The 69,510-nt window shown below is 39.9% G+C and overlaps 1 protein-coding gene across 1 annotated transcript; it reads left to right on the forward strand.

The window, feature by feature from the left end:
• Positions 1 to 10,808: 10,808 nt before the first annotated feature.
• Positions 10,809 to 59,496, forward strand: LOC120525952 (SAM pointed domain-containing Ets transcription factor). The gene is made up of 6 exons (XM_039748685.1): positions 10,809 to 11,574; positions 31,024 to 31,390; positions 47,103 to 47,300; positions 48,336 to 48,383; positions 48,897 to 49,037; positions 55,142 to 59,496. Exons 2-6 carry the CDS (start codon positions 31,027 to 31,029, stop codon positions 55,318 to 55,320), a joined length of 930 nt encoding a protein of 309 aa, XP_039604619.1. The 5' UTR covers positions 10,809 to 11,574; positions 31,024 to 31,026; the 3' UTR covers positions 55,321 to 59,496.
• Positions 59,497 to 69,510: the final 10,014 nt, after the last annotated feature.

A 69,510-nucleotide genomic window follows, 5' to 3' on the forward strand; every position in this document is an offset into this window, starting at 1 on the left:
TGTTAGCTCAGACCCGGCAATGCACCTTCTCATTAAACTTGTATCTCGCGAATATCGTATTCGTCGTAGGCATGACAAACGCCAGCGGCAGTGTGTCTATGAACTTAATTTAAACTTAAGGTTTACAGCGTGCTTTGTTTCTGCAGTAGCTGCACTTACGAATATTCTTGTATGCGTCACTTGCTTCATATTCTTTTTCTGCTTTCTCAATTGTGTAATGCGTTTTTTGTTCAGTGCTCTTTGGAGTTCTTGCTTGTTCTCTGCGTACTGCATTCACAGTCAGTTCACGTGAGCTGCTCGAAGTACATGCATCGAAGGTTATCAGCTGTGCTCGTGCTATGTCGTGCGATCTTGCGATGTCCTCGGCTTTATTTAATGTTAGCTCAGATCCGGCACTTAAAAGTTTCTCTTGCACTTTTGCTGAGTTTGTGCCAAACACTAGTTTATCCCTGACCATCTCATCTTCGTTTGCATAAGCACAGTCCTTCACCCGTGAATATTTAGCGGCAGCGTGTCTATTGGAATGTTGCTGACGGACAGCCTTATATGGGCAGGCACTTAATTACGTGGGAGGCGTGACGATGAGGGACGCAACTCCGCCTCACACGGTGACCGAGCTGCAGACTATGGCTGTTTATACGTACGTAAGTAGGTTCCAGTTATGACTGTTACGCGTAGAATTTCGGAATGAAACCTGCCTAACTTTTGTAAGTAAGCTGTAAGGAATGAGCCTGCCAAATTTCAGCCTTCTACCTACACGGGAAGTTGGAGAATTAGTGATGAGTGAGTGAGTGAGTGAGTGAGTCAGTCAGTGAGGGTTTTGCCTTTTGTTAGTATAGATAACCTAAAATGCTATTTGTTTTCTTGATCACTTCTGCACACTCACTGTCTGGAAGTAGTCCACCATGATGCCTAGCTCCTCCAGAAAATGTGTACTTTCAAATTTCATACCCCAATTGTATTTTCAAATTAACTATTTTTATTTCTGCCTTGCATTTACTTTCACCAACAACAAATTTGTCCAAGTCTAAATTCTTTAATAATTTGATCAGTTTTAGATTATCTGCCATCCTACTTAGTTTGGTATCGTCTGCAAAATAATCTAGCTTGTTATTTATTTGGATCAGGGGTGTTCAACTCTGGTCCTGGAGCACCGCAGTGGCTGCAGGTTTTCATTCTAACCAGGTTTTGTTGTTAATTAACTTGTTTTGTCTTAGTTTTAGTTAAGTTCGCTCAGACTCCTTAGTTGTTTCTTTTTCCTTAATTAGCAGTCAAACAATAACGAGACACAAAACGAGCTTCCCCATGACCAGCTTGCTGTGCCCATCACATCACATCAGATGAAGGTCTCAGTAAGGCTGGTCTCCCTGGTCACCAAAACATTTTGATGGTGTTCTTAGAATAAAAAAAGGGTGACAGTTTTGCATCTGTCTACACACTTTACCTTGGTAATCCCACTTCTTTTATTTTGATCACAAGACTTTCATGTCGCACCTTATTAATAGCTTTTCGAAAATCCAGATATATATGATCATATGCTTTTGTTCATCTATACTAATAAAAGGCAAAGCCCTCACTGACTGACTGACTGACTGACTGACTGACTGACTCACTCACTCACTCACTCATCACTAATTCTCCAACTTCCCGTGTAGGTAGAAGGCTGACATTTGGCAGGCTCATTCCTTACAGCTTACTTACAAAAGTTAAGCAGGTTTCATTTCGAAATTCTACACGTAACGGTCATAACGGTCGACAACGTCCGCCATGTTGAACTTTCTTATTTATGGTCCCATTTTCACGAAATTTGGTAGGCGGCTTCCCTGCGCTAACTGAAACCAATGTACATACTTATTTTGGTGGTATGACGCCACTGTCAGCCGTCATATTGAACTTTCCAACGTCACTAATTCTCCAACTTCCCGTGTAGGTAGACAGGCTGAAATTTGGCAGGCTCATTCCTTACAGCTTACTTACAAAAGTTAAGCAGATTTCACTTTGAAATTCTACGCGTAAACAGTCATAACAGTCGACAATGTCCATCATGTTCAACTTTCTTATTTATGGCCCCATTTTCATGAAATTTAGTAGGCGGCTTCCCTGCGCTAACCGAAACCAATGTACGTACTTATTTCAGTGATATGACGCCACTGTCGGCCGCCATATTGAACTTTCTAATGGTCTTTGTTACTTATGGGCCCATCTTCAAGAAATTTGGTAAGCGGGTTCCCAACACTAACTGAATCCTACTTACATACATATATATGTCCATAGCCTGCAGCTCGGTCACCGTGTGAGGCGGCGTTGGGTCCCCCATCCCAACGCCTCCCACGTTGTTGGCTGCCTGCCTATATAAGGCTGTCTGTTGCACCGGTCTCTACATTCCCTTCTTTGCTTCACCACGCGATTCACGTCTCCCTGCTAATAACTGCAGCCTTTTTATTTAATCCACGGCTCCACTGATGTTTTATTGTTCATGTATTACGATTATAGTTATTGTTTAGGTATTTTAGACTTACTTTATATTGTTCAGGTACCCATTTCCTTTATCATTCCAACCGTACCCCCATTAACATGTCTATCGAGGTGACCCCATCGATCAAAGAACTGTCACACTTACCGAGTGGTTTCCATGCCCGGAGATGGCACCTGCCTTTTCAATTCTCTGTGTTACATATTGCACAGCCATATCAGGCTCACTCTTGATATCCGGAGGAACATTGTGTCTTATGTATTGAATGACGGGGACAGGTTCAAGGTGTGGACTGATGACGGTACAGGAGATGATTATACTACACAGGAGCACTATAAGAGTGAAATGCTTAAGCCCTTCACCTATGGTTCTGCATTTGAATTGATGGCTGCCGCTGAATTGTTCGGTTGTCGCTTTCAAGTGTACCGAAATGGCCAAATATTTTACACCTTTTGACAATGGCCAATGCCTCTTAAACATCTTAGACTCACAGGTGACGATTTCAGTAGTGGATACTTTGATGTTTATGAATGTTTAAACTCTCAAAAGCTGGATATGAAGTTATCAATGAAACCGGTTGTTTCATCGGTTTCACTGGTTGCTTACAACGCTTGACAGGTGCCGAATGTCATTTAAACACAATAAGTCCTGCAAATACTGTCGTAATTGAAACAAACCATGAAACTCAAACCGATTATGACAGCAGAAATCCAAGCTGTGAGATTTGAAACAAGATTACTTTTCACATGGCCAATTGTACGTTGCATACTCAAGAGTAAGTTCAGCGTACAGCTTGGTCATATTACAACGGGAGGGCCGAACTGACAACATGGTATACAAAGAGATCCTTAACAAATAATTATTGGTATATTTTCCCTCAGTTTTAAAAGGTTTAATTTTCTTCTTAATAAAAAATTTAAGGCAGTACTTAGCCGCTGCAAAGTGCGGGTATTTTGCTAGTTTCTTATAGAATTATTAATATTAACATATTACTCTAAACCCATGCTGACTAATAACGTGTGCTTGCCATATGTTGCTTGATCTCTCCTATAATGAATTGGTTTCATTAATTTACCTGCGATGCATGTTAATCTTATTGGTGTATAGTTACTAGCTGGTTCTATACAGAGTTTATAAAAGGTTTTTTTGGAAGTTTTCACATTTTACTGTTTTGAATTAAAATGGTTTTAATGAGCATTTCTACATTGATGAACAAGAAAAAATTCTTAACTTTAAAGTGAAAACAGATCTCTGTAAAGTGATCAAAATGAATTACAAATATTAAACACAAAAACTGATTGCACAAGTATACATCCCTCTAATATGACACACCTAAATGATTACTGGAGCAGACTATTAACTTTTTATGTCCCAATTTTTGTTCAGTGGAGATCATCCGTCTGTAGTCAAGAGGTTTCAATTTATTGTAGTCTAAATGCACCTTATCTGGATTGTCCAACTTGTGATGAGTCAGGATGGTAGCCTAACCTAACAGGGGAACCTGGATGATGAGGGTCAGTGACACCGGTGCAGGGCCAAACCCTAGAGATAAGCTTGAATGACGAGGGCCATACGACTCTGTGGCCAAGGCTAAACCCCATCGGGGAGCCTAGATAACGAGGACCAGTGAATCCTTGGCCAGACCCATACTGCAACTCAAAGCCTACAAGGCTAAAGGGGAGGCTGGAGAGCCAACAACCTGACAACTCTAAGGACCCTATCCACCATGTGTATCTAGATATGGCCCACATATTTAACAGCACACAAGGCCAAGGGAGAAGCCAAGGAAGTTACTTCCCAGAACTTAACCCTACATCAAAGCCGACAGGTGAGCCAGGAGGACAAGGATCAATCATCACTTCCCCAGAGCCTAACCGAACTTCAAAGTCCACAAGACCAAAGGGGAGGCAGGAGAAAAACAGCAGACAAGTTGATAACTCTAAGGACTCTATCCACCATCTGTAACCTGATATGACCCATAGAATAATACTAAAAAACACCTGCTGGGACAAGGGACAAAGGCTCCAGGTTTGGTTGGAGAGTGCTTTCTCCCTTCCCAGGGAATCTCCTGTGCATTCTGGAATGACACTGAGAACAGAGTATACCTCCCAAAAAATCTAACCTACACAGTGAAGATAAATGAATACTTCAAGCAGCTCAAGGTAATTGAAAAGCACAAGCCAGGGGAATGAGACAAGAAAATTTCCAAGTCACAGACTATCTCTTGGAGTCCAGTTAAATCAAGCAATAATAAAAGACCAGGATGTCCAGAAACATGGAGTGATCATGCAAGGGAGATCTGTGATAACTCTGAAGGAGTCACAAGCTACAACAATTTGGACTGGAGAAACTGTTTCCCGAGAGCTTCATCAATTACAGCTTTATGTGAGAGTGGTGAAGACAAAAAGAAAACCACCCATGGCATCTTGGCTAGTGTTCACCAAAAGTCGCATGGGTGACTCTGCATTGGGTAGAAGAAGGTTCTATGACGTGATATGACTAAAATAGTGCTTTCTTGGCAATCGTACTAATAGTTATGTTTGAACACTGTACAATGCCAAAAAACTTCATTGAACTGTGAAGAGAAGAGCCTCCATCATGCTATTGGGTTGGAAAATTGATAAATGAATGGAAGTTTGCGTAAAAGAATTAGTTTTTAGCCAAACCATCTGCATTTAAGAACAGGTCATCCACTTGAAGCTTAGCAGGTTTAGGCCTGGCCAGTACTTGGATGCGAGTCCATCTAGGAAACACTGGAGTTGCTGCTGAAGAAGCTGTTGGTCAGCCAGCGGGGGACGCTTACCCTGTAGTCTGTGTGTGGATCCCATTGCCACAGTGCAGTGACAGGGACACTGTGCTATCAAAATGGCACCATCCTTCGGATAAGACATAAAGCCAAGGTCCTGACTCTGTGGTTACAAATGATCCCTCTGCATCATTTAGAAAAGAGTAGGATATACCATGATGTCCTGGCTAAACTGTCCATCACTGCCTGGTCATTGTGGCCCCCTTATCATGCCCTGTCCCTTATTAGCCAACTATCTCTGTCACCACTTCACCAGCTAATTGCTAATGTATGGTGAATGTACTGGCACAATAATGGCTGCTATTGCATCATCCATGTAGGCGCTACACATTGGTGGTGGTTAAAATGGTTCCCCTCTGTCTATCTAAAGTGCTTTGAGGAGTAAAAAAAGAGCTATATAAAAGCAATTAATTATTATGAATGTTTAAACATCAATCAGCTATGAATAATAAGAGTGCTGTCTGTAGGGTGTCTTTAATAGTAGTAGTAAAGTCTCCATCTCTCCTTACTCTGTGCACACAAATGCTATGCCAACATCTAAACAACAATAGCATAATGCACTGCCTACCTTACCAGACAGATGGGCTCTTTGAATTCCAGCATGTGAAGACGGTCATTTAGGTAAAGGCCAACAAGACAACAGCCAGTACCCTTGACAAAATGTCTCTCAGCATTTTAACTTATCTACCAATTTAACCCTTCCAGGCCTAAGATACAGAAAATGTAATCCAAAATTTATAAAGTACTGCATGTCTGACTTGACCTGACTGACCATACTATGTGTTTATACTAACCCATATAGTTTGTAAAGTTTGTAGTTTGTATTCTTGTACTCATCTTGTTACAATGCTCAAAAGCTGAACAGTGCTACATGAAAATAAACTGACTCGACTTGATGTGATTAGCCCATCCAGGCCTGCAGAGTTTCTTTAGGGTTGCAGTGCTAATTTAGTGGACTGGCACTTGACCCCAGAACCGCTGCACCACAAAATATTATACGTTTTTTTACAGCTGATGCATATCTAGAGCCTGCTATGTACGTGTAAACCCTTAGTATTGTTAAATGTAACATCCTATTGTGATAGTACAATACACTTAATGGGACTGCTTGATTTTCAATTAACGCTGATAGTCAAAAACACTAAAACATATCATTACTGAGCTAATTTAAATTATAAAAATTATACTGGGGGGCACGGTGGTGCAGTGGGTAGCGCTGTTGCCTTGCATTTAGGAGACCTGGGTTCGCCTCCCAGGTCCTCCCTGCGTGGAGTTTGCATGTTCTCCCCGTGTCTGCGTGGGTTTCCCCCAGGTGCTCTGGTTTCCTCCCACAGTCCAAAGTCATGCAGGTTTGGTGCATTGGCGATTCTAAGTTGTCCCTGGTGTGTGCTTGGTATGTGTGTGTGTGCCCTGCGGTGGGCTGGCCCCCTGCCCAGGGTTTGTTTCCTGCTTTGCACCCTGGGATTGGCTCCAGCAGACCCCCGTGACCCTGTAGTTAGGATATAGCGCGTTAGATAATGGATGGATGGAAAATTATACTGTAGCAATCGCTGGAGAAAAAGAAATTGGAAGCAATCGCCATTTTAAGGTATTTCAGTGTTGAATGTGTTCCGTACACGACAAGTAATGGAAATGCACAGAGATAAAAAGCCAAAAAAAATAATTTAAATGCAGCGAGATGAGTCGAGCAGGAGCCACCCAGGGCAATGCTGGAATGGTGAATTTCCAGTTATTTTAGTGATCCTCTTCTGACAGTTCACCTAGACATTGTGTTTTGTCAGCAATTGTATAAAAACTTGTAAAAAAACTCCATGTATTTTATTCAAAGAACTTCTAATTCGTTTTTTTTTAGTTCTTTATTGCATTCCTTTGCATGCTTCTTTGGAGTAAAGCCAAATTGTTGCCTGTTTTCTCTTATCGGCTATGTCTTTCATTTATTATTGAGTGAATGTTTTCTTTTTCCATTTACTTCTAGTTACTTTTTTTTTTCTTTCACAGGAGGAACTGCGAAAGATTCAAGGTGGGTCACACAAGACTGTAAAGGAATATTCCACACAAACATGATACATTTTTTAAATGTTACTTATCCCATGTAGTTTTTTGTGATTGTAATTTTAATCTTGTGTTTTTCATGCAGAATTGGGAAAAAGTGTATGATATAATAGTAACTGATAGTAGCAAATAATGTGAAAAAATGTGCATGGAAAAAAGAAAAAGAAAATCTTATGCTTCTTGTGTCACATAATCCACATGTGAGGTATCCAGTCCTGTGCTTAAAACATGCAAAACAAATGCTAAATTATCACTAAATATATATTTCCTGAATAATCAGTGCACACTATAAACAGGAAACTAACGCTTCATGGGACTGACTTTTTGAATTGAAGACCCAGCTCTTCTCATTCATTGGTCAGGAATCCTGTCTAAAATTCAAAAAGTGAATCCCATGAGGCTTTAGTTTACTATTTAGAATGTGTACTAAGTAATCCAGAAGTAACTATTTAACAATATGTTAGCAAAAAAAGCATGTGTTTTCTCCATTTTGAGCTTAACACTAGATATCTGATGTGTGAATTATACAGCACAAGTAACATAAGATTTTTCTTTTTCTTTTTCCATGAAATGTATCCTATTGTATGTTGCTGTACAGCATTGGTTAAAAGTGGATTATATCAAAAATGTTTTTCTCTCCATTCTGCACAGAGTAAACATTTTTCTCACTCACCACTACCACCTACATGGGGTAAGCAACATAAAAATACAATTTTTTGGAGTATTCCTTTAATTTAAATCCTAAAAATAAACTCCCTAACTCCTTCAAATATATCAATATACTAATTGTCACATCTCCTAAACCACTAGAGTGCAGTTTATGATCATTCTGCAAGTGTGCTGGTGTGAGTGTCAGTCTGGCACTCAGCAGTACACCTCTGTGGTGAGGGAATGAAACCCCAGGACCCCAGAAATACATACTGTAGGGTGCCTGGAAGTGACTGTTAATCGTGATTTAAAACTCTTCCTCCCAATTGGGCAAGTGAGTTTGGAAGTAGCTGGTGACTAGCATTCAAATAGTGAGTGGGGGAGTGAAGGAAGGTCAGAGTGGAAGTGTGTTTAATGAAGGTAGGCCTTGGAGATGAAATAGTCCAGGGTTTGTAAGATGGACCACATCAATAAGTTGTTTAAATTATAAAATGAATGAATCAAGAAAGAAAAGGAACCAGGTGCAAAATCCATAAAGACTCATCAGAAGAACTGGACTAAATTTGTTACTGAAGAAGGAAAATACTAGCGGCTACTAACCAAAATGTCGCTCAAAATAACTTAACAGGAAGATCAAAACACCAGAAAAGAAACATTGCACAGTTTTTGTCCCAAGACAGCACTACACTCTCAAATAACATCAGGGTTATAACATCATGCGATTTTTGCAGTGGCAACAGTAAACAACATGACTGCTGCCTTGTTAAAACAATGCTAAATGGCGTGAAAATAAAGAATATAATGTTAAAATGTAATTTAAGCTCATAAAATGGACAGACCATAATTTTATGACATTATGTGTCTGTCACTTTACTCAGTGTTTGTGCATTTGTTCTCTCTTTTTGTAATTATTCTTTTTTTACTTTCTTGTATACAAAATATAGGGAAAGTATTGTAATCGTCCAAAAATGTCATTTCTAGATTTTGATGAATCTCGAGGTTTTAGACCTCCCTGAGTCTGAAAATACCATTTTTTTGGAATTACGTCTGTGTGTCTGTGTGTGTGTAAACACGGCAACTTGAGTATGCTTTCAATTAGGCCAACCTACAAGTATTGGATAGATAGATAGATAGATAGATAGATAGATAGATAGATAGATAGATAGATAGATAGATAGATAGATAGATAGATAGATAGATAGATAGATAGATAGATAGATACTTAAGTACAAAACGTAGATTTGTATCAACTTTTGAGCTGTTTCCGCTAACTGGAAGTGGTACATTTTTATTCATGCAGTTGAAGAGTCTGATTAATTCAACTTTACTTTTATAGTAATTGTTCAATATATTATTAATTTGATTTGTTTTTGATGGTTCTTTAATGTACATAATATAAAAATATAATCATTGTGTTGCCGTTTACTCCTCAAATATCCATCCCCATATCTGAGTATACCTGAAAGTCTAGGAGACACCACTCCCGATTTTTTAATTCTGAAACCCTGTTTTCCATGCTACTTTGGTCACCCGTGTTTGTGTTCTGAGATCTGCTTATTAGCGCCCTCTACAGTGCAGAGCATCCATCCATCTTCCAAACCCGATTAATCCTGAGTAGGGATGCTGGGCAGCTGGAGCCCATCCCAGCTATCACAGGACACAAGATGTTTGAAAACATACACGGAGACACACACACACACACACCAACTTGGGCAGCATCAGTTTACCTGACTTTCATGTCTTGTGACTGTGAGGGGAAACCCACACAGACTTGAGGAGAACGTGGAAATTCCACTCAGGGAGCACGCAGGATGCAATCCCTGGTCTCCTTATTTGAAGCAGCAGTGGCAAAGCTAATTTTACTTTAATATAGTGCCTTTAGTTTTTATGGCCTTATTGAAGCATGTGGTGCAAATATAAACCTGTGAAGGGTCTCCACCACTCTGAAGTTCTTCTGCACTTCTGTACAGCACAGTCCAACATGGAGAAGTATGATCAAGATCAAGATTTATTTTATTAAACATCCTTCATATAAAATGCCATCCCAAAGTGCATTTCATTACTTTCATCCATTATTGAACCTTCATAATTTAATTCAAGGTGATCAGGGCTGGCAGCCCTGGGAATTTTACAGGGTGGGTGCAAATCCATTCACAGTGTACACTCAAACACTCTCACACATCCTTAAATGGTTAACCAGTTAATGGTGAGGGAAGCCCGGAACAAAGAGAGCAAAACTCACAGAAGTTTAAGGGGCACATTGACCATTTCCACTTTCTTCATGTGACTTGTCCAGTTTAGGGTCCGAGCAGCATGGGGTACAAGGCAATAGCCTGTCCCGGTCTGTATGCCAGTTCATTACTGGGCATTCTCTCACACACCCACTGGGCACTCTCTCACACACTCACACTTACTGATTCAGGGCTATAGGTTTGAGCTACCAAGTAACCCTAAAGGACTATACTGGAGCACCCAGAGAAAAAGGAGAATGAGCAGACTCCACACAGGCTGCATTCTAACCACCATGATGAGCAACTCCGTTTTTACAAACATGAGCACGTGAAGGTGAAATGACTCTCTCTGGGTCACACAGTGAGGCACTGAACCTGAAAGTTTGGGGGTTTTACGCCGACCCCTTCACCCTATTTCCCTAATATTTTATGTCCAGCTCAGTTTTGATATTTATAATTTAAACAACTTAGTGATGTGGTCCATTTAGGTAGGTGTTGTATATTATGGGGTGAGGGAGTGGATTGTGGTGTGGGATTATGCCTGGCTGTAAGTATTTTAGCTGGTCTTTGAAAAAAATAAGTAGGGGTTGCTTGAGAATTACAAATGAGGTTGGAGCTGCCCATGCGTGCTGTTTGCATTTTTATTTTGTTGTAACAGCTTGGCAGTGATCAAAGGGTTAAGCGAGACACGGTTTCATTTCTTCCTTGTAAAGTGGTGGGGGCTGAGACACAAGAGGCTTGGCTGGGATCTTTAAACACCTCCGGCTGAGATAAGCACACACTGTGTTTGCTCAGGTACAAAAGGAGTGCTTATAAGTATGGGTGGAAGTCAGTGCCGCAGATATTTCTTGCGGGCCTCTCTCCTCCAGAAGTCCGTGCACCTCCACGCCTGCTGACGGCTGCTGTTGCTGCTGCTGCTCACACAGGGACGGCTACTCCACTGGTTACTTCACTGATGCATCAAAGTTTGACAGAGGCTGGCTCTCCCTGGCACATCTACCCGAGGACTCCTTACCTGGTGCACAGGTGCGTGCCGCGGCATACACCCTGAAACCTGGGAAAAACACAACAATAGAAATCTCTTCAGTGCACAAAGGTGACAGCCTAATCTCTTACGGCATGCTGTTTTGAACTGTGCATCGCTACGAAAGAAAGAAGGAAATCCGAGAGGTAACTCCTCCGCGCTGCCCTGAAGGTAATTCCTTCAGACCTCCTATTCTGCGGCTGCTGATGGTGGAGCTGACTGGGCACATCTGCTGGAGCTCCACGTGCTCCCAACAATTCATAGTCTGCAGGGGGGGCGCAGGAACGCTTCTGTCACTACATCCCTCCAAGGACGCCAAGGAGATCCTGTCAGCGCTAAGGTAAGAAACAGCACCTCGATCTTCTGTGACGCTCCTGATGGGGTGGGGAGAAAGGCTCCGCTTGAGTAGCTTAACGAACGGGAAGAACGAGCAGGTGGAACATCAGAGTCAGCGTGCTGCCGTCAGGGTTCAAGTTCACTGGGAAGTAGGCTGCTGACTGAGCTGCGCCATATAGGAACGTAAGAAGCGGCGCTGAAGATTCAAGCAAAAGGCAGGTGTAAATAAGTCATTAATGAAGAAAATGAACAAGTCACATTCACAAGTTTTTGTCTGTAAGAGCTTATCTGCCTGACCACTGTCTATATACAGTATGTTGAAATTGATATCATATATATATAAAAAATCGTTTGTATCCATAAGTAGATATACAACACATACATCCTTCATTTCAGGTATGGCACCTGCTGTGCTCGGTGCTTCAACTACTCAAGATCCTCTATTGACAAAAATAAATAAATAAAACGACTGGAAAAATAAAGATTTTGGAAAATGAATTTACTTATTACTACAGCATTATCAAACATGCTGAATTTACGGGTTGTGGTATAGTTGTAACCTTGCGTGCAAGGCGGAAAACAGCCTTAGACAGGGTGTCTGTCCTTCGCGGGGTCCACTCACCCACCCGCACACCAGTAGGGGCATAACTGATGTGGCCAGTTAACCTAGCCCGTAAGTTTTGGAATGTGAGAGGATGACAAGATACAAGGAGAATGTAAAAACTTCAGACATAGGGAATTAAACCCTCGACATAGGATCTTTAAAGTGTCATCACTACCCACTGTGCCACCATGCCATCCAACGTACATAATCCTGCTTCACACACCTGTAGTCATTCAAACGTTTTTGGCAGTGCTGTTAGACCGGGCTTCTGTGGATCTCAGTCTTGCCTGCCATGAACTGGCAACCAGTACAGAGTTGGTTCCTGGTTGGAGCTTGCACGGAGCTTGTTCCCGCTGAAAAAATAAACAGTATGATCTATCTATCTATCTATCTATCTATCTATCTATCTATCTATCTATCTATCTATCTATACAGTAACTTGTATAACTGTTGTACGTGCGTGTCAATTTCAGTAACATACCTAGCAGAAGTTAAACAGCAAAAGCATCTTTTTGTAATTTACGTGAGATGCTATATAACATTAGAACTGAAAGCTTAAGACGTCCTGTCACCTATTGAACCGTTTTAAATTGAAGAGATAAACGTTAATAATTAACACTATTATCTTTCGTGTAATCACTAACTAATCATCGTACCACATCTGAGATTCTTGCGAAGTAAGCTAATTGACCACTGTTAACTCACTCGGTGCCCAGTGATGCCCATAGTGATGCCCACAGTTGTCTCCTTCCTTACACCCGATGCCCCAAGGATACTTTCACACATCCACGATCCTTGTTCATCCAGAAAATAAACGGAAGGATAGATGAATGAGAGGACGCCTTTAGTTAAGAAGCATACTATACATAGACCAAGTAACGACTTCTAGTAAAATCAAAGGCACGCGATATTTTAAGTTTCGCAATTATAGTAGTGCAGCAAATATCATTAATCCATCCGTACATTTTTTTAGCGTAAGTTTTAATCAAATGTAATGCGCATGTGGTTTGAGGTACCCATTTCTACTGTGACCTGTCACCTGGTTTTAAGGCGAAACTATTTTATTGTAACTCGTTTCATTTTATTTTGAGTCAGAAGGTGCAGACGGGTGACCTCAAGGGCTGTTAAAGAGTTCCAGTTCAGGACGGACGCCAGTCACGCGGTGCAGCAGTTCATTCAAAATTACTTCTTCTAAGGGAACGAACAGCCAAAGTTGGAAAGCTTTCGTTTTTCGTGTTTTCCCTCCGCTTGTTTTACTGAATGAGATTCTTTTTGATCGAGAGTAACTGATGTCAATTCTCCAGACTTTGACTTTTCCAAGAAGTAATCTAAACTGAATGCGCTATCCTGCCTTGTGTCTGATGCTGTATTGGCTCTCAGCTCAAAAAGGCTTTCAGGAGGTTTGAGTGTAAATGAGTTACACAAGACATTCTTCACTAGGCAGAGAGACAGGACAGTTACTACATGTAAAAATGATAGATAGATAGATAGATAGATAGATAGATAGATAGATAGATAGATAGATAGATAGATAGATAGATAGATAGATAGATAGATAGATAGATAGATAGATAGATAGATAGATAGATAGATAGATAGATAGATATGAAAGGAACAATATTAGATAGATAGATAGATAGATAGATAGATAGATAGATAGATAGATAGATAGATAGATAGATAGATAGATAGATTATATACATTTTTTATTAGCACATTCTTAAGGGTTATTTTTCTTATACTGTACCACACATTTTATAGGTGTGTTTGTTTTTCAGTTTCCAGTTTGATGAAAGATCAGATTACTTTTTATGTAACTATAAAATTACCCCAGTTTTTATGTACTTAAGCTTGCGGGTAACATGATTTCCTTATTATGTATATTCATATGAATTATTCATCATGAAGAATGTAAAAGCATGTAAAATTCAGGTATGTTTACAAGAAAAAATTGTAGGAACTCCTATATTCCTGCCATAACAAAATGTTTTTTTACAGTTTTAAGTGATATAAATAATAAGGACTTTTAAATTGGTGACATGTCTCTGTGAAGCAATTGTACTTTCCTCTCTGCTTCTTTTAGAGCATTCCGTGTCATGCAGTTTAATTTATGTGTCAAAAGAAGACATTTGCCTATCTTTCTTGAAAGTGCTTCCTGTTTAGTTTCTTTCATTATTGTTACTTCATTCAACTTATATGTAATGGGATGCCATGCCTCTAACAGCGTTAAACATTAGGAATGTTTGATGAATCTGTGCTGGTATCTAAAAGGTTGCCTGTTCAAATCCAGTTACTGCACTGTACAATGACTCAGAACCACAAAGCTTATGTGAAAAGACAATTCCCCCTTGAAGATTAACAAAGTATATCAAATATCAAAGTATATCAAATCAAAACTGTAAGTTATAATATTACTGAGGCAAAAAGAATAAATATTCATTCAGTGAGCTCCCCCTTACTAGACAAGTGCTAAGTGGGCCCACACACTCAGTGGTGTCTAGTACGGTACTTACTGCCATATACTTTCTCTTCACTGCACTTCCATTGTGCTCTTCTTTAACATTACCATTAATTGGTCCACATTAAATGAGCAACATTTATATATTTACAGAGAAGTCTTCAGCTAAGAGGAAAGATGAGGATAATTTTCAGATTCAAGTAGGTTTATTTAATTTTTAATTATATTTGCCATATATTTATGTTTGCTAGTCTGCTTTACTCCCATAAGACAATAAAATGTTGAAAGATGTCAAGCACACCAGTGTTGTGAATTAGTCTTTGATTCCCAACTGGCACACCTTTATGAGAGTGAAATAATAAAAATGAACCTTCCTACTCTTTAGAGACTTCTTCTACAGTATGCTCACCAACAACTGCACCCTATTTAGGCTTAAAAATACTGAAATTGCCCCCACCATCTTTCAAAAGGTTGGTGGTCTTCCATAAACTTGTTGTCAATTAAGGATCCTGCCCTGCTTACACAAGTTTGAGTTAATGGCAGCTGTTCTCCTTGTCAGTCATTCATTTATCAATCCACATTATGTCAATGAGGGTAACATAAAAAGAAAGAAAGGAAATCACCTAAGTGAAACATCAAAGAAATAATATTCAAAACACATTAACACAGTTCTGCATTCATAGTGCATGAACAAACACTAAAGGAGGGCGATTCCTAAGTGTAAGCATAAGTGAAAACAAGCACAGCCACAGGCCTTAGGAAGATGAGATCCTGACGGTAACTGCAAATTTGTTAGCAAGCCATAGTGCATAGTGATAGATAGATAGATAGATAGATAGATAGATAGATAGATAGATAGATAGATAAAAGGCGCTAGATAGATAGATAGATAGATAGGTAGGTAGATAGATAGATAGATAGATAGATAGATAGACAGATAGATAGATAGATAGATAGATAGATAGATAGATAGATAGATAGATAGATAGATAGATAGATAGATAGATAGATAGATAGATAGATAGATATTGTTTAGTCTCATCATGGTGCCGTATTGCACTTTCTCGCAGAGCATAGCACAAGCAGACCTTGTCACAGATGGCTAAGGCCAGGAATTCGGTATAATCAATACTTACTGGGAGACGTCCTTTTGTCACAGATTTGTTTATTTGTATCTGTGCTCAGCAACATGGCTTGACACACAACCTTTCGTCTTTGTCATGGGCTTTCAGTTGAGAGATGTGTGTTTTTTTGATAGCTGAAGAATGAGGAAAAACAAAAAAGTACCATAACATGCTCGGCCAGCTTATCTCATTCTTGTCTTTTGCTTAATGGTGGCATACATTAATGGAGCTGCTTTACTTTAAGAATATTCTTAGTGAAATGAGGAAATATCTGTCATTCACATACTGTACCTGCTGTAAAGGTTGGCCTCATTTGACTCTATCTGTAGTCTATAAGTAGACTATGATTAATGTTTCACTTAAACTCAAATTTCTAATTATCTGCATCAAGGAAATTGTTTCCTATGAAATAACTTAGCAGCTTTTACTCAGGCACTTAATCTTTAACAGGCTGCACTGAGGCATGCCATTTGGGGATTTTTCTGAGTCTTGCGTAGTAGACAGGAAGAACTTCAGAGTTGAGATTTTGTAGGTAATAGTTTAACGTGGTGCAGTATTTATAGTTGCAGACTCCCAGGTCCTGGGCTGGATTCCAGGTCTGTTTAAGCGGAGTTTGCAAGTTCTTCCTGTGTCTGTGATGATTTTTCTTGGGTAGTCCTGTTTTCCCCTCACATCCCAATGTCATGCATTGGGACATGGTGTGCAAGGAACACCATGTAACTCTAAATAAGTTCAGTTTGACTGCATGCATGATTGCAGCCTGCCTTGTCCCCAATGCTTCCAGAACAGAATTTTAATGCAATTAAATGTGTTTGTGTTGACCTTCATTCTCACACTTTAGATGTGTCTTGTGTCATGGGGCTCAAATAAAAAAGAAAAGACAACCAATTAGACACTTGAGCTGAAGAACTTGCTAAGATGGTTGCCTTACTTTCTCTGTTGGAAATATGGACCTCAGCTCCATTTCCATATGTCACAATCACCTGTCCATGTGAATATGTGAGTCGTTACTGCTTGATTTATAGGGAAACATCTTAGAAAATCTTTGGGGCACTGCCCAGGGAGCTGTTACCAGATAGAGCTTTGCTAGAAGCTAGTCAATGTGAAGTAGAACATGATTCAGATTTCTGGGTGCACTTTTGTTCTGAAAAGCTTTTTGGGCAAGTATTTTCTGAAGAGCACAAGCCATCACCCTACTTTCCTTTAGGCATTATGCAAAAGCCAGTCCTGGATGGGCATACGAATGCACAAGGCTATCAGAGCCTGCATTTCACACTGTGAGAAAAAACAGAGAGAAGCCATTGGGAAAACATGCAAACTCCACATAGATACTGACCGGTTTGAGAAATGAACCAATGCCTTTGGATCTGTGATGCTCACCACTGGGCCAGTATGCCATGTGGGCACCAGATACTGTACATACATATAAGATTCACTAACCCACTTAATCCAGTTCAGGATTTTAAGGGGTCCAGAACTCATCCCATCATTACTGTGTGCAAGGAACAGTGTAACATGGGTGGGCTGCCAGTCCATTACAGAGCACACTCACATGCATCGTCACATTGGGGCCAGTTTAGAATCACCAGTTTAATTAATATTCACGAAAATGCTCAAAGGAAAAGTCACACAGACACTGAGAGAACGTGTAGACTTCACACACACAGGGACCAGCTGTAGGATTCAAACCCAGGACACTGGATCCATGAAACAGCAGCACCATCTACTGCACTCATGCTGAGTAAAATGAAAAGGAAATTAAAGTTACCAATAAATGTGTCTCTTTGTCAGGGTTACAGAACAGTAAGCTTCCCTACACTTAACACTTAATAAATAAGTCATTTTAAGTTTTAGCATTTTACAGTGCATTTCATCTTACTTCTGAACATTTTACAAAGCAGATGAATCAAAAGTTCAGATTATTATTAATAATAATAATTCTTTAAATCTACTGTATATAGTGCTTTTCTTGCTACTCAAAACTCCACACAGGACAGACCCTGGATGTGAGCCCATGATCTCCTTACTGTGAGGCATGTCTTGATGGACTCAGAATTTAGGCAGGTTTCACACAGTATCACACTCAATGAGTACATTTGAGGGTCACTGGAGTCCAAATTAATCCCACCCTCATCAGACAAGAGGCACAGGCCCAGACGAGGCACCAAATCCATGAAGCCTATGAGTTCTAAACCAATGGTAATACCAATGAAACATGATTGCTTTCACCTCATTTCAGACAGCAGAACAGTTTTAGTGTACTGTGGGTGGGCTGCCAAAACAAAACCAAACCAACAAAACAGGACAAACTCTGGTATAATCCAGCATGAAATATACACGTATGAGTTTATAAGAAAAGGTATGAGTTTATCACTTAAGTGAACTCCATATGACCCCAAAATGTTACTCCTTGTGCAGTTACAGGCCACTCAACCAATGATAGGCCAATCTGCTGAGGGCTCTGCATCTGTATCTCAGTTCAGATATGGTGGCAGATGTACTCTTTAACCATCTCCTCTCCTCCACTCCTTCTTTCCATTACATCCAAAGATTCCTAACAGCTTTCTTCTGAAATGCACTGTAAATAAGTTACTGGTAGATGAATGGTTACATCTCATGGAAAGTGACAATGAGATCATGTACTGTGACATATTGGGTACTACAGATGACCTGCTTGATCTTCTTATTTCAGAAGCTATTTTAATGATGGACAGGTTTAATCTAATACAATCAAATAGTGTGGAACAAAACAGTGTGTATGTGAAGGAGCAATGATTAAAAAACGAGCCCATTATAATTAAAACTAAAATGTGTGATAAAGATGTTGAAATGCTGACTGAATTAGTTGACATTACTGTCAAGGGGGATAAGGGTCATCATCCTGGCTAATGTTTGTTAACTGAGCAACAAAATATTCCCTCTGTTACTAATATTTTAATGATGAATCATTTTGTCCCTTGAATGCTAGTGACTTTAACCAAGGGAACAAGCTTCGATCAGCATGTTCCTTTGTGGTCCCCTCAAGCTGGACCAACTCTGTTCAAATGTCAATGCCTGTAAATGTAAACCTGGGATACAACTGGATAGGTCTGACCATATCTTACTGCTACCTACAAGGCAGCAGCTCTCTTATTATCCAAGGTAGAAGTTCTTCTGTGTGGTTCAAGGGTTATTGTTTTATATATTTAGATTTTCCTTGAGCTTCTGTAAAGTTTTTATTCCTCTTAGGGGTAAATAAAGTCTATCTATCTATCTATCTATCTATCTATCTATCTATCTATCTATCTATCTATCTATCTATCTATCTATCTATCCATTATCCAATCTGCTATATCCTAACTACAGGGTCACGGGATGTGCTGGAGCCAATCCCAGCCAACACATGGCACAAGGCAGGAAGCAAACCCCGGGCAGGGTGCCAGCCCACCGCAGTATCTATCTATCTATCTATCTATCTATCTATCTATCTATCTATCTATCTATCTATCTATCTATCTATCTATCTATCTCTGGAAGCAGCAAGGTGCTACCATATTGACCTCAGACTTGAAGACCATAATGTACAGAAAAGCAGGTATTTGAAATGAAAACTAGAAACACCCTTAGGTTACTATTTAAGATATAATAGGGTTTAGTGTCATTTTAGGGTGTACTCATATTTGCTTTTTTTTCACATTTGTCCACATGTAACCCCCGAAAAGTCTACATTTTTTGACTAGTGTGATCACTCCATGCTGTGCCAACTGTTCCATGCCCTGGCCTGCTTGGAAGAGGTGGGTTGGGTTCAGGCACAGTTCAGTATGATTCAGGAACAGTGTGTTTGCTAAATGTGTTCAAGCACAGAACACGGGCATGATGTCAATGATGCAACGTCACTTCATTCGATACCATTTGAGTTAAAAAGAGGTTTTTATTCTAAACTTATAGATGAATGTGAATTGTAGTTGGCATTAAAAGCTGCAATTCCTCCCTTAACATCATTTGCCTCTGTAAAAATCTTCCCATACGCATAACACAGTTAACAGCAAAATGCTGCGCTGCACACTCGATAAATCTGTAAGAGAATAGAGCGTTATCCCCCCTACATGACTCCAAAAAAACACAAATAAGGAAAATCATTTTGACATGCATGCTGTCACTTGGATCTTGTTTTGGCTTTACATAAAGTCACATGATAATGATGAAAACGTACCCGGGCTGTGAACATTGATGCGCAATGTGAGTATAGGACAGCAGGGGAGTAGAGAAGGGGGACAATTGTACTCAGGCATGGTACAAATGGAACAAATGTGCCTAGTGTGAGTACACTCTTAATCTGTCCTGTGGGACTGGGCACAATCCTGGATGGCTGTCATCTGACTATAAATAGATGGATTATTTAATCCAGACCATCTGCAGGTGGTCCTCTGCATTACCCAAAATGTCAAAGCACCTGATATGTCCATGACGTGCCATGAGATGTAACATCCCATCTAACTTATTTACAGTGAATTGAAGTTGTTGGGAAGCCGACAAGCAGGGGCATTTAATTGCTGTAGGCCATTACACCCTTAGTGTGGCACACAGAGTGCCAATCTCACAGTTCTGTAGCTCTGGTAGTTTCTCCACAATTGGCCAAATGATGACCCCGTCAATCTTCTTCTGCCTGCCCACCCACACACCTCACGCAACCTGTGGGAAGCTTAAACTGTTACAAAATTAGCTTTTTAAGGAAGCCTTTTGTAAAGAGAGTGAATGTGTTCATTCCAGAGCAATGCAACACACAAAAGCAAGGGAGGCCGCATGAACGAGTCTTTCTGGTTCTGACTCACGAGTTACTTGGGCAATCACCTATTTCCATTTGGCATCACTGCTACGCCAGCTAGGTGTGACAGGTAGCTCTGGACAGCACAGCAGTTTTACACGTATCCGTATAGTTTTCCATTTCAATGCTACTGACCCCTGCTGGCAGAATAAATACCTACTGGGCAAATGTCAATCTCAAAGAAATCCAAACAGATAACAATTAAGTTAAGGAGGTTTCCTCCCTTGTACTTGACCTTCTTCATCTTTGGGGTCCAGAAATTTATAAGGGTGGTACATAAATTATTGTCAATATTATAAGGTTGAAAACAAAAAATAAGGTGTCGAAAAGGGGAAGCATGGGTGCAGAATAATGATGATCCTTCAGTGACTGTCACTCATGCCAATTGATGTTTGGGGTGATCAGTCGCTAAGGTCTGCGTCAGAAACACCCAGCTTTCACCACCAAAGCCACCCTTGGTTCTTCATGGAAGTGTAATCTTTCAAGTCCAGATGTAGTAGTATAAATAATGATTGTAGAGCAGCCATGATTAATTTAAAAATGAGTTTGTTCTTCTGCCAAGCTACCATTATGGACTTTGCTAAACGTTGGGCATCATCACCACATTACTCCCACATCTTGAAGGATGCTACTTTTTTATTTTTTCCCTTTAATTACGTGAACTTTAAACTGACCAATTGGCAAGTAAAGTAGCAGTGTGTCGTGTCACTGCACATAAGTCTTGCTACTCAGAGATAAGCCCAATTTGGGACTGGGACCATTGAAGAGCATAAATGACTTGGCAGGTCTTAAGAGGGTGACAGGAGTCAGTGTCTCACTAATTAATGGAGAGATTTGTAATAAAAAGCCTAACAGCTTAAAAAATAGCAATAGCTGACCAATAAAAGTCAAATAAATACAAGTGAACACCAAGGATGTAGTCTTCATGGTGAACTTTCAAATGATCTGAACATGAAGAAAAGCCAAATAATAAGAAAAGTCAAAAATAAAATAGAGCTAGAGAGTCAGGTTAATTAATCCCCAATAACTGAGCAAAGAGCCCTGTGGTAGGTTGGCGCCCTGCCCGGGATTTATTCCTGCCTTGTGCCCTGTGCTGGCTGGGATTGGCTCCAGCAGACCCCCGTGACCCTGTGTTAGGATATAGCGAGTTGGATAATGACTGACTGACTAACTGAGCAAAGAATGATGACCAGGGTTGAGCAGATGGGCAAAATAACGTCAGGAGTCTGCCACAAACTTACAGCAGAAAAGGGCTGTGCTGTACAGGAGAGAAGTAAACAGCTGACATCTGGAGAAATGGAAAGAGTGAGAGGAAGCAAGAAGGAAAGACCTGGATGGGTATGTGTGATGCTTCACCAGGACTCTATAGGGTATTAATGGTGAAACCATCTGACTTTTAGGTGGTGACATGTGAAGCTGTGCCACATCTTGTTAAAATGGATAGCTTGATGATTGCCTATGTGACATGGCTCTTGCAAGGCTGTGAATGGAGCATAGGTGTGGTGATCTCAAATGGCTGCCAGAGTGGCGTGGCTAGGAGTCACTATGTGTCACAATTTGTTTTTTTCTGATCCCATGCAGTCATTCTAGGTCAGTACTTGTGTTAACTGACCAAGTGCCATTGTGTGGTGGAAATTCCAAGCGATTATTAAGATGTGTGCAAATGATACTGCCATGCCCATGTTGGTAGTGATATCTGCTGCTCGTCACATGACCAGATGCCAGCATTATGTGTGACATTCATTCTTTTCTCTTTATTTAAGAAGGCAGAGCACAGTGTGCAGCATCCAAGCTTTTGGATAAAAAAAACTCTTTGGTAAAAGATCGCCATCTTAGTATATTTAAGGAAAGAGAAATTCATCTGTGGTTTAAATATCTACCAAGCCATCTTAGACTTGATTTTTGATTAACATTTTATTTTATGGCTTATTTTAACTTTTTGGCTCAGACTCTTGCTTGATTAAATGACTATTCTCTTGCTAAGCCCTTTGATATTTGTCTCCCAGTCCTTGTACTTCTCATAGGCCATTTTTCTACCCGTTGGCTTCAATACTAAAGGTAACTTAGTATCAAAGACTAGCTGAGTGTGGAATCATGCGACTGGAGGTTGCAGGTACTATTGGTATCTCACTAGTTTTCTGGGATTTTCAAGATTCAGTCTGCTGGGCTGGGATTAAGGGAAGTGGGAGGTGAGGAAGTGAGTGAGTGCTTCGTATAGAACATAAAACTGGGCAGGTGGGCTAGCCACCCTGTCACACTAAAGAGGTGAAATCCCCGTAGTCGATGCACTCCACTGGGATAGCTAGGATTTTGTTTTGAATAAGTTTATTTGCACTTTGTTTTACTCCCTATGGTTATCCCCCTCTGGCATAGTGTGATTTGAACAAGCACGCCATCTTTTGGTTGTTCTGGCCCTTTACTGTTATTTTGGCTACTAGGAAGCTGCAGGGGTGCTCTATGCTAGCCTGCTGTTATGTACTGGTCAGACTGAACTGCATCCTTCCGAAAAGGCCCAGGGAACTGTTGGTTCCACATGTTCAGAGCCAAGAGATGCTACTCATTTCAGACAGGGGCTTGTTTAAACTGTTAAGCCAGTGGAGTGTGTCCATCTGTCTGACGCTGTCCCTCCCCCAGCTCCCCCACCCTTTGCTTTCAGTGTTTGCCATATTCAACATCTCCATGCAAGCTGTTGCTACTGCTGGGCTGAGTGAAACCAGCAGGTTAGCTGCAATTACAAAAAGGGGTTTAATCTCATTGGCCGTAGACGTGGGGAAAGGAATAATCCGGGGAAATGGGATGCTCTTCTTAGCCGTCAAGATGAAAGAAAGGATTTGATTTGGAACTCAAAAGGCAATGTTAAAAGATCAGACAAAGTCTTTATAGACGATAACTTCATTTCCTCCCTGGGGCTACTCTTGGGTGGCTTTGCACACTTCACTTCCATGGAAACTGGGAGTAGTGATGGATTTTTCTTAATCGTTTCTTAGAGTGTTTTTAGTTTTAATATACTATTTGCCAAAGTTTTTAAATAGAAAAGGCAAATCATATAGATTTTTATAGAATGATAATGAGTCATGTTATCTATAGACAACATTCAAAGTTAAAGGCACCTCAAGGCCATTTTTCCCCTCCTTTCTCCATATGTTGTAGTTGAGAGAAACTGGTTGAGCTGTCTCTGGTCTTCCTATTTTCATGGATCAGTCCAGCAGAAGTGTCCATGGGAGGAGGTTTCTTTCCTTTATGCTATGCAACTGGGTGGCTTAATGGCAAAGTAGGCAACCCTGCTACCTTAGGAAACTTGAGGCAAATTTTGGCCTGGTCACTCTCTGTCCATAGTTTGAAAATTCTCTCAAAACCAGATTTCTGTCCAGATCCCAAAGACACAGACGTTATTTTAATTTAAAACTATCTATTGGCTGTATGTGTGAGCGAGTCCTATGATGGGATAGCTCCCCATCCAGTCTTGATGCATTCTGTGGGTCTTTTGCTGCCAGAAAGGATTCTGGCCATTTATGAGGGCTTGAACTGCAATGAATGAGTTTGATATTGGATGGCTGGGTTTCCTTATAATCAGGAGGGCGGTGTGTTGTCCCTCCATTACATGAGCTAGTTAAGTATGACCTAGTTGTCTTTCAATCATTCACATAGCTGAGCTCAAAAATTTCAGTGCAGAAGAACCAGAAGGCACTTTTGATGTTGGACAGGCATGTTGCATGGCATCTGGGCAGACATATCCAATTGGCTGACCGTGCTGGAGCTCCAGTACAGAACAATAGAGCATTTGTCTACATATCATGTTAACTGCTTATGCACAGGTAGACATTCCACCATCTTCAAATGACACCCTTGAGGTTAACAGTCCAGGCCCTTTGCCACTGGGCTTCATCACAGAGAATCAGAACAATTTCCCCAACCCTCCAGACCTACAAGTGCTCTGCTAATGTGTCCCATAACCCTGGCTGAATTGAGTTTATACATTTTCCAGCCTTTCCCAGTTGAAGAAACGTGTATGCAGACCACTCAGGGTTCCACTTCATGGATCTAAAGCTGACTGAAGAGAGTTCCTCGACCTTCATGGCAATTGTTCAGATCTTCTTAGTTTCTGCTTTCATCAACATCCACTTCTGACTGAATACTTTTTTTTGTGTTTACCACTTAGTAGAAGACCTTGAAATTCCCTAAAAGTATTACGGAGACTTTTCTTTTAAGGTCTGAATTCCTAAATTTCATAAGCTCCCCTGATTGCAGTCCATGGATTGCTTTTCCAGTTAAAAAAAAAAAAGTTTTGACTGCTTCATTTGGTAAGTCATGAAAAGAAATAAAAGTAAATCTCTCTTTTGAAGTCCAGGAGACGTTCAAATCAAACGTCACTCTTGTCACGTCTTGTTTTTCAAAGTTTCAAAGTCACATTTGAACGGTTTTATTGAACCCTCCAGCACCCTCCAGTCTGTGTGACAGCTGGCCCGGACTAATAAAATGTTTGATTTGAATGGCCGATGCTTCATTTCAAGAGGAAAAAGTTGGGAGGCAAGCGTTCTGTCGCCCGGTGTCCTCTTTCCATTGATGGGTGCTGACCCACAAATAAAAGAAATGCTAAATCCGTTTAGTCAGGAGCTCCCACCGCTTTCCTAAAGGCATGTTTCGTTCAGCTTGGCTTTAAAAGCTTATTGAAGTTTGTTTGAAATGGCTGAGAAGTTTAGGATGCAGGAAGGAGAATATAATTCAGTAGAAAAACAAGTTTCCTTACTGTCAATGGATGTTCTCCAGGGTTCATAGCCTTCAAAGTAGTCCTCAGGGGCTCCAAGGTTGAATTACATGTAAAAAATGAATTGCATTTCCTTGTCAAATCTAAGAAAAGTAATGAATGGGCAAAGTGGGTTGGCAGTTGGTACATAACAGAATTTATTTATTTTCCCTTATGACGCATTCTGCTGTAGGGCAGTAGGAAGTCTGACCAGGTGTAACGCAGGTCACATTGCAGTGCACACTCCCTACTAGACTACTTTAGTGACACAACATCAGGTAATATCTTTGAAGTGTGGAAGAAAAATCCTCACATTTGTGGGGAGAATGTTTAAATTCTACATTGACAGCATCAAGGCCTTGAGTTGAATCTGAGCTCTGAGATATGCCATCCCTACCTAACACTGCTGAGGACTGAACCCATGACCATACGCTTTACAGTCCAGTACCTTACCTCCTTAGGCTTGCCAGGTAAGTTACTCCATTTAAGATAGACGTCCACTTGCTCTGGAAACAATTTACCTCCCACATCCTGAAGATGCGCATGTGTGAAGTTAATAGATGCCTGAATAAGCAACAGCAATTCTGCCTAGTAATGTACTGGCGGCCAATCTGGTGTTGATCCCCATATTGCACCCACAAAGAAAAATTGTAAATAATTAAATAATCAATTCATTTTCTTAGCCTTGTTGACATTTGTAGGTTGCAAGTAGCCAATGTTTAGCTTAGCAGCATCAAGTGCAGGGTGGGGAATAACCCTGGATGATGTGCCAGTCCACTGAAGGAAACACCCTCTACTGGGCTAGCCATTGTAATAAAGTTGAGTAAATAGGGATAAATGAACCTGCGCACATGGAGAACAAGCACACCCCACACCGACAGCACCCATAGTGAATTTAAACCTAAGATTCTAGAGCTCAACACTTGAAGCCACCTTGAAGCTCCCAAAAACAAAGTTGTAAGCTTGAAGTGAATTGAATGTCACTCCTCAGAGGTCGCTTGTAAGCTGTGAGTAGCTGTTGAACAGACAATGTCTAGGTTTGCCTCATAAACTTCTCTCTAACTGTTCACTGCAGACCTGCAGCAATCGCTTCGTTTCTTTCCCCTAAATCAATCAATCAACATTTATTTATATAGCACATATTCATACAAAAAAATGTAGCTCAAAGTGCTTTACAAAATGAATAGAAAAATAGAAGACACAATAAAAAATAAACATAAGTCAACATTAATTAACATAGAATAAGTAATAATAAATAATAAATAAAAAATAAATGCATATGTTGAGTGACGTTTTGAAAATGCTGCCCACCCTCAATCCATGTGCTGCTGCTTTTCAGACTTAGCGTAGTAAGGCACTCGATCCACTGACAGTTTATGAACTGACTCAGTAGGCAAGACGCATTGCATGCCTTGAAACGACAAGAAGGCAAAATCAAATTGGCCTTTAGGGCTTCTAAGGCAATTATCATGTCTGTCTTTATAAACGTCTTTTGTTTCATTGCCTGTCTGTCTTAAGCCATCAATGACATTATTATATGAAGCGCTGTTTAACATAAGAGTGCATGAGTGTGAAGGAAACAATTATTCTTTAGACAAGCAGCTTAAAGGCCTCTCATTGCTTTATGATACAAACAAAATATTTGTTAAGGTGAGGTAGAAATGGTGTCATTGACGATGTGTAGATCTTATTAACTTCCCGCCAAAGTGTTATGGTCCTGTTACTCTGCAGTGAGTGGCTGACAGACACTGCCCGCCTATTCCAACATGTCATTGATGCAGATAAGCCGAAACACAGCCTATGTTTAACACAACAGTAAATGGCTAATTGATGCATTATGGGTAGAACCTCCTCAAAAGTGTTGTCATTGAGATGTGTGGGTCTTACTAAGACTGAACAAAGTGTTTCTTACGGCCCCCCTGCACTGCACAAAGTGTCTAATAGATGCATGGTGGGTAGGATGTTCCAGAGAGCGGTGTCACTGCGCTGTGTAGGTCTTTTTAAGGCTCGATTAAGTGTTTGTTATGGTCCTTTTACACTGCAGTAAGTGACTAACAGACACACTATAGACAGTGATGGGGTGTCACCAGTATAAAAATCACTCAAAAGGCTTTGTTAAGGCCCTGTTACATAGCAGCAACTGACTATCTGAGGCACATGAACTCTTTCTCCAGTCTGGCCCTGACCTCAAGTCAGTGCTTATGTAAAAGGGATTCCTTTCTAGGGTGGCTGGAATCCCATTTATGAATAAGAAGACTGGACGGAGGCCGATTTCTGCTGGAAAGGCTCTGTAATGTCAGCAGCTGCATAGTGAGGCTAAACAAAAGCAAGAACAATCTTGCTTCCTCTTACATATCCTCCCTATTCTTGACCTGCTTAACTTTATAGACTATTTTTTACACATTACAATATAACAGGTTAGTCGACATTGCATGTCTGATTGTCAATACTTTTATCAGTTTAACAAAACAAGACTTTAAATAACAAAAGTAACCTTACACTTAGACTGCTAATGGATGCATCCTGTTACAATGTGAGCCTGTTACAGTACAGTAATGGCATAGCCACCCACAGGTTAATGTATTGGCACTATTGGTGTGTTTAATATTTTTTGAACTGTAAGTATGAATGAACACTGGGGTTCGAATGGGCAATGAATCTAATGATTCAATATTATCTTATTTGGCAGAGTCGGTCAAGAGATGTTGAAAATGATTGAATTATATGAGTACCTAATAAATGTTTTAGATGGTGGCATCCATGCAGTCATCCAGCCTGTGTTGTTGGCTCTTTGTCAATCTTTGGAAAATCCTCGGGATTTTCAAAACACTCAGCTGCACAACTGGTCCCAGATTCCTGCTGGCTTTTCTGTCAAATAGCACTTCCTCATTAATGCTCCACCAGTGTCCTCAAAGATGAACTATTAAACCAATGGGTTTGTGCTAAATCACATTAATCGATATCTTGGTGAACTTTACAAATTTAGACTAGAACCCACAGAACCACTTTCACTCAAGGCTGAAGACATTTACTTCCCTGAGCCTGTCATGGCAGACCCTGCTCTGTGTTTCCCTCTGCACACCTTCAAGTGCTTTTGTGTCTTATTGTAGCATACTGACCAGAACTGTACATGGTAAGATACACACCTGCCATTAGAGTGCCTGACCATTATGTTCTATCCCATGAATAAAAAAGGTTGAACAATACTGGCTAGCAGGTGGCACAGTGGCGCAGTGGGTAGCGCTACTGCCTTGCAGTTAGGAGACCCGGCTTCACTTCCTGGGTCTTCCCTGCATGGATTTCCTCCGGGTACTCCGGTTTCCTTCCATAGTCCAAAGACATGCAGGTTAGGTGCATTGGCAAATCTAAACTGTCCCTGGTGTGTGTGTGCCCTGAGGTGGGCTGGCACCCTGCCCAGGGTTTGTTTCCTGCTTTGTGCCCTGTGTTGGCTGGGATTGGCTCCAGCAGACCCCCGTGACCCTGTAGTTAGGATATAGCAGGTTGGATAATGGATGGATGGAATATTGGCTAATGCTTTACTCTATTTGGTTTTTTTTTTCCATAATTTGAAATGTGTTGAATTAATTTCTAAATGAATAAAGCCTTCATCATCTGAAATCTTCAAGGACTTCTGTGAATTGAATTTAGAGTGTGCTGATCCTTTTTAGAATGGTAACAATGTTGTCTTTTATTCTCAGAGCTGTGCTTGAATTCATTCAAGTAGGCCATACTACTCGACGCTCATCCACAGGTTTGCATTAATATAATTCTTAGGGGATCCAAAAAATCTTAACCTCATTTCAGTTCTAATTTCCTTCAGAACACGGCATGACTGTTTTATAGAACTGCATATGTGTCGAACAATCTTAAACTGCATTAAAGATGTATGAACATGTATGTATAAAGGTGTGCACAGGATAACTAAAAGCAACCTCAAACATGATAAGAAGAAATGATAAACATGGGTGGTTAACTCTAGAGACTTGGGTTCCATTTCCAGCCTGTTTACTTGCCTATGTGGATTTTGCATGTTCTCCTTGGATTGCAGTGGGCTTTCTCAAGTATTGCATTCTCCTCCAATATTGATAGGTAAAATTGGCCTTGTGTGAGTGAGTTTGCATGTGAGCTACTGATTTACCAAAACACCCTTATTATCATCTCCAAATGCCAATAACATGTACTTTTGTTGTGTGTAGAATTGATTATTGCCATGTTCCTCATTGAGGCTGGACTACCTAAAAATGTACAGATTGTCTAGAACTGACCTGCATTACTATTGACAAGGTTAAATGAAAGGCAGCATATAACTCCTTCTTTACTGAAATTGCTATAGTTTCCCAAGAATTTTAAAATGGATTGTTCAGTCATTTTTTTTACTTTTTAAGGCTCAGTATGGTTTAGTGTCTACATAATTCTAGAATCGTTAACCGAGTTTTAATCAAAACACAAATTCCCACAATACCATTTTAAACACATAGGAGAGGCTGGTTTTACTATTTATACTCCTACACTGAGGACTGCATTGCCTCAGAAGCTACAAGATTCCCCTACTCTTAGTATTATTTAAGCTGTTTTTTTTTTTGTTTTGATCTGTTACATCATCGTTATTTGTTTCCATTTGTATTATGATGCATATATGTACAATATGTGGAAACTATTCACATAAAGTTATTATTATTATTACATCCATAGTCGAATCTTGCCAGGAATTAACAATCCATTTCACCAAAAACCACAATGAGAAAGGGAATGAGTCAGCACCTTAAGCAATTTAAGACAATTTCCATTAAAACTCAACAGCCATGATTGATGTCATTACCTGAATTTCCTGGAATTTGAGATTCTAATTATAAAGATCACACAGTGTAGTGTTCACTAGCCCAAGTCCACTCATGCACCATCAAGCTCCCTGATTGGAAGATGGTTGAAAACATTAACCAATTAGAGTGCAGGACCAGGAATTGAAGACGGCCAATGCCAAACAGTGAACAACACCTGATTTGGGTTCTGCATCATGCAAATATTAAGAAGGGTGATCAGATTGTCTAATTCAATGCTTCCATATTTTTAATTCCTTACCTCCATTTCTGTAATGTTGGTATTAAAACAGTGGTGGCTCTGAGGCTAAGGATCTGTGCTGGTATCTTGAAAGTTGCTGGTTTGAATCCCCATTACTGCCAAAAGGGATCCTACTCTGCTGGGTTCTTCAGCAAAGCCCTTAACCTGTAATTTCTCCAGAGGTGTTGTACAATGGCTGACCCTGTGCTCTGACGCCAAGGGATATGCAAAAACTAACAAAGTCCTAATACAAGAAATGGTACAAGGTGAAATAAAGAAGAAAAAAATTAAGTTGTTAATTTCCTCTAAATATTCAAACACTTTGAAATTCTCCTTCTTCACTTTCTGAGAGTTGTTTTGAACACTGGAATATTAGTTTAGTTTAAATTTTCTCATTTTCTTGTTTTAACTAGGACAGTCCTGTCTCATGAAGTAAACAATAAAGTTCCTATTTTTTTACCTTCATTTCTAACTAAAGCGCAAATTGTCCTCAAAAGTATTTCAATCGGTTTTCATGTATAAATTTAAACATGATTTGAAATCATTTTTAAGCCCAGTGACTTAATAGGTAGCCATTTCTTTGTTGATGATGTATATATAGCACATCTACTGCACACACACATTAAAGTTAATCTGCATCTCTTCATCTCCTTTTTTGCAGAGCATGGGCACCCTGGAGAGCAGCAGTGCCCTGCACCCAAGTCGGAACAGCCTGCCGCAGAGCTCACTGACCTTGCTTGAGAAACAAGATGGGGCAGCCTGGGAGTTGGCGGACAGTAGTGGCGCAGCTGAACCTTCTTGCTACGATGTGCTTTACAGTGAAGACCCTCATGGCTGGCTTCTCCGTGTGGCACCCCCCAGCAAGGAGCCTGATCAGTGTCCTGTCATTGACAGCCAAGGACTGTGCCTCAGCCCGGAGCTGGACTGCCAGATTGAGGAACGCTCTTTGGAGCAGGTGCAGAGCCTGGTTGTGGGCGAGGTGCTCAAGGACATCGAAACGGCATGCAAGCTGCTAAACATCATGCCAGGTCAGCCAGATTAAGATTTTAAGATAATTCTTCAGTCCTTCTTCATGATCAGAAGCATAAATTATTATTTATGTTGTCATTCTCAAAACCAGATGTATTAAGGATGATGTTCTGCCATAGTTTAGCAAACATCCATTCATCCCTAAACAGTCTTGGCGGCATTGTAGAAAATAACCCACATGGGCACATTTAGTCATATTGGGTCAATCTGGAGTCTCCAGACATACATGTCTTTGTGTTGGCAGAAAGGCTGGCAAAGAACCTCAGTGTCTCCATAAGAGACACAATAAATAGATTGAGCGCTGTTAGTATTGTGCCAGTTGATTATTACTTGAGCTCTAAATTGCTTTACATTGGACACCTAATGCTGATGCACTCAACAATTTTTTACAATTAACTTAGGTCAAGCTAGTATAGAATTCATCAATCTGTCTTTCAAAGAACCTTCCTTGGAGAAGAGGTGAACCAAATTGAAATGTTTCATGTCAGAGCTGTATTTGTGATTAGAATGATGGATTCCTGGCCTAATTTATTATTATTATCATTAGATTAGTAGTAGGACATCTAAAATTAAACGTCTTTGTGGTGTCTCAGTTAGGTGAGCTGTCGTTATATCTCATCCATATACTTCTGAAGTGACAGAAGTGTGTCTGCTTCAACAATGACTATGTAAAATACTCTACCATTTGTCTTGAACTACTCATAGAAAAGAAATCTATTTATATTCTTTAGCTAGATATTGATTAGTTCTGCTGCTTCAGGTTCAAGAGATCTCTGTCCATATTTATCAAGCATCTTAGAATTAGTCCTAGGAATTGCGCCAAATGTCTGACTAGGATAAGAATATGTCCTACTTCTGAGTAATACGAAGAAGATACAAAGCGTCCCACTCCCACTTCCAGATCAGAGTAGGTGGTTACGTTTGAGAATGAATGACATTACAATTTTATGGCACCCCTTACTGCAAAACTGGCACTCGTGATGACATTTTATAGTTTTCTGATACTAAGGCTAGGACTTTATCACAAAGATAAAAATATTGAAAGTAGTAGTAGGAGAAGGAGGAGAAGAAGAAGAACATAATGAGGTAAGATATTGCACTAAGCTGCACGTAATTGTTGGGAATTCACAACATAGATCATTATACTGTAATGACCATCGAGATGGAAAGACCAAGGCACACACTTAAATTCAAGTAAAGCTCAATAATGGGCACATTTATTTAACAATGGATGATTCACAGTTGTGCTTTCAGAAGAGTCATGTTCCTGCTGTTATGGCTACTTGAAATGCCTCACAAAGTGATAGTTACTGAAATCAGCCATGGCTATAAGTTGTGTTCCCGATCATCATGTCCCTGTCTGTGATCGCCCCTTAACTTCTGCAAGACTCTTTTTATCTAACATCCTCAGCCTGACTTCTTGAACCTATCCGGGCTTGTAAAGAGTAAAGTGAATATTTCAGGATTTCTTGGAATGCTGAGCTCAGTGTACCTGTGTGACATTTCACTGTCAGTTACCCATCCAGCCCACTTATCGTCAGGGTAGTATGCTTGTTATGACAATACAGTTTGTGTCCATGTCCACCTCTGTGTTGATACTGTGATACTGCTTGTGATTCACATATGATTGGAGCAATGATCTTAAAATACATGCCAATTTGGATAAATATGGTTTGCTTTAGTATTATATTAAATTACATCCCAATGGTTTATGCAATATCTAATATACCCTGCAATTGACAGGTGCACCTTAAGTTTCCAACTACTGCAACCATGAACTGTATTCAACAGAGTGATAAAAAAATAGGCAGCTGACAGAAAAAGGTTTGGGGATGGGTACTCCATATACTGAAGAATCAGAAAATAAAGAAAACACATCTTTACAAGGCAGAGTTCAATACCAAACTAACTAACAGGCTGAGTTTGGGCTATAAATATAGTGGAATAGATGAAGAAGTGGAGTCAGGGAGGCCGGAACAGGAACTGATATGACAGGTAAATGAGTTCTGGGTATCGGAAGTGACATTGTCAAAAGATGCCTGAAATGACGTCATCAGTGGGTGGACCGGTGGTGATGTTACTGAGAAGTACAGTCTTCAGCTGGTCTGCAGAGAGACAACAGGAGAAAGGATCAGATGACAGTGCCAACTTCCTGGTCTGGTTGAGAAATAACATTATTTGTGTCTGTAAACTGTCTCTAATGTGCACGTATGTAACAGCAGGTATAACAATAGTAAATGCCTAAAAACGTTTTGTGTTGGGGAGGAAAAACTCTTTCATTGTAGGCATGATGTTGTTAGTTGATACTTCTTCTGCTGTTGCTCTTCTTTTGGCTGCTCCCATTAGGGATTGCCACAGCAGATCATCTTTTTCCATATCTTCCTGTCCTCTGCATCTTGCTCTGTTACACCCATCACCTTCATGTCATCTCTCACCACATCCAATAACCTTATCTTAGATCTTCCTCTTTTCCTTTTCCCTGGCAGCTCTATCCTTAACATTCTTCTCCCAATATACCCAGCATCTCTCCTCTGCACATGTCCAAACCAATGCAATCTCACCTGCAGGGGTGTGTGCTAGTCTTCCTTTTAGCAATAGGCTCCTTGAGATCCATACAGGATGATGGGTAGATGTAGTCTTCCCTTTAATATTCCCAGGCTCCAGAAAGTACAGAGTCATTGTTCCTCTTCCAGGAAGTAGAGAAGGAAGTAGACAGACGTGATCACCTGCCAATCCCTTCCCCTGTGTTAACTTCAAGTCCAACTTGATGGTCACTTTTGTGACATTTGATAAAGAATCATGATGGCTTTGCTTTGTTTTCATGATTTTAAGCACTTACCCAACTGGAGCTCATTCCTACGTTTTACCAAGTGCTTGCATTAAAGTTGCAGTAAGTGGGTGAGAAGATGGACATATTCCTTTTAAAGCTGGGTATCTACTAGGCTGCAGGACTAGGTCATACCTTCTCATGTCTCATAACAACTTTCAGTATAGATTTGTCAGTTAAGCAGAACTGCAGATTAATGGCCCACTGATGCCATTGCCTGTTACACTTTACACAGAATTGCCATTTATTTAATTAAGGTTTCTTGAAGTGACCATCCATTTTATATCCATATATAATTGTTCTGTACACTCTGTGAGTTGATGGTAATCATACAATATATCAAGAAAACAGAAATTCTGGTCTTGGAGTCACGCCACTCTTCTTTCTTGTCACATCTTATGCTTTATGGTCCACCTTTAAACATAATGAATCCAACATCAGTGCTCACATAACAGACACAGCAGCAAAGCCCATAAAGTGTAAGAGATGGAAGTAGCTGGGGTGGGGTAGGGTTGGGTTTAGGATTCCTCAAAAATGAATAAGACTTTAAAACATATTATAAACAAATACTGCACATTTAAGCCACCTTCATTCAATTTTTTTGTGTAGTAAATCACATTGTCATAGGCAGCGAAATCTTTCTTTATGATAAGCATTAAATAATGTCAGGTCAGAAATGATTTAATGCAACAAGAAATGTCTTGAGAGAAATGATTCAGGCTTTTGGATTTTTGTAATTTTATGTCTGCAGCATCATTTTCCTATAATCAATGTTTAGAGTCATTTCACTAAAAAATGGAAAATGTATTTAGCAAACTGTTGGTTACAACAGAATGAGTTTATTCAAGGCGATCAATATGGTTCAGATGTTTTCAGGACTGTTAAAGAGTGCCAAATTGATTTGCTGTTGATGAGTTGTTCATATCATAGACAGATTCCCAATGTTGAATAGACACACACACATTACTTGTAAAATAGCCGATAGTGAATTAATAAAATCATCATTTTTTTTTCTAGTTCTCCACTGTACAGTGTTCATTTTCCCTATGCTTTCACAACCCCACTTATTTTGTTTTAATTTTTGTTGAATAACCAGAGTGAAATCTGGTTGCGTTCCACATGGTTCGTTTGTTTCTTTGAAACTTGTCCCCCCCTCGGCACTAGCAGAGTGTTTTTTAAAGCTGAGACCCATTCCCAATATATCTGTTTTGTATGAGAACTCCAATAGAACGGATACTCCTGAAGCCCTGGAGGGACTTTATACCCCATGCTGTTTTGAGTTCATAGCCATCTAATTTTAGCATTTTTTCTTCTTAGTTATGCCCACACATCTGATCTGTCAGTACTTTAACTCTTTCAGGACTGAGGAGTTGATGATGGTAATCAACTGTAAACTGTGACAAAACCAACTGTTATGTTTTAGTTGAACTCTCGTTGCTAGAAGGAAAGTTAGCTTTATTGGTTTGACCGAGATTTCCTGCACTCGTGTGAGTAGTAAGGCGCAAACAACGGCAAAAATGGCACTGACATAATAGCGAGAGATCAAAGCGAATGCGTAAAGCAAAATATTCTGTGGACGAAGTTTTGCCTATTATCTCTGAACTGAACTATGACTTGTCTGAATCCGATTTTGATACAAGTTATCGAAAACAAATGTGAGGTTCCAGCTTTAGCTGACTGGTCCCCAACTAAGTGTGGTGCTGAACAGGTTCATGTAGCTGACATGACTACAGCAATGTTTACCAGGAGGACTGCCACTTAGCAATGATAAGAGGTAGAAACCAGATTGCAATGCACAGTGACCAGTGAAGACAGCCTGGCAGCAAGCCTGCCACACATTCTTGGCAAACTGGCAGCCGCAGCATGCAGCAACAGACGTTTAATGTTGATTTCTGTGTGAAACCATGGCTTTTCAGAAAACTGTTTTTTGAAAAAAATATTCAGCCCTCAAAGAGTTAATCAGGCTTGTGTGGTCATAGGAAGTTGCCACTGACTGAGCAGTTACATAAGAAGAGCAAGTGTGCCTAAGAAATTGTCCACTCAATTTCCATCCATCTATTCCTTTCTTATCCCATGTAGACTCACAGTAAGACAGGGGCCTATCCCATCATCACTGGGGGAAAGACAGGAAATCCTGCATGAGGCAACCAACAAGATGCAAGGCATGCAGAATCAAAGCATAGCAACACAAACTCACACAGGGACAATTTAGAGTTGTCAACTGGCCTACATGACATATCTCTGGGAGGGAAAAGGAAAAACCTAGCTGACACCGGACGAACATGCAAACTCCACACGAGTGTTTGAGGATCTTCATTAACATTCTGATATGCCATACCTTTTTCGATAATTTAAATTGGAACAATTAAATAACCATTCAATAATGACAGCAATACAGTATTTTATCTTTATTTAACTTTCTAAGGACACACTTAAAATAATTGAATTCACAGTCAAACATTCTCACTTTTGTTGCAGCATGACAGTATAAAATTTTACATTTGTCATTTCTGAAAAAACGTGTCATTCATAAAAACACATTGGCCCCTAGAATCGCCTGTTAGGTTGTAACAAAATTCTAAGGTGGTTTAAAAGAAACCTTAAGTGCACATGTCATTCTAAATGAAACAAAAGCGAAAGCAAATATAATCAGTAATATTTAGAATAGGAAGTGGCTATGAGAAGGATGGTTCCTGTATCCTTTAAGGGCACTATATGGTTCTTTACTGGGTCGTGTGGTTCCTCCTAACTTCAATGACTGACCAAGCACTGTTTCATTCTGGGAAGTTGGTTCTTTGTGCTTTAAAAAACTTCCTAATAAGTAGGAAAAAATATTGTATGGTGGGCTGCAGGACACCATCTATGTATGGATATTCACTGTATGAGCCGTTTACAGATCGAAATAAGTAGAGGTTCTTTCTGGAAACGTCATGTGAAGGGGTGTTTTGGGAAACAAAAATGGTTCCGCTATGGTATCACTCTGAAGAACCACTCTGGTAAATTTATTTTGAAGTGTATGCTTTGTGCTTGATGCATGCTGGAATAGGCTCCAACTTCCCTGTGACCCTGAGTCTTAGAAAATGGATGAATGGATGCCTCAATCAGTCAGTTCTTAGCATGTACTGTAACAAGACCACAACAAATGCTGGTTTGCTGTTAATAAGAGTAACAAAGCACCAATAAGGAGACTTTAAAATATTGGCTACCTACAGTGCATCAATGAGTCACTTAGTGCTGTGTAACAAGAGCTTAACAAAGGCTGTATTTGTGTTACTCAGCAATAAGTGACTAACGGATGCACTGTAGTAAGCCCTTAAAACTGCTGTTCCATAGTTTTACTATGCAATTAGGGGAAGGCAATACTTACCATTTCATTGTAAGATGACACATAACTTGACCTCTATTTGATCTTCATGAAAAAATAATCCATCTGCAGTATATAATTATCAGACCTATTTCCTGAAGTTTAGAGTTGCAGGGATGAAATAATAACTTCATGACATTTGACAGCAAACATCTAAGCAAAAACTACGTTCCTGCTCCTATGTAATAAACCCCAAAAGGGATTGTTAACAGCAATGTAGATGTACAGTAATTCTTAAAATACACGATGTTTTTAACAAAGGAAAGGCAAATAAATGCAATACTAGTAATTGCAATTTTTAAGAGAACTAAACCTCTGTGGGCCTGTAAAAAAAAAAAAGCTAAAGTCAGGGTTTGGTGTAAATAAGCTAATTGGTTGCCCAACCCCAAGTGGCAGAATGTGTACAGAGGATATTAAAGAACAACCAAGAACACAAAACACTTCATAAGGGTGTAACTGCAATCACCATAATGAAAGTGAAGTACAATTAAAAACAGATGTGACTCAATTTCATGTTGTTACATTATAAATTAATGCACATACTAAATGCAAAGAAATTAAACACATTCACAAACAATGAGTAACACTGTTTACCTTTCCATTCATTTACTGTACCCACTTTGTTAAGCCTGCTATGGATGAACAGAAGGACACTTTATCGACTGTGTTGGTCTTGAAAGAAAAAACTCATAAACTTAAAAGGGCAGTTAAAAATGACCAGGAGATGAATGAGTTAGACAAAAGAATAGTCAATACGAGGCCAATAGCACCAAGCCAAGATGAGAGCCAAAAAATCACACTCCAAAGGCTCAACAAAAGTATGAAGCTCAATGAATAAATAAAATAACAGTTGGTTTTATCCCAATATCAGGATACTGGCACCACCATGTTTAATAGACAACACACAACAAGAAGAAGCTGCCATGGCAACGATACACTAAAGAAGCACAAACTAGTGGATCCCATTAAAATTCAAGTTGCCACTGAGGTAAAGTAAGTCTCAAGCACTAAACATTTTAATCCCATTACACATTTTATCTAATCAAGGGTACTTTCACACCTATAGTTTGATTGCTTTAGTCCGCACCAGTCAGAAAAATGTTACAATGTAGTAAACAGACGTGGGTACAGTTTGCTTTCACATATGCCGAGTTCTAAATGAACCAAAATAGACCGTGAAGCCCATCGGCACCAGGGAAACTTGTCTTTCTCTTTTCCAGAACTTCCCGTCTTGCTAAGTGCATCACGCACTTCTATATACTTCGTTTTTTTGTCTTAATACGGCATTGTTCAACTGTCCGAGGATAGCCTTTCTCCTTTAGCTGCTTACTGAACAGCACGTAAATGCAGTTGTTTTTATGTGTCGTGGACAGTTGCTTTTGGATATGCTCATCCGACCATAGATCTATGAGGCACTTAATTTCTTCGGCACTCCACGTTTAATTTCATCACGAGTCGATAGCTTGAAAAATGTAATGGAGTCAACAGGAAGTGAAAAGAATTTTACCCACAACCCCGTATCTCTTAAACCCAAAGTGCATTAAACTATACCATTTCGTCAGATTTGGTTTGGTTGCTTTCACACCAGACGAACCGTACCAAAGTAGAGCGGATAAAGCGGTCCAAGACCACCACTTCAGGCAGGTCTCAGATCGATTGATTTGGTGCGCACCAAAGAACCGAGATTGCATTCACATCAACGCAAACGAACCGAACCATGGGACCAAACACGTTTGGTGCGCACCAAATGCTGTAGGTGTGAAAGCCCCCTTAGCCCTTTCTGGTAGCGTTAGGTGCATAAAATAAACTATTGTGAGCCTACGTTTGAGATTATTTCCAAATGTTATTTTTCAGTATTACATTTTACGTTGCATTTTTTCTCTCACAATAATGGCGATTTTCCTGTTGTCTCCGTGGCTGCACCAGTCTTGTTTCCGCTCCAGCTCTCGTAACCGGGCATGTGCTCATAACTTCATTGTGTATTTACTATATAAGATGGCGGCACACTACTGGCAGCTTTCAGGCCGTTGGATACATGCAATAAGACTGCCTGTTTGTGATTTATTTTGTTAAGGATCTGCTTACTAGTTAATAGAAATGTGACATTTTTGTTTTGGCCTTTTGGCTACAAATTTTTGCCTTGTATTTTGATTGGAGTAGGAATCTTTTTATTAAGTGAGGTAAACTTACTCATTGTATCTTCTCAACTCCTGATCTGTTTGCTGATTCTTTTTTCAAGCCTTTTGAACTGCAGGTTCTCACAGGAGCTTCTTTCATTTTCATGCACACACTGATATTGGACTGATTTAAGACCACCAGTTAAAATAACATGTACTACTTTGGGATAAGGGAGGGAAAGACAAAATAGCCAGTGAAAAACCTGTGCACTCAAGGAGAACATGCAAGCTTGACACAGTCAGTGACAAGGTGAGGAACTGAAAACTCTAGAAATGTGAGGCAGTGACCCTAAGCACTACACCTCTTTGACACTCTGCAAAATCAGATTTTCTAATCTACATTACTGAACCAGACAGCATCTTCATGACATTCTCCCACATATTTTTATTTCACAATGTGCCTTCTTTCCTTGAGCATTTTGTGCATACACTTTGGACATGGTTTTGTTTTTGTGCTCTTCATCTTTTTAATTTATGCAAGGTGTGTCATGAAATTTTTGAAAGTGATTAAAATAAATAGGAGTGATTAAAAAATGTAAAGGGTCATAACTGATGTACTGATAAAACTCACAGAAGGTCATTTCCAGGGAGTACTGCATGACATCTAATACTTTATAAAATATGATTCTCTTTAATATCAGTCTCATGACAGATGATATATGGGTTTTTAGCATTGTGGCATTCTTTTGTTCTCCCTGGTTTTATAAATAGGTACCCACAACAAGCACAGAGAGGCTAGTGAGTGAAGCAAATCCTTGCGGGATTTTCAAAAAGGCCACTGATTTTGTTCATTTTGTTTAGGTTAGTGCTGGGATTTTAAACACACCACTTACAGTATGAAGTCTTCATATTAAGCACCTCTTTTGCTGTTTCAACTAAAAATGTAGTGACAGATCAATTTTATTTTCTTAATAGTAGAGTCTTTGCATATTGGGGAGGAAAGCAGAGAGATATTTTTATTGAAAAGGTGCATTAAAATATAATACCATTAAGTCAATATACAGTATTAAACAAAAGTGATGCAATATACTGTACAAAAACACTCAAATATACTGAAAAACACTCAAAACTCACTTTATAATGCACTCCCTGCAACAGCTGCAGATTACAGGTGGACAATGACAGATGTTTGGAAGCTGACAGAAGAATGAATGAAAGGAATTTGATAAAATTTAAATGTAGCTTTCTGCAGTGGATTAAATGAAAAATAATAAAGGAACTGCAGAATTAGGGATGGCCAGTCCATTCTCCCTCTCCTAAGCTCTCCTCACTCCTACCTAACTCCTTGATTGTATCATACACAGATGTGACCCTCTGTCTGCCAACGGCCATCAAATTTGTCAAGCCTTGTAGGAATAGCATGATATCTGACTACTATATAGATTTAGAGGCTCATTGGCTCTGCATGGCAGACGTGTTGAGCAGTGGTGGCTGCAAAAGGTGGTCACACAGAAGGACTGCAAGGTGTTTTTAATGTTCCCATTTCACATTGTTTTCCTGTTGTACTCTTTTATTTTTCAAGTATTCACATTTGTTTATTGTTACTTCAGCAATAAAGACACTGCATTTCTTTTCTTTTTCTTGCCAGCACATACTTTAACACTATAAGAGTTATTTAACACTGGCAATTTCGCTGTATAGCTGCTCCAAACTTATGTTGCCCTTCTCACGTATAAATTACTTGCTGGCCACACACTAGCCTGACTCTTGAGAGGATGTATGGCTAATGAAAAGGCAGTAACCTGCCAGATGATGCTAGCCTGGCCTTTATTACACCGTGGTGAAAGCTTCCCTTCACATTTGCAGCACTGCATTCTTACTTTCTTTACTTCTAGACCTGAATACAATCATCTTTGGGGTCTGTACAAATTATGTTAGCTCCTCAGGAAGATGCTTTTTAGAATGACTCTCCACTTTCTAAATGCAGAAAGTTCATTTTCACGCCTTGTGTCATTCTGAAGGAGTTTTTTTCACCTCTCATATACACAGTTGGTATGCTTGACTGGTAAGGAGAGTTAGGGATAAAAGGGGAGTTCATTTAGCACAGGAGATTAGAAGGCTAAGATATTATAAGAAGGCCCAAACTGGCAATGGGTGTGCCCCTTTACATATCAGTGCATGTGGATAGGCACAGCCAGTCATAGTCTTATTCATCTTGTCACACACGTGCGAATGGGAGGCAGCTAATAGGCCTGAATAGTGATAGTTCCATGCCAGACCAGGGGGTGGCGAGGTGCACGGACTTTCTCTCTCAATCCTCTGCAGAACATTCACGGGAAATCCCAACGGGTTCCGGCACCCATGATGATGTCACTTCCATTTTCTGGCACCTATCATGACATCACTTCCGGTGATCTTTAAAACCGCCATCTTTACCCCTATGAGACACTTCTGTTTTGGACTCTGAGCTGAAAACAACTCAAACAAATTTACCCATTTGCAGCCAGGATATAATATATAGGTGGCTGCCCAAAACCTTTGATGTCTCCATCCATCCATCCATTATCCAACCCGCTATATCCAAACCACAGGGTCACAGGGGTCTGCTGGAGTCAATCCCAGCCAACACAGGGCGCAAGGCAGGAAACAAATCCTGGGCAGGGCGCCAGCCCCCCACAGGGCACACACACCCACACACCAAGTACACACTAGGGACAAGTTAGAATCGCCAATGCACCTAACCCCTGATCATTTATATCACAATCTGTTCATAAAGATTGTAGACATCTTGGTTTTGAGTGGCAACAAACATTTAGACCTCCAAGAAAACACAGTGTTGTAAAGAGCAGACCTCAGTCTACAGGTGGAGAATAAGAATACTGTGCAGTCAGAACAGAGAGGATACAGAAAAGTTAATTTCAATTTAAAAGTCAATCCTATATTAAGAGTTATACCAAAAGTATTGAAAATATTAATTGTGCAATTCAATAAAGATACAAAAAGAAAATTATTACATAACAATCAATTCTAAGCACTTTTTTAAATAATTTTCTCCCAAATTTCAGTCTTGATTGTTGCATTTTGCCAGTTTTCTCAAGCTTGGTGGTTCTCCATGCAGTTGAATTCCATGCTGTCTGGAAACTGCCATGAATTGCTCTGTGGACTCTTTCATTTGTCTGATTGCTACATGGCAGTTCTTTCTGATGACCTCAATAATTTTTTATTTTTAATTTCTGGGGTGAACAGTATATTGGTGAATGGTGATGTTGGTGGTCCTCTCTTTTGATTCTGACACACAAGCATCTCCATATACTGTACGTGTTGAAGTTGTGTGTGAATGTCAGTCATGCTGCTTTCTTACTTTGCATTCTGACTCAGAGAAGGAAACAGCGTTTTAATGATTGAGTAACCAGAAGGTGAGGCTAGTCAACGTTTATGCCAAGTTCATTACTTGGAAGTCAGATATATGTTTTACTAAAATTAAAATAGAAGTCAAAGGCAATAAAAGGCAAGCAATAATTTATGCCTCAAGGTCTTATTACTGAGGAATTAATAACTGAACAACGTTTTTAGATGACCAGGAAATGAATGACACATCGCATTGATGATGTCACATGCCACTCATCCTAACCAGCAATGCTGTGGTTACATAGCAAAATAGCGGCACCCATTAAAAATGCAACATGGTGACACGAAGGAATGTGAAAATATTTTAACTAATTAAATACATGTAAATAATTAAATACCAAGCTGTAAAATTCATAAGATTAAGAAAAATGTAAATCAAAATACTTCTAAGAAATTCAGTCACCGCACACTGATAAAATAACTTTCTCTAACTCAAGAATGAACACTTGAATGAGTAATGTAACACCATTTTTAATTAAGGTTTCAGACAACCTGTTGTTCTACCAGTTACGACACTGAGCATTTGAGCATTGTCAGGCACATCTTGAAAAATCCCTAATGCTAATTACTTTTGGAACTCTATTACTGTACTGTATATTTCATTTGAATGCCTTTCTGATCTAAAAGAATGTTGAGACGGTAAACAAGAACTCTTCTTATAAGGCCACAATAACATCACATACTGTTATGTGCTCTACCCCTCATAATAACAATAGGTTATCATTTGTAAAGCTTGAAAAAGAAATTGTATTAAATAACAAATGCATACAAATTATGAAAAATTATAACCACAAGGTCCGCAGGTCCAAACCTAGTCAAATTCTAGCATGGCTCAGGCATGGGAAATGTAAAGTCAGTGCTGTAGCAGAAATCTCTGGGAGCACCATGGCGAGAGAAAGGTGGGATTGATGGAGCCCATTACAGTATCATACTGGGGTGGTCAGTCCCCTGAGGTCAGCTTGCAGGTTTGTTGACCAAGATGAGTTTTTTACGGATATTGCCTATGATGTTTGGTCACTTCCATTTACTGAGAGAGAGAGGTTAGGAGCACACACTGATACAGTGCATTACCGCACCCACCACACAACAAACCAACTCAGGATCCAGATTAGGACCTGAGTGCAGCCATGTAACAGGTGACACCTCAGCACTACACTAGTTCAGATGGAGTGGAACAGTGTGAGGATATTTTTTTTATGGTGGATGGAGAGATCACAATCAATTGTAAAAGGAAAGAAACATCAGAATGTAAGGCTTTGACATGATCTTCAGACTCTTTTAGCCACTCTCATATTTCGAATCTTGATTTTCAATAGTTGTTTTCTTTATGTACTCTAGCATATGCCAGCTGTGTTTTATTTGAAGGTTTATAGGGTCATTATTGTCATGTGTACTGATTACAGTGTAATTCTTACTTGTGTGTGCTAACCAACATGCAACTTCTCGCTGATACCATGATTACGATTCTCTAACCTCCTTATCTTCATTAACAACCTTACCTTGACTATGGGTTTAGATTTCCTTTCTTCTTGTTTTCTTTCCTCTTCACAACCTTTGACCATCCAACAACTCTGGTTAACTGATTCTCTTTGACATAATTTCCAACTTCCAAATAGTCTGTGACCCTAGTGCATCATTTCTGTAAATCTTTGAGGTAAGCTACAGAAGTGGTCCCAACCTGACACTATGAACTAAGGTTTGAGATAGTAAGAAAGGTTGAAGGAACCAAACATTTCAGGTTTATGCAAATGGAGATTAAGAAATTGCAAAAAAATAAAAGAAATTGCAAGAGCCAAGATTTTCAAATTATAATGGGAATTAGCATAGTAGATAAGTACAGTAGTTACTTCTATAATTTAAGTTCTTCAACAAGAAAGCAAGGACAAAGATGGAAACTGGTCAAGGGTAGATTTCACACAAATGTTAGAATGTGCTTCTTTAGTCAGAGAACTATAGACACATGGAATAAATTAGTGTGGCAGACATTAGGACTCTGGGGATCTTCAAAAATGGACTTGATGTTGTTTTGGAGTAATTAGGTGGATAGGACTGATGGGCCAAATAGCATGTCCTTGTCAATATTGTTTGAATATTCTAGTTGAGGTGTTCAAAGATAGTTTAATTAATTTGAGGGCATTGACCCATCTACAGTATTTAACAATCAGAGCAGGCAATGGGGTGAAATGATTGCAGGAGCCACCAGAGAGCACTGTGACCTGGCAAGCTCTAACATTTTGCAGAGTGTCTCTGATCTTGGATATGATTGTGGGGATGGCTCCATAAATTAATCTGAGGTGTTGTCTAAAGAGTGCCTCTTGTTAAAATGTGACCTGGAGCAAGGGGTGAAAAAGAGAAAGCAGAGTTAATCGGTGAACTGGGGGGAGAGAACGGAAGGCAAGTGGTGTTTAGAGAGCAATGCTGTCATTTGAGTTAGAAATGGACTAACTGTACAGCCTGGCATTGTGACGCATGGTGACTTTGTTTTGACACTTTATGTGCTTGTCACATTACTTTCTCTCCTCCTTGCATTTGTTTTATTAAAGCAATATTTGCATATATTTGTATAGCTTTCTCTGTTGAATTCCTACCTTACACATATCTGTGTGAGAATATTTCCAAACAACATGTATTTAAAGCAAGTGAAGCACTCCACCTTAAGTAAAGAAACCTAATGACTTCTTTCTACATAAATATGGAGTGTTTGTTTAAATAATTTTAAAGGTCCTAAGGGAAGGGGTGGAGGTGGGAGGCCCTTACTTCATGGGTGCAGAATACATTAGACACATAGTAACAACAGAGATGACAGGTGACTTTTGTCAATGTATACTGTTGCACTCATTTCATGAAAGGACTTTTCCCACCTATTTAACAGAATCACTTTCCTGTATTTACTGGAAAAATAATCCAAGCGTCTCATTGACTTGTAAGATTATGCTGTTGTGTGCTTCGCCTTCCAAAGGACACGTCATTCCAAAGCCCCTGTGAAGAGCAGCTTCCTTGGCAGAACAGCTCCATCTGGTGGCTAAATGTTTATTGAAACTAAAACTACTGTATGTGAAAGTCATTTTAGTAAGCCTAGCCTAACCATGAAACGGACTCCAGGTCCTGGAAAGATGAGGAAGGAGCTGAATGTCATTTTGTAGCATAAATGAACCCTCCCATTCATATGCTGACCTGCCTATGCACTTCAGGTCACAGATGGCCAGTGCCAGTTCTCTGCTGCATGGGGCTCAATGCAGGTCCATCATAGAGCACACTTACAAGTTACACATGAACACCACAATGGACGTGATCACACTATTTATGAAAAGGCTCCATCTACAGTAAATGCCTTAGTGTACTGGATTTTTATATAGTAACTTTTCCACATGTCGAAAAGCCAGTTACAATAGAATTACCAACTTTACAATATAAGAAGTTGAAACAATTAGAACTTCTGGACTATGAATGGAAAACTAGGCAAGAATAAAACAATGGGGTCAACTGAACTTTAAAAATATTGGGCTTATTTAGCACCTGCCATCAGTTTACTTGGGATGTTAGCACAATAGAGAGATTGAAATGCACTTTTTTATTTTATCAGCTTCTAAAGAGACATTCATCACTGGCCTGGAAGGAAAGACTTGCAACAATTAATAAATAAGAAACATGTGTAAAAATTTAGAAAAGCCTACCTTGTATGGTTTGCTTACTCAAAGATAAAGTAAGACAAGGCGCCACATTTCAGAATAAGGATGATCTACCTACCTTATACTAGTAGCATCAACAGCTGGCATCTTTATTCTTAGCACGACTCTGTTCTCTGCTGAGTTTATATAGGCATTTGCCAGAGGCTATTAATATTAATATGGGCACATATATAATTGGGTACCCTGCCCTTGCTGCTTGGTCTAGTTCAACTGCAAATAAATGCATAAATGGTACAGACTACTCTTGTGGTCCTGTTACGTAATACCAGAAGTATTCACAAGCTCTCCTCTTCTCTCTCTCTCCAGATCCAATGGACTGGAATCCTGGCAATGTTCAGAAGTGGGTGCTGTGGACAGAGCACCTCTATAGACTTCCACAGGTGGGCAAGTTCTTCCAGGATTTGAGTGGCAAGGATATCTGTGCCATGACAGAGGATGAGTTCAGACAAAGGTCCCTGCTCTCTGGAGATGTGTTGTATGCCCATCTTGACATATGGAAGTCAGGTAAGCATACAGATCTTTGAACTACCTTACCTTAGGGGCATCCCACCTAGTGTTTAGAATAAGCCTTTGGCACATTGTGATTTAAGCAATTTAGCATTGTCCTTCATAGAAATTTGTGTACAAGAATCTTCTCCTCTTTGTAGACTTTGTAATACTATGAAGTGCCACAAGTATCTCAGAATTAGTTACATGGCACTAACAGGTCCATCCATTAACATAAGGGAGTCTGCTAACACCCTAAAAGAAGGTTCCATCTCTCTGTGCAATTTTTAACTAATTGATTTTGCATGACCAGGAGTTCCCATTTTTTAACGGTGGTCATTCAATGATATGGTTCTCCAACTCACAATACTTGCGTTTCATATATATGTATATACAGTGTATATATACACACACACATGAAATAGATAGATAGATTAAGTCACTTTATGGCATGCATGGATTTTAACAGTGTTTTTATCTAAGTATGTCCATAAGATAATGAGAGAAATATTCAGAAACTCTTGTCCTGCAATTTAGGGTTGAGGAGAAGTACAGCTTATGCTTGCAAGACTGGGTAACTAGTTGGAAATTAAATGTCAATGGGATACTACTTCATTCCAGAGTTTACTCTAATTTAGAGTTCCAATCAACCTAGCCTGCAGAAATTGGTGGAAATAAGGAAGGGAAGCTCACAGTGACATGGGGCGAACATGCAGACTCTACTCAGATAGCAACCAGGTCTAGTACTTGAGCCCGGGACACAAATCACTTCACCATCCTGGTAGTCAAGGTGACCATGAAGGTGGTGATGATGTTATGTCACCTTCATGCACTATGCAGGCACAAATAAAAGTACAAAATTGTGTAAAACCATTAATATTCCAATAGCAGACTACATTTTAACTCTATTTAGACTATTTTGTATGCATTATGTAAATGTGATGTGCCCATCTGTCTTGTAAAACAAGATGAGATCAAACAAGATACAGAAGGCCTCTATGCTCTAATTGCTTCTCTCCCTAACTTCATTTTTTTTTTTAATTTATTTTCCAGCTGCGTGGATGAAAGAAAGGACATCACCAGGAGACATCAAGTACAATGGTGAGTTTTTGGTTTGGTTTTGGAACTGTCTCTGGGCCTCAAATGTCATGCCTTTAAGTTGCCAGCAGGTGGTGATGTTAAATTAAAAATAATGCACTTAAAAACATAAGAAAGCCCAGATGTGATACATAATGGTTGTGTAGTTGAAGGACAAGTGGCTACTTGATGTGGTTTGTCTGTCCAACCCCAACTGGGTGGCAAGTTCTTGTTATGCACATTTTTCTGCGTGCATCAGTCACTGTTTCCTAGAAGAAATTACATCCATCCACCCATCTCAGTCACGTAACAGTTATGGAGAACCAGTCTCTATCCTGGCAATACTTGATGGAGGGCAGGAACCAGCTCTGCGGAGTGGGCACATCCATGTACATTCTTTGTTTGCCTCATAAATGCAGAAGTTCTTGCACAAACGATGCACTGGAATCTTCTGCTCATACAATAGCATGGTTTGTACTCCTCTAAACAAACTTAAGTAAAAGAGGGTCATCACATCATTCTTGGGATCTTTTTCAGGTATTGATGAATTGTGGGCATCAACAGAAGCAGACTCCTCCTGTTCGGGGCAGCCGATTCACTTGTGGCAATTCCTGAAGGAGCTGCTTTTGAAGCCACACAGTTATGGTCGATGCATTCGTTGGTTGAATAAGGAGAAAGGTGAGTCCCAGTACACTTTACAAATCTAATTTCGGGACCACGGTCAATGCTGTGCTAGTTGTTAAACATCAAATTGTTATTGCCTGTAAGGGCAATCAAAGTTGAATTAAAACACATTCATTGTTTTTAATATCTTTGGTTAAGACTCATGTCTCCTCATAGTAAGATGGCTAAGGGTGCAAGACATAAGTGTGAAGGTCATCAAATCATTGTACTACTTTTTTGGTGGTGGGGGGGGACCTAACAACTAGGGCATGATTCATTCATGCATCTTGCATACTCACCTTCACTCAGCAGGCAGCACGGTGGCGCAGTGGTAATGCTGCTGTCTCGCAGTAAGGAGACCCGGGTTCGCTTCCCAGATCTTCCCTGCGTGGAGTTTGCATGTCCTCCCTGTGTCTGCATGGGTTTCCTCTGGGTGCTCCGGTTTCCTCCCACAGTCCAAAGACATGCAGGTTAGATGCATTGGCGATTCTAAATTGTGCTTGGTGTGTGGGTGTGTGTGTGCCCTGTGGTGGGCTGGCATCCTGCCTGGGTTTGTTCCTGCCTTGTGCCCGCTGTTGGCTGGGATTGGCTCCAGCAGAACCCCGTGACCCTGTGTTAGGATATAGTGGGTTGGACAATGACTGACTTTCACTCAGCTTAATTTTGAGACATCTGGTACAAGACAATAACAAACCCTCGGTGGGATGTTTTTTCCACTACTTAATGAAACCTCCCGTTTACACTTTAGATTGACAGTTGCAGGTAAATGATCTAGAATTTTTTGAACCAGAAGTCGATACATGGACATCCCATTCTAGGAGCAAGTTTTTTTGTTTATACTTCCCCTACCTGACTTCAACATCAACATCATTTTGGCATCTGTTCCACCCAGATGTGCAAATTCCATTAATGAAGCATCTGCACCAGTCACTGAGATTCCTTCTTCAAACCATGGTAGTCAACTTAATGTAAACCCGAGTCAGTCCAGTATTAAGCATGACAGGACATTGATTAATTATTCCAATGGCCACGCCAGTGGAGATGCACCTGCTTTAAACACAGCTTGTATTCCTTAGATAATCAGGTATTTCCTTTATTTTGTCAGTAGATGTTATATGTAAAAACTGTTTACATGGTCCTCAAACTCTCTTATTAGGTACAAATGCAGTGACTCCAGTCTCCCACAGTCAAATGCTTTTTAGGTTAAGTTGTGACTCTAAATCAGGGTTCTCAAATTCAATTCTGGATGGCCATGGTGGCTTCATGTTTTATTCCTGCCCAATTGCATTATTGGAAGTCGTTCCTTTCCAATAATAGAACCATCCATCCATCCATCCATCCATCCTCTTCCGCTTATCCGAGGTCGGGTCGCGGGGGTAGCAGCTTAAGCAGAGAGGCCCAGACTTCCCTCTCCCCGGCCACTTCTTCCAGCTCTTCCGGGAGAATCCCAAGGCGTTCCCAGGCCAGCCGGGAGACATAGTCCCTCCAGCGTGTCCTGGGTCTTCCCCGGGGCCTCCTCCCGGTTGGACGTGCCCGGAACACCTCACCAGGGAGGCGTCCAGGAGGCATCCTGATCAGATGCCCGAGCCACCTCATCTGACTCCTCTCGATGCGGAGGAGCATAATAGAACTTGTTAGCTAATTTTATGGCTTGTTAGTGTCTTCATTCTGCCACCTCAGGACATTCTTATATTATAGATTTTCCCTTTCTGAGGATGTCATCCAAAAGATTTGTGGCACTGAGCAGATTGATAATTCTCAGTCCTTCACTTTTTTCTCTTTCATTTCTTTCCAAATATTTCATTAAAAGAAATACTTGAGAAACATATACGTGAGTGTAGATGGGACCAAAAACAATGAATACAGATGTTTACAGCTAAAAGAACCAAATACAGGTTCAGAATTTTAGTAAGTTAAATAAACCCCCCATCCCTAAGTGATAACCCTTCTATCTGTCCCTCACTCCATGTTATTTGTACTGATAATGGAGAGAATTTTTTAATCTCCCATTTTCATAGAGAACATGGATGAAAAAGTTGCTGATACAATGCACTCAGATAATTACCCTGCCTGAACAATAGCACATTTTGAAAACTGTACTTAAATATCTACAATTACAACAGGAAACCCAATTGTCAGGTATCCAAGTATGCAAATACAGTATTTACTAAGATATTGTTAAATGAACCTCTTCAAGGATAAACCTCTTCCAGGTAATGCTGTCATACACAACAAAGCACATTCACTCAGGCTTGAACTTTTGAATTGATGAGCTGCCTCCCTCTCATTCAGTGATAGCTCACTCATTGGTCCTCCACATGATATCATTATTACTGAGTGACATCTGAGGAGAGATTAAAAGTTAAAAGGAATTCCTTGAATCTGAACACATCCAAGGTGACTCAACAAGCAGAAGGCCAAGTCACTGTTGCAGTTTCACAAATTGCTGATGAAAAAGCCAGAAACTGTGGAGCACATGAAGAATCAGGGATAGGAGGCAATGTGTAAGCCTCTTAATCAATTATTGAGACGGGAAGAGGGTCTTCAGTTCAAGGGCTTTCCAGAAATGGTTTATTTAATAATACTTTAGCAAATTAACACATTTGAGCATACGACAGGATACTTGGTATTTGAATTGTGCTATACTAGCTACTTTCAAGAGCATTTAGATAGTTTTAACCTTGACCCCTGTTCAAGCTCATTGTTTAGGGAATTCTATTATCTCTGTTCTCCATGAGGACATGATTAAACATTTTTCACAGCCATCACTATAAATGACATGGGGTGAGTAATAGATGCAAAAATGTATTTCTTCAAGTAAAATGAAGCACAGAACTGTTGTTTGAGAAATAATTTGTTCAGTAGCAGTAATGGGCTTCTACTTGTACAGATTTGGTGGGTAGCCCCACTAAGACCTGACTTTTTCCAGCTTGAGGTGGAACAATTATAATATGCACTACAGATCCCTAGAGCTACAGAAAAAAAAATGAACAAATGATCCACAGAGAGAAAGCGACCAACACGACCTTCCTAACAGACACACAGCAAGTACAGAAGCAAATTTAACAAATGAATAAATATAAAAAATGAAGATTTGTTATTGCAAATAATATGAAAAATACACACAACAATTGAATCAACGATTTACAATTTCCGGTACTGAAACGCACTCCCAGCACATATTGATTACAATACAAAACACTCAGCAAATAAGCTACTAATATACAAATAACAATTATACTGAGGAGTTATCTGAATAAAAAAAGTCCTTTAAATGTCCATCAAAAACATTAACATTTCCTTAATGTTTGTTATTGTGAGGGTTTTGCTGAGCCATACCTCTAATCCAGGGAAATCTCTGTCACCACCATCTCGTAACACATGTCCATTAGGTCCTTTCCCACATTCACCATAGAAATGGAAAGAGATCCACATTTGCCTTCTGCAAAAATGAACCTGATGGCTTCCTCTAGATGGAGTAGTTTGTCCCTTGACCCAGCGACTTCCACTTAATCTCTGGCACGGTTCTTTCTTCATCCTTTTGCTGCTGTTCCTTCACAGGTATGGTCAGCCCCACCTTCTCTTAGCTCTCATTGGGCCTGTTAGCCAGGCAGCCCGTAGGCTTACAAAACCTATTCAGACTCTTTACTATTTACAGAAATAATGAAAGTTACAAACAGGTATTGACACTAATTACAAAAGACAACTGTAACAACGTGACCAACCCTAAATTAAGGTGACAGAGTTTGTATCTTCTTCATGTTTCTGCATGGGTTCTTCTCCAGGTACTGTGCTCTTCTCCCCAAAATGAAAAAAGGTGTACTGTTTGTTACGCAAAGGGGGAACTGGCAAAACCCTCTGCCTTTTAATTGCAAAAGTACTCAATAGAGTGGTGCAGTGTTAAGCTGGTATATGATCAGGTGATTCCTGTGGTGATTCTTGAGATTTTGAATTTCCACCAGGTCAATACCAAACCAGTGATGCCACTGCAATGTTCTATTGAGACGATTTACAAGAAAACAGCTGAATCATTTCACAATACAAAAAGGAGTCATTTATGCTTTAAAAAAATAGAGAAACCGCTGACTGCTTCCCTTTAGTTGTTGCCCCTGCATTGGCCCATTGTGAGTGTCAATGTGAGTGTGTACGTGAGTGGACCTATACTGACTAGGGTTTAGAGAGAGAGAGGTTAGGAGCACATTGCTGCACCCACCACATGACAAACCAACTCTGTATCCCAGATTGGGACCTAAGTGCAGCCATACAACTTGTGACACCTCAGCACCACACAAGTTCAGATGGAATGGAACCACTGTGACATTTTTTATGGCAGCTGAAGTGCCAATTCTGCCACCAACCCCCAGGTTTTTCCCTGCAGGTTGGACGGCCTACATGCAGGACTGGATGCAGATTAATGTCATACTCAGGATGGAGCAATTGTAGGTTAAGGGCCCAACGGAGTATAGTCACTTTTGGCGTTTACGGGATTCGAACCAGCAACCTTCCAATTGCCAGTGCAAATTCCTAGCCTCAGTGTCACCAATCTGCCTAGAGGTGACTAGGGTTTAGACAGCACATTTTTTTGGGAGAGATACACGTTGACAGAAAGTCAAGCTAATGTCGCAATCTTTCAAACACCCTGGAAATGTAATCAAAAATCAGTAGTCAGATACTTCTAGCAATAGATCAAAACAATATGGAGTGAAAAGGATCTAAAGAGTTAAAAAGTTGTTAATGTAAGTATGAGGGTCATTTGATAAGTATGGTAAAAAAGCAAGTTAAACACAGTTTTTTTGGAAAAAAATCGCTTCAAATGTCTGTAGAACATAACCAACACATCGCTTCTGGCTGAAGTTTGCCCTGACCTAGTTTGGAGAGTGACACCTGCTAGCCATGACATCACCAAATGACTTGTGGCCCCATCTCATAGAAATTTACCAAACTTATCAAACAACCCTCGTACTATCCGTAAAACTCAGATACTTTGGAGATGTTTGGATCGATCTTTAAGCCGTCACTCTGATGACGTCACAGGTGGTGCAAACCCTATGGAATTGTGGGAGAATGCTATGACAGCAGATGGAAATGGAAAACACCCCAAAACAGCAGTGCCATAGAAAACAAAGATACTGTTGTAGCATAAACTTTCTCAATTTTCACTCGAAAAAAAATAATGAGAAAAATGTGATCCTTGTGTTCTATAACCTCTAGATCAGTGGATATGTAGTTTGGATAAATCCATTCAGGAAATCCCATAAAAATGTAATATAGGTACAGATCACAACAGGATCAAGCACTTGACTTGTGTCCCAGCTAGAATTGGTTCCAGCCTTGTGCCAGTCCCTCAGTTTGCTCACTCATGCACACACTCACACAAGTCCAGTTTGGACTCACCAGTTTATTAAACACACACATCTTCAGGATAGAGGAAGAAAACCAAAGTACCCCCAGGAAAAACTTGTGCAGGTGTAAGATTGTCAAAAAAGGTTCTAAATAATAGTAAACTTGCTTGAAAAACTGATTGCTCGCTTGTGTCATGCACCAATCTGTCAAAATTACCACAGAGAATAAGACTCCACACCACATGGGATGACATTGGAGTTCCTGTGAAATGCATTGCAGCCAGTAGTGAACTGAAAAGCACAAGCTAGGCAGTTAAGTTCCAGTGATACCTCTCATCTGGAGACAACTCAACTATAAATCACAGCTGTTAATAATCTTGAGGTGGAAGCAATGTATAAACCAGCATTTCTCAACCTTTAAGTATTTGCGACCCGAGTTTTCATAACAGTTTTAATCATGCCTCCCTAACGTTTTTTTGAAAGGAGCCCACTAATACCAATTTGTTCTTTTTTAATTAATGATATATCATAGATGCGTATTTTATTATACCTACTTTACTTTTATCGACATTTATCTAACTCTGTATTAGATAGCCCCACAGTTTGAGAACCACTAGTATAAACTATAGTTTGCTTGTATGTGAACATGACTACTACATTGATATCTTAGTAGGTGGGCAGTGAGTTAAGCCACCATTTTTTTTATCAGTGATCAGTGTATGACTAATGACCAGCCAAGTATTGTCCATCACACATTCATTATTCTCTTCTTTTCAGGAATCTTCAAAATTGAGGACTCTGCTCAAGTGGCCCGCCTCTGGGGAATCCGTAAGAACCGTCCAGCCATGAACTATGACAAGCTGAGCCGCTCCATCCGGCAGTACTATAAGAAGGGCATCATCCGCAAGCCAGATGTCTCTCAGAGGCTGGTCTACCAGTTTGTCCATCCCGTATGAAAACTCAGGGAAAGCATCAGGAACTAAGAGAGCATGCCCTGCACATGGACCAGGCAGGGTGGTAGAATGTGACAGACTGTCACAACTTCTCAGCTAGCCAGGGATTAACCCCCACAGCCCCAATCCAACTCAAAGCCAGACTTTTCAGTACAAGTTTTGGAACATCAGAAAAATGACTGTTTTTGTATTGTTTAATATTTTCATATTTTTTACTGCCAGTTTTGTTGACTGTTTCTTTTTTGTTACCAATGAAGTTTTGAAGCTGCTTTGGCTTTCTTTAAAACCAAAAGACAAGATGAGACAAGAAGTGGAAACTGAAGAAGCTTGCTGAATCCTACCATGCAGCCGCCTGATCCCTTTATTCCTCCCTTTACTCGTGTTCAAGGAACTCTTTAGGAAAGGATAGGAGAGGCGTCTCCATTGAGATGAAGGAATTGGATCTCTTGTGTCATATATACGGGATCCCTGTAGCCCACAGGGTGGCCAGTGAACCTCGTCATCCAGTTCTTCCCAAAGTGACTTTAGTCATGGAGCGTGTGTTCTGGCACTGGGTGTGGACTTGTCACAATTTTGTTACAATGAGGCCTTTGGCTTTCACTCAAGCGTGAAAGTACATTAGAAATACAGCTTTTGGTTTCATGCACTTTATTCAGCGGAAGGCAACCTTTAAAGAAAACAGGCCAGGTTTGTGTTTTTGTTAGTTTTGATTTTTTTGACAGCACTTGTTTTCTTTTCACTGGCTAACACTGGAAATAGGCACAGCTTTGCTAAAATAAACAGAGGTATCCTTTTAACTATGTGTGAGAATATGGCAAAACAAGCCCTCGGCATCATTGAACTTAATCCGTCTTCTTGTTTTGCCAACACTAAACTTGAGAGTTTGTGTGACCGCCCTATTGGGGTTATGTGGGTACAGCCTGCCTACCATACTAACATTTCAACTGGCAATCTATCAAAGCAGCCCCAACAGTCAGAGGTGTGACACTTTAGACAAGAAGGATGTTGCTATTCTTATAGTGCCTTTCATTGTCAACATCTGAGAAACCCATCCATGCATCATAGCACAGGTAGGAGAAGTGGCTGACATGCTGGACGTGAGGTCACAAACACAATCACACTTTTACACACCAAATCCAGACATTACAGGACTGGCCATATACCCTGTAGAAGGATTCATGTGCTCACATTTGTAAGGCTGAACTATTAAATTTGTGGCTTGATAGCACTGGGACAGTACCAGGATGGAGAAGTGGTGTCTAAAAGAGCCATCACTGCCCAGAATGTTTTCATCCTGTTTATACTCTGACTGTATCATCTCACTATCTCAATGCACTTCCCAAAAGTTTCACACTATTTTCTTCCTCAGTTTGAATTCACAGCAGGTATGGTGCAAAAACAAAAGGCAGCAGAATGTGCAACTTAACCTCTTAAGTTCTAAGACTAAGAGGGAGACCAAACAAGTACCAGTATGAAAAACTCTAATGAAGCAAACCAGCAATCTTTGTGCCGACTGCACAGGGAAGCAGTCATTTTGGATAGAGATGGAATCAGAAGATAGATCATAAAAAAATAACTAGCCAAAAGTCAAAACTGGAAAGACCAGTTAAGATTACTAATCCCAGCCGAGAATAAGAGACTAGAATTATACATAAAGAATTGTTACAAGAATGTCAGAAAGCAGAACAATGAAAAAACTGTTTAGTCAAGGGGTGGAAAAAAATTAAAAACCATTAATTATTTTAAATGCTCCAACAATAACATATTAGGTTGTATCCACAAACTTGGATGATGAGCACTTGTGTTTTGTATGATGGGGATCAATCAGACAATAGCACATAAGTAGTATAATCCTATCATCGACTCTGCTGCTACGTATCGTACACCTACAGTTTTGTTAATCAGTTCTCCAAGTGGCATTGGTGCCTGCATACCTTTATTCTGCAATCGTGTGTGTGACTTTTGTGTTTTTTTCACCAAGCCAAAAAAAGCACATCAGGTCATATTGAACATCAAAACAATGATGATCACGTCTTTGCAAATTGACAGATTTGTTAATAAAGAGTTTCCCAATGAACAGACTGTTAATCAGCAACAATACACTGAACTGCTGAAGCGTCTGTGGGAAAGCATCAGGAAAATATCATCTGACGCAGTGATGTGAGGAAAACTGCACCTTCACACTCCGCAGCACCATGACAGCAAACACCACACTGTCAATCAAAGACCAAAAACAATGTGCAACCACACCCCATTCACCGGGTCTCACTCCTTCTGACTTCTTTTTGTTCCTGTAATTAAAATTGAGACTGGAGGGAAGACAATTTGCTACTGTAGAAAAAAATCGCAAGCGACTGTAGACACAGTAATAAAAAATGAGTACAGGAAATGTGTCCAGGAATGGAAGAAGCGCCGGGACAAAGCGTATTGTATCTCAAGGGAAGTATTTTGACGTTGACTAAAATAGAATTGCTGCATGTTGTATAATATCTATATATTTTTTATCAATTTTGGGAATTTTTGGGTCCCCTCTAGTTAGTCACTGCACTGGTGATGTCTGTGTAAGAAGTCACTGGGAAATTACAGGTAATCAAAATTATAAACACTATAATGAGAAAAAAGATGACCCTGCAAGAGAACGTATTTACCTTGCAACACTATTAAAAATCCTTCTGATTCCAAAACCAAGGTGAAGACCAGATTCATTGACCTCTAAACCCCCCACTGCAAATGAATGGAGCAAGGAGAAACTGTAAAAATATAAAAATGAATGCCAGATCATAGTGATCTTAGGGTGAGCATGCAAGGGCTTGCTTCACTCATGTAACCCTGCAAGATTAGTTAAGCACCTGCGTAAACCACAGGGATAAGAAATGGCATAACATAAAAAGAATATTAGCACATAAAATGGAAGACATAATCAAATACACGGGTCAAAAACCAACGTGACCCTTATCATCGAACCCTGAAATATTAATAATTAGTACATGGCTGTGTTAAATTTCAAAAATACTGTATAGATAATTGCAATTCAAATTTATATTAAGACTAGCTGCAATTAGTGTTGCGTTTAAGAATATTGAATCTGAAATAATAAACCAGCTAAGCTGTTCCCATAGTTCATATTTCTTTCAGTACCTGTTCGTAAAATAAATCTGAAAAAATTGCCAAAAATGAACAAAGCTTCCCCATCCCAATTTCTTTTTGCTCTGAACAGCATTCCCCGACACTAACGTTAAAGAAAATACGGAAACAACTTGGACTGACGCATACCACAATCAGCAAACAGTTCCCAACACTGAATTATCTTCCGATACTCGCACCCAATAAAGAATAAGACAAATGTGGATAACATTGCTTGTATTTGACGAGAAGACCAAGGATCATCACAGTGTAAATATACCCAAACAAGAGTAAATGTGGATGGCGTCATCTGATCTTCAGGATTTCAATCCCAACCTGGTCTGTCTGCGTCAGGTTTCTGCGTTCTTCCTCTATTGATGTAGATTTTTCACACAAATTCTAAAGAAGTGTGTTGATTAATTAGTTCTTTAAAATCATTCAATGAATCGTGAGTGAATATGCCAGTTTTGATGAGAGCAGAAATTGGATCAAGCTAGACAATATCTTTAGGTGCATTATGGGCCATAATATCAAAACTCAGTTCATAACATTGCCATCTGCAGCAGCAACTAAAACAACAGCATGCTGGTATTTCTGTCATCGTTACAATTAGAACTCTCGGCTCTTACAATTCTGTGGGAGATTTTGGGGGGACTGGGAATGTGCAACCTCTGTTGGCCTCTTCAAGTGTAGGTGTGTATGATGAATGATGCTCTAGAGCAGATTGGGTGCACTAATGCCACTCATTCACAGAGCAGGTAGCTTTTCCAATTGATCATGTGCCATCACGTCATCTGTCACTGCCAAGTCTTCTCCACTGTAGTCTGCTCTAAAACTGCCTTCAAACGTCTTCAAAACGAGTCCCCACGGACAACCACTAACATTAAGTGTGCCTGACTTTTGTACAATTATTGAAGTGTTTGCCATGAAGATTCCACTGCCCTGTACTCAAGTTTTATGAATCCTATTATAATGTTGTGATCTTTGTTTTGTTTGTTAAAATGTATATATTTAAAAAAAAGAAAATGCATTGTAGTTTTTAAGAAAAAAATTGAACAATTTTTTGCTGCCTAAAATGTGTTTGTTATTTATTTTTTCTTTGCTTTAACTCATCCGTCTCCTACCCTGGTGTTTTCTGCTCCAGAGGGATGTATTGTCGTTTCAAGCATATGTTGTGTATAAATGCACTGAAAAAAAACAGAAAAAGGAAATGGAGCAAAGGGACGATCAGAATGTCTGCTGACTGCATGCCCACCACTGTGAGTTACAGATGGTGCACCCGTGTCTTCTGTAGTACATAAAGAAGGATGACTCACTTGCTTCACTTTTTCTACAGCACATATGCTCTGAAACATCAAAAAAACAGACCACCATTCTCTGAACACCACTGGTGAGTTCAGGGTCCAAAGAGACACAAATGTATGTGAGAGGGGGACCTGTGTGAGAATATGTTGGAACACAAGTAGCCCCCTCAACATAAGACAAGGTGTAAAAGTGTTTCACTTTTTGAATTTTGGAATTAGGAAGAAATATTAGGAGGTGCTGTGGAATAAATCCGAGAGGGACAACAGTAATCATATGCAGAGAGCAGGAGTCAACAACAGCGAATGGATGCTCTGATGGAAGCATTCCTCAGAAAGCATTTCATAATAATAGCTTAAGACAGCAAAAGAGATGACATGAGGCTGTCTACATATTAAGAAATGCACTCAGACCGTCAACGTATGTAAAAAAACAGTCTAGCATGGTGAACCAGTGCAGACTGGCAAAAGTAGAAGCTGTTAAGAACTCTAGAAATGAAAACTACACCACAATTACATTTATATGCTATTACTTCTAAGCTTAACCAATACTGCATTACACATAAAATAAACCACAGAGGTCCACCTTTTTCACCAAATCTAATTATACAAATCACTTAACCATCACGGACTTGGTTATTGTTATTAAAATAATTAATTCATATATCTTCTTTTCTAATCATTGATCAATGCAAAGAAACTAAAACTTTAACGTAAAAAACAGATAAAAAATAATTAATTATATTTATATAGTACATTCCTAACCTACTCAAAGTGAAGTGAAGAGCCACTTCAACCACCATGATGTGATGGCAGCCATTTATATGCCAGTACACATCAAGTGATGAAGGGATGACAGAGACAGCTAGCCAGTAACGGATAGGGGGTGATTAGGGGGAACACCAGGAAACACACTATTGTTTTCAAAAGATGCCCAGGGATCTTTAATGACCACAGAAAGTCAGGATCTTGGTTTTACATTTCATACAAAGGACGGCACCATTTTTAAAGCACAGAGTCCCTGTCACTGCACTAGGGCATTGGAATCCCCATTTAGACCACAGGGTAAGCTTTCACTGATAGCCTCACCACCACCTTACCAGCAACCCAAGCTTTTCCTAGATGGCCTCACATCCAAGTACTGGTCAGGCCCATACATGCTTAGCTTCAGGTGGATTACTTACTCTGAAGTGCAGGTGTTAAAATAACTGATTCCAAAGTGGGCTTCAAATGCCAGGCCAAATGCTCTCTGTGTGCCATATGCTCATTATCTTCCTATCTGCAATAGTTTTCGACCCAAATGTACAGTACATGTTAGGTGGCACTCTGTACAAGTGAGCATGGACATCTAGTGACACCTTATAATATTGTAATGAAAAACGAATTACAGGATGAATGGCACTAGGGTGTTGTACCTTGTTAACCATTATGAATGTAGTGAGAAGTCAAGCAAAATGACACCTTTTATTGGCTAACTAAAAAAATTACAATATACAAGCTATCGAGGCAACTCAGGCCCCTTCTTCAGGCAGGATGAATGGTAAAAAAATCCCGATGAAAAAGGCTATGATCCCTTATTAAATAAAAAATTCAATAATGGAAGTGAAAAACTGTCCATGTTATCTCCATGTCCTTACAGGCTTTATGTAACATTTAGCAAACTGGTTGTTCTAAACTTGACCCATATAAATAAGGTGAGGTCTGGCCTTCAGTCCTGGCTTTGTTCTAGTCTTAATACCCTGTGGTCCTGACAAAGAAGTCATAAAGTGCCATTATCATCATCCTCAGGACAGTGGGTTCAGAAAGTGTTCAGATCCCATTACTTTCTCCACACTTTACTGTGTTGTGGATTTATTTTTAAATGGATGAATTTGCCTTTATTGCCCATCAATCTACACTCGATATCCCATAATAACAAAGTGAGAGCATGTTTTCCGAAGGGCCCTGCAAATTTATTAAAAATTAAAAACTGTCATTCATATTAGGATTAGAATCTTTGCTGTGACACTCCAAATTGTGGTCAGGGGCATCCTGTTGGCTTTAATTACCATTGAGATGTTTCTAAATCTTAATTGGAGTCCTCATGTGGCACATTCAATTGATTTCACATTGTTTAGAAAGGCATACACCTGGGTATATGATGTCCCAGAATTAATGTCACATTTCAGGACTAAGTCAAAGGAAGTCTCTATAGACCTCCTCGATCAAAATATGATGATCAGAGCAAAGGTATAAAACTCTTTCTAAAGCTTTGAATGTTCCCTGGACCTTGGTGGCCTTAATAACTGTAACATGGAAGAAGTTCGGAACCCCATGATCTCTTTATTGAGTTGGCCCTCCAGCCAAACTGAATAACCACTTTCAAGAAGGGCCTTGGTCAGAGAGGTGACCAAGAACCCAATAGTCACTTAACAGAGTTTCAGAAGTCCTGTCAGAACCTGTCAGAAGGACAACAATTTCAGCAGCACTACATCAATCAGGCATTTAGACAGAAGCCACTCTTGAGTAAAAGGCACACAACAGTTTAAAGGTCTATGAGAGCAAGGGGAAAAAGATTCTCTGGTCTGATGAGACAAAAATAATTGAATTCTTTGAGCAGAACTCAAAGCACCATGTCTGGTGAAGACCAGGAACTACTCATCACCTACCAAACAGCATCCCTGGTGAAGCATGGAGATGGCAGCATCATGCCATGGGGATGCTCCTCAGAATGGTAGAATGGAAGAATGGTTAGAGTTGAGGGAAGGATGAATGCAATCAAATATGGAGAAATTCTTGAAGAAATCATGCTCCAGATTGCATGCTACCTCAGACTGGGACAACAGTTCATTACAATGACCTGAAACATACAGCCAAGACAAAGCTGGAGTGAAATCAGTGACAAGACTCACACTCCCCAGTCAAAGCCCATATAACATCTATGGAGCCACCTGAATATTCCCTTCCAGTCTAATTGAGCTTCAGAGTATCTAACAGGAAGAACAGGATAAATTACACAAATCCAGATGTGCAAAGCCTGTAGAGACTTACCCAAGAAGACACAAAGATGTAATTACTGTCAAAGGACCTTCTATAAAGTATTGAATTAAGGGTCTGAATACTTTCAGGAATGAGAGTTTTCAGTTTTTGAATTTAAAGAAAACCTTTCACAAAACATGTCTTCACTTTGCCATTATGGATTATTGAATGTAGACAATTAGGCAAAAATGGAAAATGTATCTATTTAAATTGAATCTCTAACAAAATAAGGTGTGCAGAATTTGAGAAGCTCTGAATACTTTCTTAATTTGGCCTTTTCACACTTCCACACGTTATTTTCATGGTGTCATCACTGCGTACACTCTCTTCCGGTTAACCTAGTCAATGATAGAAGCACAGAAGAAGAGCCTGTGTAATATTCTCGGTGTCCAAATTCTAAACATAAAAACCCTTATCTGACTTTCAACAGTCATACCACTGATGAAACATAGTAGAGACAGTAGATCCAAAGCACCAGAAGAGATAAAAGATAAAAATGTGATATGCCCTTGTAGCACTTCTGTTTGTAGCCAGCACTTTAAATCTGATTAGTACATACAGTTTACATGCTGCCTTAAGACTAATACAGTGCCTTTTTTAAACTGAGAAATTTTAGTGTCGTTCTGACACAGGAATCATCTTTATAAAGGCCAAATGCCTTTCTTGGAGTTAACGTGTGAAGATCTGTGCAGACAGAAAACGGCAGAGCAGGTCAGTACATTTTTGATATTTAGTGCACTGTAATAATCCCTGAGGGGAAATTGTCTTATTGTTTGACATTTGCGGGTCAGAGTGCAGGGACAGCCATTGTGCAGCAACCCTGGAACAATTTTCAGGTTGAGGGGATGCGGGTTCATGAGTATTGGGGTTCCATGAGGAGGCTGAGGACCAATGGTGACTGCATGGCTGTTATTCCCCAAGCCTTAACAGATTATTATCATGCTTGTCTACTTGAAATTACAATGAAAGAGTTAATGGAGTTTTCATTCCCACAACTCCATAAAATTGCATTATGATTATTGACCTATTATGCAATTTATATACTTGACATATTCCATTGATGGCGGTCATTTTTAAATGGATTTAATTTTATTTCACATGGGGGGAACCTTGTTTATTTTTTGCACTAGGGTTCTTCAAGTCATGCCACCAATTTGAGAGTAGGACAACTTCTGGCAGTAATGGGATTTGAACTGGCAACCTTACAGACACCAGCGCAGATCCTTAGCCTATACAACTTAACATAACTACAATGTTATTCTGTTATTCTTTTCCTGACTAGCAATATGAACCATGAGTATGAATGCTATATGCCTGCATGTTTCATGTCAGGATCGTAATAACTCACATATAACAAACATGAAAAGACACTTGAAAATAATGTGAAGATAAATAATTGCTAGGAAAACACATAAGAAATGTGGTTATTTGATTAGATTACAACTAAGTTACCTTGTTAATTCTATTTCATAATATACTTACATCTGTTGAAATGGAGTAAACTAACATTAAATATTAAAAATGCTGAAACTGTCTGCTTACTTGCATAAGAAAGTTACCAAACTTATCTTATTAATTATAAAATAATTCCTTCACTTACATTTTACTGTCTTCATCCAGTTTTCATTCTTTTGTTACTTAGTGCTTTACAATGACACATCTTACATTACAAATAATCAATTAAAGGAAGTGAAAGTACAGAAACAGAAAAACACACCATCCAATTCTGGCAAACTAACAGAAAGTAGATTTACTTGTCATTCTGAATTTTGTGAAAAGGTCTCTTGGTTGAAACTCTAGCAGGTATCCCATAAGTCTGTGCACAGTGTAAATTTAAGGCTGGTCCCATTCTGTCATTTTCATTTTTCATGTACATCAGTGGTCTTTGATGTTATGACTTTTATTGGTTAATTGCTTGCTGTCCTTCTGAAGACTCATCCTGTAGGCTTGGTAACAAGCTCACCTTTCACCGAGGCAGGACAAGTTTCGTATTTAAAAGAATCAAATTGTAATGCTGCTGTTTCATCTGAGGGGTATGCATCCAAGACATTTTGTGGGCTGAACTATTAAGGCTATTGTAATTTTCTCAGAATTGCTCTCATCCATGCTCTGTATGTTATCATGGCATCAGCCAGGTGTAATGGGTGGCATGTTGACTGGTGTGGTGGACATCTGGGGTCCATGCCCAGCCGGGACGCCCCTTCGCTATATGTTTAGGGGGAGCAGCCATGGACTTTGCAATACCTCCCCATGGACGCAAGATGGAAGCCCCCCTGAGTTGGAGCGGTGCCTTGGTTTCCTGCAGGGCTCCATGGGAATTGGAGTTGGGTTCAGCCCTGTTGGGTCAAGCAGGTGCCGCCAGGGGGTGCTGCAGCTGGGACTCCTGAGCCCTTATGGGCAGTGTTTTCGCCATACCTGCAAGTGCAGCCGGAACTCGGGAGTCAACAACTTGGAGCACTTCTGGGTGGACTATAAAAGGGGCCAGCAGCCACCTCTCAAGGAGCCTGAGTCGGGAGGAGGAGGACTACGCTTGCCGGGAGGAGTGGTGGTGCAAAGAGTAAGAGTGTTTGTGTTTCGGTGGTCTGTTTTGGGACTGTGTTGTGCCTGTGGGACAAGGGGAAGACGTGCCCCACAGGTGAAAAAAAAATAAAAGTTAATTTGTTTTGATACGTGCCTCCGGTGTAAGTTTGTGTTGGGTCAGGCGCCAATATAGCACCTTTGTTACACTGGATATTCAAGTCAGATTTGTGCTGTACTCTGTACACATGCCACTTCACCTACTACTATGTGGGTCTCATCTACGGGACAAACATTGACTCTGTAATTTCTCTGACCTAACGTAAGAAGCATTTCTTTCTTTCACCCTACTGTATCTATCTATCCATTAACTTTGTTGCCCCAATGATTGGCATTGTGGCATTGCTCTTCCTGTGTTCCCCAGGCGCCTCTATAAACTGCATCCTAAATGCAGCCTGAACCCTGAGTCATGCTGGGAGCACTCAATGCATCAGGTGACATCCACCATGAGTAAATAGAAAAGGAAATAACTGAGTATGACACTGAGAAAAGAGCTGCAACAAGAGCTGCCTAAAGATGACAAGTTTGTGTGTTCACAATAAAGTTGTTTTTCTTCATCTCATGCACAGCAAGAAGCCACCCAGGGCACCGATCAGACGGGCTCTCAGATGACAGGAGGCTGTTAGTTTGTCTACTATCGCAGTCTTTGGGATGCTGCCAACTTCCCTCACCTGTGCATGCGCGGATTTCCCACGCATTCATCAAAAATAAAGGTCGCTAGTGTCATCTGCTGTCAAGATCTAACTTTCTGAAAGGTGTAATGACTGTCAGGGGATATGTGCAGCTAAATGAATACAGGCAGTGGCTAAAAAGGTGGATTCAGTAGGGACATTTGCTCAGAACTGTTGCATTTCTTGAATTGATGAAGCATTTAAATCCAAAGCAGCTCAGGTTAAATACTTCTGATATAGTGAGTGCCACAAAAGCAGTTAACATGAAGCATCGGTGTAACTATAAGTAGTGTGGGGCTGGGGGACACGAGTATTGGAGGACCATGAGGCTGGGGGACTTATAAGGATGGGGGCACCAGGGGGATGAGGGTCCATGAGTATTGGGGTCCCATGAGGAGGCTGAGGGCCCATGGTGACTGCATGGCTGTTTAACCCAAGCCATAACGTATTATTATCATGTGTGTCTACTTGAAATTAGAATGAAAGAGTTAATGGAGTTATCATTCCCACAACTCCATAAATTTTTTTATAACTATTGACCTATTATGCAATTTATATACTTGACCACCATCAATGGAATATGTCATTTTTAAATGGATTTAATTTAATTTCACATGGTGGGCCTAATTTATTTTTTGCACTAGGGCTTCTCAAATTCTAGTCACGCCTCCGATTTGAGCACAATCTCTTGTACCATTCTGAGAGGAAGTTTCTAGGATTCATCCACATGCTAGAGGACATTCAGGATGGCATACACCAGGCCTACCTAAAATTCTGTTCATGTACAAAGAGACCACTAGTGCTATAGCAGTATCAGTAGTAGTAGCAGTCATAGTGGTATTGTTCCATGAGCAACACAATGAAATTATTACTTGCATGTCCCACTGAGGTTTTGGCAGAGGCCAGGAAATCCCCAATTGACAGAGAACAGCACATGGTCCCAGTGTGAAGTAGCTGGATCATGTGCAATCCTTTTAAACATGAGGACTGGTAGGAAACCAGTCATAATTCTCCTCTAGTTAGGTACCATGCAGTCCCCCCAACTGGGAGAGGTTGAACCACAATGCCTTAAGGCAGGAAGTATCTACGGTGCCCAATATGTGGACCTATAAGGGCTCCCAAAGTCTCAAAATCAAGAAGCCACTGGACCAATACTTGTCTGGTGCCCCTTGGGATCAAAATAAGGCAGCCCCTCAGCCCACAGGAGATAATGTGGCTTGACCAAACATGAATGCAGAGTTTCATTTCCTTTTTGTGTATTTCTACTTTGTTTTCTCCTTGTGAAATGCACCATTTAGTGTAACATGTGGCTCATTTGCCATTATTCTAGATGAGAAGAGAAGCCACAAAGGCACCATTTCCTGCTCAAATTAAGCAAAAGTGACATAGACACAAAAATCCCAGCATTTCAATATGAAGAATATAAAAGCCTAGGCCTGACAGAATATCTGTTCTTCCTTCCCTAACATTACAGATGTGTTGCATTCCAACAAGTTGCTCAGAGTGTCTAATGCTGATAGGGAAATGGTATTTCCTACATTTTAAAATTCCAAAGTGCTATAATGTGTTATGATTCTACCACGGTTATATGTTTATATATATTTTTTAGGCTAGGATTTTGCATATGTGCTTATTGTAATTTTTAAATGTATCTATATGGTTATACAAATTACTCTTGTTAATGTATTGAAATTATTGTAATGACTTTTTTATTTTCATCACTAGGTGATGTTTTCCAGAAGTTGTGCCATATGCCGAGCTCCTGTTGCCTATGACTGTGGCTACATTCCCTAAAGAATGTGTTCTGTGGTTTAGTTTAGATGTCACAGAACTGTGCTTATAACTTCAATTTTGTGTTACACTTTGTTTAGATGAAAGATAGAACTGATTTTCAGATTTTGACTTTGGCACGTTTATTTACTTAGGTATCATCAGCCGACCAGTTTTTATTCTGATTTTGTGGCCTGCCATTTATTACATCTCAGCAGTTCAGAATGTGGATGCCATTTAATGACCACACAGAAAAATGCAGGCTGTGAGCAGCTAATGAGAGGGTGGACGGCAGACTGTCCACTGTTGGTCAGAGGTCTTGTAAGTTTCATTAGTTGCTTCTTCTTAGATGAACAATTTTTCATGCGGTTTGCTATTTTATCTAAAACAAAATGTTTTATTTTATGCATATTCAATGTGTCACTCAGAAGCATATCTCTCTGCTCCAAAATACTGCCTTGTGGTTCTTCAGTTCCACCACTGTCATGACAGGGTGACTGAGTAACAGTAACATGGAAGACAATTGCTGGAGTGTGAATTGCATGCCCATAAATGGCAGCTAAGTCAGTGGTTCAGCATACCTCAGAGGATCAGCATCCAATTTCCAAGGCATACGTCATACAATTACACAATGTCTGTCTATAATTTGCAACCTCTGCTTTTTGAGGTTGTACTCCATAACTCTGAGACCGGCCTCTTAAACTTTATACATTATGAAACAAAATATGTAAACAGATTATAATGTGTGCAATGGAAAATAAGAAGGTGGTCAAAATTCCATACACCCTTGAGCACCGATCATTTTTCTGGAAAGTTGGCTAACAGGTTTTTCATGTCTAAATGGATAATTGGGCAAAACACGGTGTAACCAGAACTTAAGTCTTGAGCCAGGACCACCCAAGAAAAGAAAGTCAGAGAAGCAATGGAAATCGTGATGGGTGCACATTGTTTTGATCCTTCTAAAATGCTCTGTGTGCAACGTTTAGCTACCAACAACATGATGCCAGCATGGGACTTTTTTTGCTTTCCCTAAAAGGTCTGAGTACATTTTGTACATGAAATATTGGGGTTTTGACCTCAAGGACTATGCTTTTCATATTAATTTCTTACTTTAAGTAATACGTTTATTTTGTTAACGTCTTACTGTTCCACTCCATTCAAACTAGTGGGGTGCTGAGGTGTCATCCGCTGCAAAGCTGTGCCCGGGTCCTAATCTGAGATCCTGAGGTGGTTTGACGTGTGTTGGGTGCAGCAACAGGCTGTATCAGTGCATGCTCCCAACTGTATCACTATGACATGTCATTTATAGTAGACCGTCAACTGCTGCTATGGTGATCTTTCCCAGAATCATCTGGGAATATGTGACATATGACATCATTCAGAATGTTTTTGATATTAGGATTCCATGTTGAGGTGCACTGTATTATTTTGATTTGTCTTTTCCTAGTTATGATTTAATATTTTTCTGATGTAAAGATGTTTTGCTTAGTCATTTAAACTTGTTGACTGTGTTCTCTAGTTTCTATTTTCACGTTTTTCCAGCCACGTTATCTCTGGACACTGTTTCGTTAAAATCATTTATCATCTTGTCTTGAGTCAGTACACTTGATAAGCTAGGTGAGTTATTGTGGGGAAGGCTTTCAGGTCTCACAGTGCTTTAAAGAATTAAAGGCATCAACCATGGCGGCCAAAGGCATCTGAACATTATGCCAAACACAGCTTGGGTCCCATTG

The sequence above is a fragment of the Polypterus senegalus genome, chromosome 3, assembly GCF_016835505.1.
Source record: "Polypterus senegalus isolate Bchr_013 chromosome 3, ASM1683550v1, whole genome shotgun sequence".
Taxonomy (NCBI): Eukaryota; Metazoa; Chordata; class Cladistia; order Polypteriformes; family Polypteridae; genus Polypterus; species Polypterus senegalus.

Coding starts and splice junctions, on each gene's coding strand:
- LOC120525952 (XM_039748685.1), top strand. CDS start 31,027: ATGGGCACCCTGGAGAGCAGCAGTGCCCTGCACCCAAGTCGGAACAGC. Junction 31,391..47,102: donor GCTGCTAAACATCATGCCAG/GTCAGCCAGATT, acceptor CTCTCTCTCCAG/ATCCAATGGACTGGAATCCT. Junction 48,384..48,896: donor AGGAGACATCAAGTACAATG/GTGAGTTTTTGG, acceptor GATCTTTTTCAG/GTATTGATGAATTGTGGGCA.